The sequence below is a fragment of the Oryza sativa genome, chromosome 9, assembly GCF_034140825.1.
Source record: "Oryza sativa Japonica Group chromosome 9, ASM3414082v1".
NCBI classification, from domain to species: domain Eukaryota; kingdom Viridiplantae; phylum Streptophyta; class Magnoliopsida; order Poales; family Poaceae; genus Oryza; species Oryza sativa.
The window spans coordinates 19579795-19648090 of record NC_089043.1 but is presented as its reverse complement, the minus strand read 5'-3'; the positions used below and the strand labels follow the sequence as shown (position 1 = coordinate 19648090).

The 68296-nt window shown below is 43.2% G+C and overlaps 9 protein-coding genes and 1 pseudogene across 14 annotated transcripts; 8 read left to right on the top strand and 2 right to left on the bottom strand.

The window, feature by feature from the left end:
• The first annotated feature begins 13564 nt into the window (after positions 1 to 13564).
• On the top strand, positions 13565 to 17901 carry LOC4347092 (putrescine hydroxycinnamoyltransferase 1-like). The gene is made up of 2 exons (XM_015756467.3): positions 13565 to 14083; positions 16693 to 17901. The coding sequence occupies exons 1-2, from the start codon at positions 13643 to 13645 to the stop codon at positions 17572 to 17574; spliced, it is 1323 nt and encodes a 440-aa protein (XP_015611953.1). The 5' UTR covers positions 13565 to 13642; the 3' UTR covers positions 17575 to 17901.
• A 1605-nt stretch (positions 17902 to 19506) lies between these two features.
• On the top strand, positions 19507 to 25011 carry LOC9267827 (uncharacterized). 5 transcript variants are annotated; one of them, XR_010735018.1, is made up of 3 exons: positions 19507 to 19943; positions 22740 to 24088; positions 24334 to 24472. XR_010735018.1 is itself a non-coding variant. In XM_066304152.1 (3 exons), exons 1-3 carry the CDS (start codon positions 19526 to 19528, stop codon positions 24733 to 24735), a joined length of 1806 nt encoding a protein of 601 aa, XP_066160249.1. In that variant the 5' UTR covers positions 19507 to 19525; the 3' UTR covers positions 24736 to 25011. The 5 variants fall into 5 exon arrangements, 3 of the variants coding, with proteins under 3 accessions (XP_066160249.1, XP_066160250.1, XP_015611191.1); XM_066304152.1 differs by having other exon boundaries at positions 22740 to 23725; positions 24334 to 25011; XR_003238619.2 differs by lacking the exon at positions 19507 to 19943 and adding an exon at positions 22271 to 22489.
• A 2396-nt stretch (positions 25012 to 27407) lies between these two features.
• LOC4347091 (uncharacterized) lies at positions 27408 to 29376 on the top strand. Its single transcript, XM_015757162.3, has 3 exons — positions 27408 to 27496; positions 28001 to 28188; positions 28482 to 29376. The coding sequence occupies exons 1-3, from the start codon at positions 27469 to 27471 to the stop codon at positions 29250 to 29252; spliced, it is 987 nt and encodes a 328-aa protein (XP_015612648.1). The 5' UTR covers positions 27408 to 27468; the 3' UTR covers positions 29253 to 29376.
• A 2601-nt stretch (positions 29377 to 31977) lies between these two features.
• LOC9269623 (uncharacterized) lies at positions 31978 to 34914 on the top strand. The gene is made up of 3 exons (XM_015757165.3): positions 31978 to 32103; positions 32849 to 33032; positions 33426 to 34914. Exons 1-3 carry the CDS (start codon positions 32064 to 32066, stop codon positions 33529 to 33531), a joined length of 330 nt encoding a protein of 109 aa, XP_015612651.1. The 5' UTR covers positions 31978 to 32063; the 3' UTR covers positions 33532 to 34914.
• On the top strand, positions 33605 to 34316 carry LOC136351713 (UBP1-associated proteins 1C-like). Its single transcript, XM_066303980.1, has 2 exons — positions 33605 to 33626; positions 33727 to 34316. Exons 1-2 carry the CDS (start codon positions 33605 to 33607, stop codon positions 34314 to 34316), a joined length of 612 nt encoding a protein of 203 aa, XP_066160077.1.
• Positions 34756 to 36316, bottom strand: LOC4347090 (uncharacterized). The gene is made up of 4 exons (XM_015757163.3): positions 36027 to 36316; positions 35569 to 35639; positions 35220 to 35406; positions 34756 to 35130 (listed from the first exon to the last, which is right to left on the bottom strand). The coding sequence occupies exons 1-4, from the start codon at positions 36171 to 36173 to the stop codon at positions 34939 to 34941; spliced, it is 597 nt and encodes a 198-aa protein (XP_015612649.1). The 5' UTR covers positions 36174 to 36316; the 3' UTR covers positions 34756 to 34938.
• A 2921-nt stretch (positions 36317 to 39237) lies between these two features.
• On the bottom strand, positions 39238 to 39970 carry LOC107277017 (uncharacterized). Its single transcript, XM_015755704.1, has 3 exons — positions 39958 to 39970; positions 39569 to 39858; positions 39238 to 39468 (listed from the first exon to the last, which is right to left on the bottom strand). Exons 1-3 carry the CDS (start codon positions 39968 to 39970, stop codon positions 39238 to 39240), a joined length of 534 nt encoding a protein of 177 aa, XP_015611190.1.
• A 2775-nt stretch (positions 39971 to 42745) lies between these two features.
• On the top strand, positions 42746 to 47214 carry LOC4347089 (phospholipase D alpha 1). The gene is made up of 4 exons (XM_066304385.1): positions 42746 to 43348; positions 43437 to 43584; positions 44525 to 46424; positions 46504 to 47214. The coding sequence occupies exons 2-4, from the start codon at positions 43480 to 43482 to the stop codon at positions 46950 to 46952; spliced, it is 2454 nt and encodes an 817-aa protein (XP_066160482.1). The 5' UTR covers positions 42746 to 43348; positions 43437 to 43479; the 3' UTR covers positions 46953 to 47214.
• Positions 47215 to 48088: 874 nt separating this feature from the next.
• LOC136351883 (kinesin-like protein KIN-7I) lies at positions 48089 to 61400 on the top strand. Of its 2 annotated transcripts, none has more exons than XM_066304340.1 (31): positions 48089 to 48375; positions 48456 to 48545; positions 48761 to 48879; positions 49379 to 49492; positions 49570 to 49651; positions 49729 to 49796; positions 49878 to 49952; positions 50081 to 50226; positions 50312 to 50414; positions 50766 to 50846; positions 50935 to 51003; positions 51077 to 51136; positions 51218 to 51379; positions 51647 to 51703; positions 52083 to 52307; positions 52439 to 52612; positions 52757 to 52861; positions 52961 to 53026; positions 53174 to 53323; positions 54376 to 54489; positions 54567 to 54653; positions 54734 to 54937; positions 55083 to 55250; positions 55990 to 56196; positions 56307 to 56396; positions 56480 to 56617; positions 57265 to 57359; positions 58883 to 58955; positions 59213 to 59332; positions 59417 to 59488; positions 60941 to 61400. In XM_066304340.1, exons 1-31 carry the CDS (start codon positions 48249 to 48251, stop codon positions 61172 to 61174), a joined length of 3675 nt encoding a protein of 1224 aa, XP_066160437.1. In that variant the 5' UTR covers positions 48089 to 48248; the 3' UTR covers positions 61175 to 61400. The 2 variants fall into 2 exon arrangements, with proteins under 2 accessions (XP_066160437.1, XP_066160436.1); XM_066304339.1 differs by having other exon boundaries at positions 52754 to 52861.
• Positions 61401 to 61945: 545 nt separating this feature from the next.
• Positions 61946 to 65812, top strand: LOC4347087 (deoxyhypusine synthase-like; annotated as a pseudogene).
• The last annotated feature ends 2484 nt before the right edge of the window (positions 65813 to 68296 follow it).

The window sequence follows — 68296 nt, the reverse complement described above, 5'->3', positions numbered from 1 at the left end:
ATACAACGTACCCCCGAACTTACAAAACCAGTGCAAACTAGGTCCTTCGACGGTTCTGACCCTGGTTTTGTCCGACATGATGGCTGAGTCAACATGGGACCCACGCGGGCCCCACATGTCAGGATGCCACGTCAATAGGCTAGCCTCTCCCTTCCTCTCCTTTCCTCCTCTCTCTCTCTCTCATTCTTCTCTCTAGACTGAGCGAGGCGGCGTCGGCGAGCGAGCGCGGTGGCGAAGAGGCGGCGGCGGTTGCGACGCGGGAGGGGAGGCCGGCGCCGACCCAGAAGTGGAAGCCGAAGGCGACGGCGTGGGCGAGCGTGGTGGCCGCTGGACGCCGCACTGGACGTCGTCATCGCCCTCGGCACCCAACCTGGAGGGCCTCGCCGCTAAAGCCGGGTGCTTGCGCCCATCACCGACCGGCGTACCGGCCATCCTTCGCGATCCAGACATCTCGGGCTCCGCCCCGCTTCCTCCACGCGTCGGCCATCACCGCCTCCATGAGGACTAGAGATGGCAATGGTTCCCCGTCCTCCGATTCTCCACGGTGAATCCTCCTATTATGAGGCGAGGGTGGTATAAAATATGTCTCCACGGAGGATTAAATGGAGCAAAAACACCCTCCATTGGGTCTGGTGGAGGCGGGTTTGGTTAACCGTCCCCCGTCCCCGCTCTCCGTGGAGGCCCGACATAATAGTGTATATGTAGTATTATTATGTATATTTGGCCCATCTGGCCCATAAAAACCAGGCCCAAAATATAGAGTATATAAAGCATTTACAAAACCCTAGCCATTCCAATCCCTTATCCCTTCCGTCCCCAATCCCCACGCCGTCATAGGTAGCTAGCGGCGCGCCAGAGCCCACGCAGGGCCACCGCAGCAGGTCCCGACGCTGCCGTCGTCCGCGCAGGGCCGCTGCGCCGCCAGGGTCCGGCGCCACCGCAGCAGGTCCCCATGCCGCCGCGCCCGCGCCCGCGCAGGGCCGCTGCGCCGCCAGGTCCAGCCGCCGCCGTCGTCCGCGCAGGGCCGCCGCGCCGCCTCAGCAGGTCCTAGCGCCGCCGTCATCCACGCAAGGCTGCCGCTCGCTGCGCCCACGCTCGCGCAAGGCCATCACGCCGCCAAGTCCCGGCGCCGCTCGTCTCGGTCTCTCGGCGGCACCGAGGACGCCGAGGATGAAGGCTCGCGGGGATGGAGGCTCCACGGGGATAAATTACCCGCACGGAGAAGGTGATGGTGAAAGATGTTGCCCCGTTGCATTTCACGCTGATGGTGATGGGGGAAATTCTCGTCCGCGGAGGCGGGTCTGGTGGTGTAATCTCCGACGGGGAATTTCCCGTTGCCATGTCTAACGGAGACGTCGCTGTGGGCGGCCGCCATCGTCGACCTCGCTGCCCCAGGAAGCTCTTTGCCGTGTTGCGCCGCCGCGAGGGTGTTCGCGCACGTGGCGTCTGTCACCATGGCCTTCCTCTGCCTCCACGCTCGCCACGCCATCGCCTTCGGCTTCCGCTTCTGGGTCGGCGGCAGCCTCCCCTCCCACGTCGCAACCACCGCCGCCTCTCCGCCACCGTGCTCGCCCGCCGATGCCGCCTCGCCCTGCCGCTACCCTCCCCTTCTCCCGTGTCTCCGCCGCCGCGTCGCCGGCCGGCCGTCGGACCTCCTTGCCCCAGCGACCTCCTCCCTACCGCTGGCCGGCCTGCCCAGTCTAGAGAGAAGAGTGTGTGTGTGTGTGAGAGAGAGGAGGAAAGGAGAGGAAGGGAGAGGCTGGCCTGTCGACATGGTATCCTGAGACGTGGGTTCCACGCTGACTCAGCCGCCACGTCGGATAAAACTGGTTTTGTAAGTTGGGGGATGCGTTTACGGTTGGGGGATGATTTTATAGCTCAATGACAAGTTGAGGGACCTTCGGTGTACTTTTTCCTTAATTTGACGATACTGATGCCGATATGCGATTCGCGGCGTTGGACTTGAAGCATGGGCCTCAATCCATTGGCCCTGCACTAGTACTTCAAGAACACTCAATTCAAGATATTTCAGCGTCGGATTCAGCCTAAGCGACGGATTTAGCCTAGCAAGGGCGGTCTTCGAGCTGTCACTTGTCAGTGTTCACCCCTTCACGGCTTCACCCATCTCCATCCATCGACGGACCATTTGCGCTTGGCAATGGCACGAAGCGTCCACAAGTCTCCACGTCCCCGCGTACTGGGCGACATGATTTTTTTTTTTAAAAAAAGAAAACTAAAGAGCACTTTATTCCAACTTAGAAGCATAGAACATGCTAGATTACAAATTTTCTGAGACTGATGTTGTCTCTGACAGAGTTTGCATAACGATAGGCTAGATGAGATATGTTTTGACAAATGAAAACAGGAGCAGAAGGCTGCTTGGATTTTGCTTCTTTAGCTAACCTATCTGCTGACTTGTTTATCTCCCTTGGGATTCAGCTAACCTGCAAAAGACATTCTGGAATTCTTGAACAGATTTGACTCCATATTGGTCTTAGACTCCAGTGCCCTGGTTCTTCTTCAAAGTTCCTTTTTTTTTGCAAGAATGTTAAGAAGTTTGACAAGTTCCATAGCAAGTTGAAGAGCCATCAATTCAGCATGCAAAGGAGATTGGGCCACTAAGGTTGTGGCTTTAATGAAGATAGCATTATGAGTGGTTGGTATATGGAAGAAAATTCCAAGTCCTGTTTGGCCATTGTTCCAGGTAGCATCAGTATAACATCGGGGACCATGCATTAGGTGATTTATCAAATCTTCTGATTGTCTCCTCGTTTTGATCTACATGCAACAAAGTATGAGAAGAAAGATTCGTGTATGTTTTGCTCATTGCTTCAGCCGCCTTGTATACCTGAGTCGGCTCCTTGTTTCCCCCCGAAATTTTTTGATCATTTCTAGCTTTCCAGATATGCCACATTGTGATCAGGATGTTTAAAGTTGCTTTGGAGGAACCATTATTAATGATATAAGCAATGGTAAGAACCATAGACACGTTAGTAGGGAAAATGTCAATGTTAAGAGTAGCATCAGAGATCAGTATATATGTCACATTGTGATCAACAGTGACGGGTGTTCAGGGCAGTGACTTGTGTTCAGTGTGGCTCGTTCAGCCAGCCAGCGTTCGCCCGTCAGGCCGTCACCCCCATCCGGCCATGCATGCATCTCCAGCTCTCTCCACGACTCCACCAACCAACCAACCAACCAACCAAACCAACGGGGCGGACCGGCCGCGCGCGCGCGGCGTCACGTGAGCCTCGCAGCCGTACGTCCTCCGGTGGGGGGAGGCGTCGTGTGGGGCGTCGGCACGTCGCGTGAGCCGCGCGCCGCTTCCACGGCTTTGGGGCGATGATTGGCAGTGGCAGTTGACAGGAGGCGTCCACAAGTCTCCACGTCGATGCACGGTGAGCCGCACCGCTGTGCTGTTTGCACGTACGCGTGCATGCGTTCGATCGCCGCCTGACACACCCCGGCCGCCACGTACGTCCGGTCTAGGCCGAGCAAATTGGGTTCCCAAATTCGTTGAGAGCAACCACAAAGTATGAAAAAAAAAAACCCTGAAGACTAATTGCATTACTAATGAGCCATATGTATTCTTGGGAATAGCACTAGCTTAGGGTGCGTCTTATATAAATAAGAATTGAAGCATTTTTTTTTCATCTCATGTTAAATTCTAACTATATTGTAATGGGAACGGAATTGTTAGAAAACTTTCGTAAGATTTTTGCTCCAAAAACTTTTAGATTTGGCATGAAGGAAAAAATAAAAGAAATTTTCACATATGTCCTGCGTAAGATCCCGATGTTAGCTAACTAAACCATAGTTTTTATGTAACTTATAGCGAAAGGGCATGTAGTCTATTGGTTACAAGAGCCTCCTTAGCACCTAAGGTCTTGGGTGGGAGCGAATTTTCTAGGCGAGTGCGCGTGCGTTGTGAGTGTCTGCGTTGTACTGTGTAATTCTAAAAAAAAGTTATAATATAATTATAATGTAGTTAAATCTGAAAATTTTTTATTCACAAGGCAGGTTTTTTAATATTCCCCATAATTGTTTTAACAACAATCCACTATTTATGGGCTCACTCGTAAAGTTATATTACACCATAAATATTAAACTTGCTCTTGATAAGAGTACATATTACTAGGGGTGAAAACAGATCGGATATTATCCGATCCGAGCTTTTTTAATATTCCTCATAATAGTTTTAACAACAATCCACTATTTACGGGCTCACTCGTAAAGTTATATTACACCATAAATATTAAACTTGCTCTTGATAAGAGTACATATTAATAGGGGTGAAAACAGATCGGATATTATCCGATCCGATCTGATCCGCTCTGAATCAGTCTGAAATAAGGATATGGTATAGGTTTTTAAGAAATTCGGCGGATACGGATGCGGATGTGGATAGTATATATGATGCGGATGCAGATGAGAATATGGTATATCTAAAATCCAGCAGATGCGGATTATCTGACATTTCTATCAGATTATCCGATAGGCTGTTTGTCGGATAATCCGAAATTATCAACACATGTAACCACTTTATCTATAGAATATAACATAAGTTGGTCCATCCAATGGCCTAATTCATCAATTAACCTAGATTTTTTTAGTATGAAGCTTTCATCGTCTCATTTCACACTTGTGTAGTTGTATTTTTTATATTATGGACATTATGTATTTATGTTGTTTAACACCTAAGCATATAATTATTACGATGAGTCGTTTATTGATTATTGTATTATTGTTCCTTGCATTGCTAACTCGATGTTGTATTGATTGCGTACACACGTAACATCCGATAAATTTAATCCGTTTCCGAACCGATTCCGCACTAACTCCACACCATTTCTGACATCCGAAACAATCTGCTCCGCATCCGCATCCGTACACTATCCACACCCGCTCCGAATCCGCTTAAAAAATATGGTTTAGAATATGGTATGACCACTGTCCGTCCAAATCCGCTCCGTTTTCACCCCTACATATTAAGCCACATTGAAACGAGGAAATGGAATGTAAATAGTGGTGGAGCTAGGCATTTGAAAGAACTAAGGGGGTGTTTAGATCCAGGGGTGTAAAGTTTTGACGTGTTACATCGGGTATTATATAGGGTGTCATATGGGGGTGTTTGAGTACTAATAAAAAAAACTAATTACAGAATCCGCCAGTAAACCGCGAGACAAATTTATTAATTCTAATTAATCTATCATTAGTAAATATTTAATGTAGCACCACATTGTCAAATCATAGAGTAATTAGGCTTAAAATATTCGTCTCGCAAATTAGTCGCAATCCGTGCAATTAGTTATTTTTTAGCCTATATTTAATATTTATACAGGTGTTCAAACGTTCAATGTGACAGGGTGAAAAATTTTAGGGTGGGATCTAAACAGGGCCTAAGACTCAACCAATAAAGACTAGGATACAACCAATACAATTTATTAAATTTTCACTTTTCATAAATTTTATGATACTTGACTAATATATCTTTAGATCGATGAAGAAAAGTTCCTTTTTAAAAAAAAGATATATTATACGTAAATACGAGGGCACGTGTGAACATAGAATTAAAACCGGGATGGATATATTTTAGCACTAGAAACTTAACTTAACCAGTTAAGCTATATTCATCTTTTTATTTGGCATAACACCGACCGTTCATCATCTTTTTTATCAACCAAAGTTCGAAGTTCGAACCATGTGCTTCCTATTTGTCAATATAAATCGTCAGGCCATGGACAAAATTCGCGTTGTTATCGGCCAAAATTTTCTGCTTTGAACTTTCATCCATGCAATTTTGGGCCTGTAGGAATATAAGTTTTTTACTTTGTGAAATCTGTTCCCTTTTTTTAGCGATAACTACTCGATTACCGATTTATCGTGCATATCGATCGCTGACTTTGTGCATATCGATCGCTGATTTTTCTTTTTCCAGCCACGCCGCGCACGGCGCACGGCGGCTGCGACGTCACGCGGCGAGGAAATCAGAGGAGGCACCGCCTTGGCCGGCCGTGTCCCGCGGGTTCGGCCGTATACCCGGTGAGGCGGCGAAGGCGACGTGCTCAGAAAAACGTCGCGTTCTCTCGCAAGTTTTCATGACCATTTGCGGTCTCCGTCCGTCAGCGCGAGAGGCGAGACTGCGTACACAAAGAAACACCTGCAGTTTGAGTAAAACACGGGGATTGAACACGAGGACATTGAACTTTAGATGATACGGCTCAGTTGTTTACTTCTATCACGAATCTAAACAAATCAGTGTTCCAGGTATGCTTGTACGGAAGGGGCAGGTTTATCTTTTGAGTGATGCAGATTTACGACGAGCTCGAGCACATGACCATTGACCAGAAACTATCGTATAGTAGAGTGTACCAGACCTAGACTAGTACCAAGAGTGGCAGTGCACATTTCAAACTCCTTTAAAATCTCACTTTTATATACTTCTTTTGTCTTATAATATATTGTAATAACCTAACATCGAATGGGATGTATCGTAGTGCTACGAATATAGACAGATATCGTATCTAGATTTGTACAATACTATGATATATCTCATTCGATTCTGGATTGATATATTCTGAAATCGAGAGAGGATGATATGGACATAGGGAGGATGTACCAAGTATACATGAACAGAAAATTTCCAAAAATCAAAGATCAGCAGATAACCTATCTGTACATCAATTCACTAAACAAAACAGAGTACTAATTACAGTGGTTAAGCAAGAATCTTCCTTACCTAAAAAAGTTCAGAAAGAATTCACTAATTAAATAACAATTCAGTGACCAATTGGATAGACGATGAATATGTGCCATAGCATGATGGACATCCACTAACAGATTAATAAAGGCTACACCGATCGGTTAGCAATTTAATAAGCTTCAATTAACATTACCCAGATTGATTAAAGATATTGATACCGATCCTGCGACGAATGGATGACTGCAAACACTGGCACGAAAGCAAGAATATAATGGCACCATTGATAGATGGATGAAAATGTTTAATTAGCTTGGTTCTATGAGCACTAGCTTAGTTCTGACCGAAGACAATTTCAAACCTGTGGCTGCCGTTCTAGTTGCTTGTTGTGCTTCTTTAATTTGATTTGTACGCACTGGCATATAACTCCAGAGAGTAGATTATTCAATTATTATTGAACATATATCCTTGTGAGTCATATTTTACGTAGTACTTATACTGTGTAAAGTTGAATTGAGCACTAATATTTCTGCAATTCGATGATGTCGAATATTACAAGTCAAGCACGCTAAGTATCCGTGTTTTATAGTATTGCAATAGAACCCGCCGGTGTCGATATAGTACACACTACTACTTGCAATGTACTTTGATAGCTCTAGATTAAGACCGGATTTAAGTTGAGTTAATCACTACTAGAAAAATCATTTTTGCAGATGGCCAAAAGTAATCTTTTCAGATAGGGGAAGGACCGCCTACAAACCAACAACTACGAAAATAGTCGGGGCAACAGCCCGCCTATGAAAATCCAATGAACGAAAAAAATTGCGGGACACGCCTCGCCGCCACTGCCACCGCCACGTGCCTCGCCGCCGCCGACCTCCCTCGGCCGGATCTGGGAGGGGAGGGGAGGGGAGCCACCGGCGCCGCCCTCCCCAGGCCTCCCTCCGGCCGGATCTGGGAGGGGAGGGGAGCCGTCCACGCTGCCGCCGCCGCTACGTCCGCGCCGCCGGTGGAGTGAGGGAGGGGAGGGGAGGGGAGGGGGATGGCCCAGCCGGTGGAGGGAGAAGTGTTGAGGGAGAGAGAGAGAGAGTTGAGAGAGGGAAATGAGTGGTGGGGAGGGGGTGGAGAAGAAGATAAGTACTTGAGATTTTTTTTAGAATAGGTACGATTTTTACAGGCGGACCACATAAGGTTCATCTGTGAAAATAGATTTTCGCTGACGCTGCTTAAGTGGTCCGCCTGTGAAAATCACCCTAATTTATATTTTTGTAGGCGGTCATTTGGCTTCAAGGGTTATGTTCGCCTAAAAAAAGACCCTACCTTTCTAGTAGTGAATACTGTATTAGTTATACTGTATCAACTTCACAATTCTGTCGACCGGGAATTAATCCAGGATGCATGGGCCGGACGACGGAGACCGGCACAAACCAGGCAATAAAAGCAAGCATGGCAGATCAATGAACTGAGGAGAAAGAACAAAACCACACCTTGATATTGTAATTAACCACGCCAAAACTTCGCCAAAAACGTAGTGATTTGTTTGTTTGTTTTTTCTAGGGCTTATAATATACTCCATCTGGAGTATACTATAAGGGATTTTGAAATTTTGTTTGCACTGTTTGATCACTCGTCTTATTTAAAAAAATTGTACAAATATAAAAATGAAAAGTTGTGCTTACAATACTTTTGATAATAAAGTAAGTAAAAAAAATAAATAATAATTTCAAAATTTTTTTAATAAGACGGATGGTGAAACAGTGCAAGCAAAAAGTCAAAATAGGACGGAGGGAGGATCAACACTGCTTTAATAAAAAATAATTTATTAAATCTTTTAAATAAGATTTTTTTTTTCTTTTGCACTTTCACTTTAGACGATTTAAGACATATGCTATGGTTACACGATGAAAACGACAAAAATGCCTTAAATTAATTTAAAGTTTTTAAAATTTAAGATTAACTATGTTTTCATTCCGTACCCAACTTAATTTAACCATGTGAACTAAACTTCTAGTATTTGTTTTATGACTCTAGATTTTATAGATTTTAGTTTGCACGCTTTCTAAGCGGTTCCTTTCTTTAAAAAAAACAATTTCTATATGTCTTGGAATACTGTTCTAAAAGTAACCTTTTTATAAATCACTCGTTTACACTTTGACATAGATATAATAAGTAAGATAATCCATCAATTTTATCTATCTCATGCATGACCTAAGTCTAAACAGGACACGTCAGCTCTCAAGAAACTCGATTGCTTTTGTTTTCTATACTTTTATCTTTTTTTACAGTTTTCGTCTCCACTATTAAATGAAATTGGCGGCATCGTCAAGTCGTTCAAAAAAAAAAAGAAAAAAGATACTCGATTGCTGCAATTAACCAAGCGGCGAAACACGTCCGCATGCATATCCTTACCTCACGCAAGGATAGGAACGGAGAAAAAACCGGGACATGAAAAGGAAACCGCAGATGAAAAGAAGATTAGCTAGTACAAACCACGAAAGGTACTGGTGCTGATCAATCGAGACAGGAGACAAGTTTCCCGGGTGTAGTTTAAATTTAAATGCAAAATTTAAACCATCGGCGTCGAGGCTGCAAATTTCAACGGGCGCCCGGCAATTAAGCGCCGATGCAGGATTAAACATTCCCTGTGTTGGGGCCAGTAAATAATGCACGTGATCAGCGAGTAGTAGTACAGCGAAAGGCTAATTGATTACTGCATAATTAATCTTTGTTGAATAATGTGGTCCGACAAGTCATTTTTTACTAGCACCTTTCGCAATTGTAGCCAAAAAATACCATCCCGATGCAGACGTGTTAAAAAGCTGCTATTGCTAACGTGAAAAAGATTTGGAAAAAATACCATCCGTTTTCAAGTTTTCTATCGGTGCGTAATCAGCTGTCTGTTGGCACTCTCTAAAAATGCTTTTCTTTATGCTTTGTTTGGTTCTATGTGTCGTCTTCTTCCTTATGTTGAGAACGTGATGCACGCTACGGCTGTTGTCATCAGGGGTGAGAGATGGACGGCTATGTGACGGGAGGACTGTGTGACAAGGCCGAAAGTAGTGTTGGTTCATAGAGATATAACAGATGCATTCGTATGAAGATAAACGATGATATTGTGTTGGATGCTCCATGACAATGTAGTTTCGTACTTTGGTCTATGTGAAGAGGAAAATGAACTCGTGACAACATTATTAAATTTATTTTTTTATAAAGTGCATGAGCGGTCTTTAAACTTGTAGGATGTATCGCCACAACTCTTGTAGAATCCTACATGGCGCTGATGTGACATGTCACACAGGTGTGACGTGACATAATTTTAACTGATAAATGGAACCCACTTAAAATTTTTTTCCTTTTCATTGTTTCCTTCTCCTTTTCTTTTTTTTTTTCATCTCTTTTTTTTTCCTTTCTTCTCCTTCCTCTCACTGTAACTCTAAGCCACCGCCACATCTCGAGTCACATAGAAAGGAGAAGAAAAAAAAAAGGAGGAGAAGAAAAACAGAAGTAGAAGAAAAAGAGAAGAAAAAAAAAGAAAAAAAATTAAGTGAGTTCCATTTTTCAGTCAAGGTGATGCCACGTCACATCTGTGTGGCATACCAAATCAGCGTCATGTAGGATCCTGGATGAGATGTGACAATTTAGGACCTTGATAACACACTTTGATAAGTTCTGAGACTTGGATATGTATTTTGAGAGTTTATAGACTTAGATGACACATCCTACAAATTTAAGGACTGCTTGTGCACTTTATTTTTTTAAGGGTATGTACTCGACCGGCCCTCAATGAAGTCATGAAAATTTTTGACAGAGGCTACAAGCACAAATGAACACAATTAGCTTGCGATTAACATACTTTTATTATGTGGAAGGACATCAATGTGGGGCGCTACACTAAAAGATTGACTTGGCGCAATGTGCAATCATGATCATGCACTAGTGGCAAGAAGAAAACTTGTCGAGATGCCTAAAAGGCAACTTACATGGACTCCTTTGCCACTCTATAACGTCCTTAGCTTCATCTTGTTGTTCATGGAAGTATTGCAAAATAAGGTTAGTATGGATGGTTGTCCATGTGTGATAGAAAATGACAATTTGCGTGGAAAGATGAAGGAATGAAACAAGTAAATAAAGTTAAAACTATAATGAAAATCGGCTACGCTTGCTTGTTGATGAGCTTTCTAAGATTTTCGAGTCATAGCATGTAACGTTACAAAAGGAGATCCAAAATAAATGTCTTTTGAGTAAATGATTGTTCAAGTTAATAAATAAGCAAGGGGTTTAGCAGGACTTATTGAAAAAGAAGTATCTCTCTAATCGTTCTATAACTCAAGTTGATATGAAACAAGGGATTCTCATTTCTGGTCAGGTCTCATTAAAGTTAAAAATACTTTCTTAAATATGGGTTTCTGGATTGTTAATAATGAGGAACAAACTAGATTTTGGGAAGATAAATGGATAGGTAACGTGGCTTTTAAAGACAAGTGTCCGTCTCTATATGCCATTGTTCGAAGGAAGAATTCTTCAATTATTAATGTTATGAGATCTGTTCCGCTGAATATTTCTTTTAGAAGAGCTTTGGTTGATCAGAATTTAGCAAATTGGTATAACTTGTGTGCTTCTATTGTGCATATTCAGTTGAGTCAACTGAATGATTGTTTTCGATGGAATTATCATCAAAATGGTCAATTTACTGTTCGGTCGATGTATTTAGCCTTAATAAACAATGGTTATATTGAGATAAACAAGATTATTTGGAAACTTTGGATGCCTCTTAAAATTAAAATTTTTATGTGGTACTTGCTTAAAGGGGTTGTATTAGCTAAAGATAATTTGGCCACGAGAAATTGGAATGGTAGCTTGAGATGTTGTTTCTGTATGAAAAATGAGACTATTCAACATCTATTTGTGGAGTATCATTATGAAAAGTTTTTATGGAGAGCAGTTCAGTTTTCTTTTGTTCTTTACCTTCCTCATGGTATATCACATATTTTTGATAATTGGCTTCTAGGGGTGAAAAAAAAAAGAAAACTTATTTTCATAGGAGCATCTGTTATATGTTGCGCTCTATGGTTGAGTAGGAATGATGTCATTTTTAACAAGTCACCATTTATTTCATACATGCAGGTAGTTTTCAGGCCAACACATTGGCTCCGGTCTTGGGCACAACTACAAAAGTGTGAGGAAGATAGTGAGCTTTTAAAAGCTGCATGTCGTATTCTTGAGACAACGGTTATGCAATTTTTTGTCAATTTTGAATGGAGATTCACAAACAGAATTCAATAAATTGTGTACTCTTTATCTTGGGTTGGCAATCTTTAGTTTGTTTCTTCTTGATGGTTGGTTTCGTCTTTTAAGTTTCCTTGAACTTCACTCATTTTGAGTGTGAGATTGTAATAATTGGCTATAACTTTTTGAGCAAAGGCCGGGATGCTCTATTCCATTATCTAAAAAAAAGCATGTAATGTCACATAGAAACGAATGTGTGATATATAAGACAATTTGTGTTGAAAATTGAAGGCACAAAACAAGTTTGAAAGTACGAAATTGCAACGAAAATTAGTTGTAATAAAGTTGTTTGTCGACAAACTTTCTGAAATAAAAATAACATCGAAGCATGTGAGGGTGGAAGGAGTATTGAAATTTTAAAGACTTCTATGGTCCCGTTCGTTTCTTCTGTAAGAAGTGGATGAAAATTTGGATTTTCGTGGCACGCTTTTCAAACTACTAAACGGTATGTTTCGTGCAAAAACTTTTTATATGAAAGTTGTTCCAAAATATCAGATTAATCATTTTTTAAGTTTGTAATAATTAAAACTTAATTAATCACATGTTATTACCACCTTATTTTACGTGAAACACTACAAACACCACCTATATCTTCAAAGGAGATTTGGATAATGGTTTTGTCTAGAAAACCCCCAAAACATTTTTTTTCATATTATTTGGTTGTGGATGATAACATTTTTCCTAAATTTCGAAGTTTCAAACTTGAATGCTACTCTTATATCTTTATATGTCGACTCACCACAAATCCTTTATATTGCAATATTATTAGGACGCTTGGCAATTAAAATACTCTATATCCCATAAAAATAATCCTTGTATAAGATGTGATATATTCTAATACCACGAAACAAAATGCGACACAAAATCATATTATTAGAATATATTATATTTTCGTACTGGTTTTATTTTTTATAGGACGAAAAAAATAACCTATGGGATGGTGGGAGAGATAAAACCAAGACTCTAATATTCTCATGTTCCCAAATCCCACTTCCCACAGCCAAACTTTCATACAAACGGAATCGAAAAAAAAAATCCATCCATTTGCCAACTCTCGGTGTATCAATACACCTTTATTGATAATTAGATCTTTGGTTCTGTCGTTATTCAGTTTTTTCAACCAGATTTTAATGCTTAACAGTACACAGTACTCCCTCTATTTCATATTACAAGTCACTATGATTTTTTTCTAGTCAAAATTTTTTAAGTTTAATCAAGTTTATAAGAAAATATAACAACATTTTAATATAAAACAAATATGTTCAATATTGTATTTAATATAATTAATTTGGTATTATATATGTTGCTATTTTTTCTACAAATTTGATCGATTAAGAGCAACTTATAATATAAAAATATTCATAAGAAAAACTTGTACAAGAAGCTGCTTTTCGGTATTAAAGTTTCTGTCCAAATTGGACAGTTGTGACAGTCATCACCTAGCAGAATTAATCTTGTCTCCCAAAAGAAACAATAATATAGTAGTAATAAAAAAAATAAACGTTATTCCCATCGCATCATCCTCCTCCACCTCTCCTCTCCGCCTATAAACCCCCTCACGCCCTTTCTCCCTTCTCTGCACACACAGAAATTCACACCCAAGCCGCTGTCACAAGCAAGGCATCCACACACACACAGAGAGGTAGAGAGGGCGAGATGAAGGTGGAGGTGGTGGAGACGACGCTGGTGGCGCCGAGCGAGGCGACGCCGCAGCACGCGCTGTGGCTCTCCAACCTCGACCTCGCCGTGCCCAAGACGCACACCCCGCTGGTCTACTACTACCCCGCGCCCTCGCCGCCGCCGGCGGATGCGGGGGCGGAGGCGGAGGCGGAGGGGTTCTTCGCACCGGAGAGGCTGCGGGAGGCGCTGGCGAGGGCGCTGGTGCCGTTCTACCCGCTGGCGGGGCGGCTGGCGGCGGGGCCCGGCGGCCGGCTCGAGATCGACTGCAACGGCGAGGGGGCGCTGTTCGTCGTCGCCAGGGCCGACTTCACCGGCGACGAGATGTTCACCGACTTCGAGCCCTCCCCCGAGGCCCGCCGCCTCCTCGTCCCCTTCGCCGCCTCCGGCGAGCCCCCCTGCGTCCTCGCCATGGTCCAGGTATTCTCCAATTCTCCGTTAATTAATCACCCCACCCCCATCATGGTTAACTTTCTCCACCTTTTTACCCCCCCCCCCCTTGGGTAAATTTCTCCTCGTATTATTCCGGGAAAAAAAAAGGAGTAGTAGTATTTTTTTTCTTTGTATTTCTTTTTCTTTGCGTGGCACGTCGGTGGAAAAGTACAAACGAGTACAAGCCGTTTGGTCAGCCTCATAAATATCGCCCCACTGTCATGTGGGGCTACGTCGTAGTGGGACCCACCTGAACAGTGTCTCGATGCAGTTAACACACAGGTCGACTCGGACTTGCAATTTGCAAACCGGGTCGCAAGATGACGTGTCGACCGTCCATTGGCAAATTTTATTTTATTTTTTTCGAATATAAGTCCCTTGGCAAATTTATAAGCTTCGTCGAAATCCGAACAGAAAAAATCGGCACCTCTCGATAAAATCTTGATTGGTCCTGTAGTTACTGTTCGTCGTGTTTCTACTGTTTCTTTCGTGGACTGATAGGTTTGCTGTGCCGCTCGTGACCTCCCTGATTTGATGCTCTGCTTCTAGATTCTCCTTTAATTAATCGAGGTTTGCGAGCAAGATTAAGTGACTGTTTCTTCTATTGTATTGTGTAATTAAGTAGATAATAACCCGCTGGATAATCTGGCCTAAGCTTGCAAGCTGCGTCGTGTGGTGCTGTTGCATTCTGCAGTATGTGATTAAGTACATGTCGACGTGCTCGTGTTTGTAAGGTATCGACGCTGTCAATTATCAGTGGGGCCCACCTCGCTAGATGTTTCCAAGCTGTAGCCTTTAATATGTTAGTGTGTGTGGCTAGTTAATTGCTAGGTGTGCAATTCTGTCATCGTTGACAAACAGTTAGAAATACTCAAATACATCGACCATTTGGATAGATACATATAACTGTGTAAGTGTTGTACTGGAGTATAATAGTAGCTGTTCTTGTTCTGCTCTCATGCATGGGCATGATAGAGTACTTGGATAGGAGACGTGTCTACTGGATAGGAGATGCAACTTGGTTTTGGATCAATTCGGCTAGTTATTAGTATTGGAAAAGAGCAGTTGACTTGTGAGCAATCATAGAGCCTGATAGTGTGTTATTCTGCACCGCCTTCTAGAACATCTTTACTTGGGATGATCTTCTAGAACACCTTTTTGTCAATCACCCATGGTGATTTGTTATTGGAGGAGTACTAGTGATTAGCCAACTGTCAGCTTTTCCCATATGAGATGACTAGTATTTGATGCAGCTCCACCTCAGATCTTGTACGGTTCACAGTAGAAATAAAGCGAAATCAATCAAGGCTAAGATCTTGACTCTCTGTCCTCCTGTGAGGACATCTATCTGCTCTGCAGATGGCCCATTCTGAATTTCTGATCTCGGAACATGGCTCGCATCGAGACTTTCGGTGTGTAGTTTGTCTCCTGGCTTCTCTTGAGGAAACCTTGCTTAGCACACTGTGTTAGACTGTTAGTTGTTAATCAGGTACTCCCTTCGTCCCAAAATATAAGAGTTTTGGGGGTAGATAGGACGCATCCTAGCTAGTACTACAAATCTAGACAGAAGCTTGTCCAGAATCGTAGTACTAAGATGTGTCACAGTTATCTAAAAGCCCTTATATTTTGCGACTTAGGGAGTAGCACTTATATAGAATGAATGATGCCGTATCGTGTATAACCATGAGCTAAGCTAATGTTTTGTAAGAAAGGAGAAAGAAACAGAGAGGCGTGACTGCACAACACAAGCTTTCTTTGATTTCCAAGCTCTTATCTTTTCCATATCCATGAGACCAAGAGCTAATCCCATGCTACCTGCTGGATGGAACTTGGAACACTTGCACCTGATCTGAATCATTGAGTTTAGACATGTGGTGTCCCACTGCTCCCGTTCGCTTTATCGTTTCTATCGAATGCGACGTTTTTATTGCTTTTGGCTCCCCCCTAGATCCATCCATGATAGCCCATGGTTCTCGGATCAGGATGCGAGCACCGGCTTAGTCGGGATGACATGAGTGAAAAAATAATCCTTCAGATTAGCATAGGTCGTCTGAAGAAAGTTCACCATCTATCATCTGATCTGAGAAGAAACAGAAGATAAGGCAAATGGCCCTGGGTCCATGCCAAGATTGTGATGGTAATGTTAATCTACTGAATCAGCCGCAGTCTGTATTGGAGACGCATGCGGATCTTCGCGTGATTTTTTTGGCTGCAAGTAGGGACAAGTTGCTGTCATGATGTAGTAATTCTGAAAGGTTGGATGAGTTCTAACCGGCAACCGCCAGCCGTTATGAAGAGACAAAGCGACACGATCGGGAGATGCTTAGCTCGCCATTGTTGACATTTTGGAGAAAGTGGAGTATTATATCTATGATTAATAGTGTGTGGTTGTCTGGTGACATCACTAGATTATAGTACAGTAGAAAAGTTTCAGAACTGGGCGGCTGCTTGATGGAGCAGAGGAAATTTGGCACTCTGAAAGATAAAATTTTAATATCAAAGTCAAACAATTGATGCACGTAACAATTTAGCATGAATTTTTATATCGTATCAGGATCTGCTGATTCAAAAAATTGAAAAACTTTGGATTGATGCAGGTGACGTTCCTGAAGTGTGGAGGCGTGGCCGTCGGCACGGGCATGCACCATGTCACGATGGACGGCGCGGGCGCGTTCCAGTTCATCCGGACGTGGACGGGGCTGTCGCGTGGGCTCGACGCCGCGGCCGCGTCGCCGTCGCCGCCGTCGCACGACCGCACCCTCCTCCGGGCGCGCTCGCCGCCGCACGTCCCGTTCGAGCACCCGGTGTACTCCCCGAGCTACCTCAACGGGCTGCCGCGGCCGTTCGTGACCCGCGTCTACTCCGTCCCGCCCAAGCTCCTCGCCGACATCAAGGCCGCCTGCGCCCCCGGCGTGTCCACGTACGGCGCGGTGACCGCGCACCTGTGGCGCGCCATGTGCGTCGCCCGGGGGCTCCCCCACGACGCCGAGTCGCGGCTGCGCGTCCCGGCCAACATCCGGCAGCGCGTCCGCCCGCCGCTCCCGTCGCCCTACTTCGGCAACGCCATCGTGCGCGACCTCGTCACGGTGCCCGTCCGCGACATCCTGTCGCAGCCGCTGGGGTTCGTGGCGGAGCGGATCAAGCACGCGGTGGCGCGCGTGGACGACGCGTTCGTCCGCTCGGTGATCGACTTCCTGGAGCTGGAGTCCGAGAAGGGGAACCAGGCGGCGCGCGGGCAGTTCATGCCGGAGACGGACCTGTGGGTGGTGAGCTGGCTCGGGATGCCCATCTACGACGCCGACTTCGGGTGGGGGCGCCCGGCGTTCGTGGCGCCGGCGCAGATGTTCGGCAGCGGCACGGCGTACGTGACGCAGGCGCCGGACAAGGACGACGGCAGCGGCGGCGGCGTGTCCGTGCTGTTCGCGCTCGAACCGGAGTACATCCAGTGCTTTGAGAAGGCCTTCTACGGCACAGAGTGATATGATGCGGCGGCGGCGGCGGTGGCCGGAGTTTAGAGCTGGAGGACATCGAGCGACCTGGGATGCATGATGACGCCGAGGTGGTGTCGACGTCTGCTGACTCTGTGTCATGCTCAATACATAACATAATATGCGTTATTTGATTTGCGGTAGAAGTATTTAGTGTATGCTGGTACTGTGCAACAGTGCAAGTGTAATGAGCTGCTGCCTTGTTGGTTGCAGCTCTCTCTACACAGACACTTTGGTCTGTCTTAAGTTCGTATGTACAAAAAAAAAATCAAATGGAAATGAAAATGACTATGGAAGCAAAGAAAGTTCGCAAGCAAACGGTTGGTTATTTGTAGAATAAGCGAAACAGCATATTTGCAAATGAAAAATAATTTGTGAACAAAACTTTTATATACGTGTTCTTAGCGATTTAACTTTTATATACGTGTTCTTAGCAATCTAAAAGTAAATATTGAAAAATAAACTTCAATAAAAAAACCTTAAAATCAGCTCTAAATTTAAGTTTAAAAATTTAAATTTTGGCTAATAAACATTAGCCTAAGCGAAAAGATAAAGCCCTATGGTGCACGGCTCGAAAATTCGATCAAAACCGGACGAACTTCGTGAATTTCGTTGTTTCCGGCCTGGGACGAAAGCACAATTTCGTCAGGGAGTTCGAACACTTTTGAGATTTTCCAAATTTGAGAAGGACAATGAAAAATGGGGAAAAAGTCCTAAAAACAATCATGTTTTTGTGGTACAGACTGGCAAAAAAAATAATAAACTGCATTTGCATAAAAATTGGGGGAAATCCTGAAAGTAGTCTCTTTTTTTTTTCAAGAAACCTCAATTGACGAAAATAAAAAAAGAAGTTTGCATTTGCATATTGGGCCGAGACCATGAAGCATGACAGACCGGTTAGGCCTATATTGAGCCTGTATGTTTCTCTATTTGTATGCTCTTTCTCTCGCACGCAGTCTGTTGGCATCTGAAATTTCGCTCATCTAGCTTGGAATTTCGATAACTCAACCGGATTTTGATGCGTGCCAAGTGGACTTCTAGGATTTGAATTCAAATTTTCTTTACTCAATTTATCCAAAAACTATAAATTTTTTGAATGACTTTCGTGATTTTCGTCATATCGCCAGCGTCCGGCATCCACGGCGTATTCAGTAATGTAAACCTAGGTGGTTACTACGTTAACCTTAAGGTGATCATATTAATATAGGATGTATGTACGTATTTATACGAGTAAATATGCACATGCATATATAAGTGTGTTTGTACTATGGTTCGAAAAAGAAAAAAGTGTATTTAATTTTATCCTAACTATTTCATTGGGTCACTTAATCTTTCAAAGTATGTTTTAGCTTATTTTACCACAAAACCATTGAAAATGATTCATTTTACCCATTGATAAAATTTCTCCTTTTTAATTTGTACAGTTTATATTTTAAGGTAATTTTTTTACAACCATTGATAATGTCATTATCAAAATTTTAATAGTGAATCATTTTTAATAGTGTACTGTAAGGTGCAAAAAGACTGAAAAATAGTTAAGGAGGTAGGTTAAATACTTAAATGCTTTGACGAAATAGTTAGAATATTTCTTTTTCGTTACTGGACATTGATTTGGCCCTCGTCCGTGTGACTGGCGCACACGCCGTGGCGTGCTCACGTCTCACCCTCCACGCGACCACGCCGCGCCCACCTATGGCACTTGGCGCGCCACCTCTGGCATTTGGGGGGTGAGTTTTGTGATACGCGCCACGTGTTTTAGGTTGTGTCTGGTTGGGCTTTTCAATCTGCTTTTGCTTTTGCAAAAGCCAAAAACAAATCAAAGGGCTAAAAGCCACAATTGCTTTTGCTCCAAAGCTGCTTTTAGTGTAGTATAAATCCAAAAGTAGTCCCTACCCCTGCTTTCATTGGCTTTTGAGAGAAAAAATTACCCACCTATGCCATTATGAAAAAACGATTCGCACTTTTTCTTTCTTTCCCGTTCCCCTTCTCGCCAGACCGAGCGCCTGGCCATTCGCAGTTCGACGCGGCACTAGGGTTTGCGCCACCGCCACCGCGCGCCACCCATGTTCCCGCCGCCAGCGTGCTCCCGTCGTCGCGAGCCGCGTCTCCCGGCGCTGGCATGCTCCGACGCCCGTCTCCCCATTGCCCGCCCCCACGCCACCCAACGCCGCCCCAGGCTGCCCGATGGCCGACGGCTGTCTCCCTGTCGCTCGCCCGGTGGCCGTCTCCCCGTCGCCCACCCGACGCCGCCCCACGCCGCGCCGAAGCCACCTCTGCTCGACGCTGCTTGAAGACACCCCTGCTCGACGCCGCCCGACGCTGCTCCGATGCCTTTGCCACTGCTCTAGCCGGTTTGAAAGGTGAGGCCGAATCGCCCCTGCCCCTGCTCTTGTGTTGATGCATGTGTTGTCCCTAGAATATTACAGCAAATTGATTTTTGGCCTGCAAATTGATTGAAGAAAAATTTATTTGGTTCAAGAATGGGTGACAAGGCAGATTGGGGTGATGATTTTATAAGGCATTTGTTTGATGTTTGCAAAGAAGAGATAGAAGCTGGGAATATACCCATGGGAATTTTCACCACTACCGGTTGGAAAAATGTTGTTTTCAAGTTTGCAGAAAAATCGGGTGACAAGCGAACCAAAAAAAACAATTGAAGAGGAGGATAGTTATTTTGAGATATGGCATCATTGTATGAATGCTCTGTTTATGTGGACCATATCACTTTGATGGATGAAAAACTAATATATTTTGATGAAAAACTTATACATTTTTTCTACAAATTGGCCTTTTAAATACAAAATATTGAACATATTAGGTTAGGTTTGTACGAGTAATTTGCATATAAACAGTCCTTTCTTATACAACTTACAGTTTCACAGCTGCTCTAACCAAACGGGCTTCTGCTTTTCCCACAGTTTATTTTACACAGCTGCTTTTCCACAGCCCACAGATCACAACAGCTTTTCCAAAAGCCACAACTCTACCAAACACACCCTTAGGCTATGTGAAAATTTTTGCCGCGTTACATCAGATATACAGACACATATTTAAAGTATTAAATATAGTCTAATAATAAAATAAATTACAGAATCCGTCTATAAAACTACGAGATGAATTTATTAAGTCTAATTAATCCGTTATTAAAAAAATATTTACTGTAGCGTTATATTGCTAAATCATGAAGCAATTAGACTTAAAAGATTCGTCTCGCAATTTATACGTAATCTAACTAATTAATTTTTTCTGTATATATTTAATACTTTATATATATATATATATATATATATATATATATATATATATATATATATATATATATATATATATATATGTCCAAATATTTCACTCATTTTATTTCGTGAGACAGGGTGAAAAAATTATCAGCTCTCCGTCTGCCCAGTGATATCCGCACTCGCCTTTTCTGACTGCTGTTCCCTGAATGCACGTCGCATCAAGTCAGGAGAGGCATTGAACAGGAGATAGAAAAGCCCACAAGTTCTCTTCGAGAAAGAGAAGTATTAGTTTTGGACAATTTTTAAGTTAACCTTAGAAATATAAATCATAAATAACTTTTAAATTATTAAGTTTAAAAATATAAAAATTATATGAATAGATTTGTCTTGAAAAATACTTTTAAAAAAATATACATATATCACTTTTCAATAAATATTTTTATAAAAAAAGTCAAAGTTGTGTTTTGAAAACCGTATCTCTATCCAAAACAATTTCTTTTATAAGTACGGAGCGAGTACTCCCGCATCATCTGCAGAATTTTTACGACGGTTAATTTATTTTTCATAAGAACGGAAGTACGGAACAAAACACCCGCATTTCACCCGCATTTCTTAAGATGATGATAGGTGTCGGGTGAAAATCTGATCTGCACACTAGATTAGCTACTAATTACACACTTCGCCATTGTGTTCGGTAAGACTAGAAATTATTAAGAAAAATAAAATAAATTTTACCCCGTTAAATTGAGTAGCTTAAATCATACAAGTATTAGTTGCATACAAGTATAATTATACAAGTATTACCCCGTTAAATGGAGTAGATGCACAGTATTAGTTGCATACAAGTATAATTGTACATATAAAAACAAAAGATCAAATTTATAATATGAAATTCACTCCTAAATTTAATATTAATATATAAAGCTGTATATAAAATTCAGCTCACGTAAGATTGCATTGAAAAATCCCCTAGTTTGGACTTTGGACTAACACGGTAGAAAACGATCATGCTCTTTAGCTTATCAGCTGCAACCAAAATTTAAATTTTAAATCTTAATTTTGATTATTTTAATCGTAGTTTTTTTTCAACCATTATTTTTATAAATCTCGAATCGATATAAAAGAAAATTGAGGACTGCTACAAAACAGGATCCCGTTGCAACGGGATAGACATATTAACTATTCTCTTGTACGAGTATCACAGGTATTAGGTCCTAGGTATCACAAGTACCGGGTAAGAGGTATCACAGATATCAGGTACCATGTAGCTGGTACCAAAACAGGTATCATACTGTCTTATAGATGATATCCTGTTACAACATGATACCGTTGTTTGAAGAAAATTACCCACACATTATTTTTCTCGCAAATCATCGCTTCTGAAGATCACACAACGGAAGTCCGGAACCCACGCCCAAATCAAAAAGAAGCGGACGCCCCCCAAAAAGTTCAAAACTTTCCAAAACATCGTGTGCGCGGCTGCATCGCCGCCCACCCGCCTCATCGCATTCACAACTCTCGCCTAAAAGGCTAAAACCCTTCCTCCGCCGGCCGAACCCGTCTGGATTCGCCAATGGAGTTCCCCCGCCGCGGCCAATCCTCCCATCCCGCCGACGCCGACGACGACGACCGCCGCCGCCTCCGCTTCCCTGACTCCACCCCGCCGAGCGGTAACCAATCCCAACTCCCAAACCCTCGGTATTCCCCCAAATTCGTTGTGCGATTTTTTTATTTTTATTTTTGGCTACGAATCGCATTATCTCTGTTGCAAATGATGATCTGGTGGTAGATTGGTAGTGAATGATGCTAAGATTTGTTTTCATGATGCAGTAGTTGTAAGCGGGGTTAGTGATTTTATTTTTTATTTTTTATTTTTTATTTTTTATTTTGATTTTGATGGTGTTGTGTTCATGGGCAAAGGACGCGAAGCTAGGCCGGCTCCGGCGCAGGGGGACGCGGTGACGGCGGCGCTGGGGCGGCGGAGGGAGGAGCTGCTGTGGGAGCTCCACAAGACGAAGATCCACCGGGAGATGCTCCTGTGCCAGCTGGTCGAGACGGAGCGCGCCATGGCGGCGCGCCTCGCCGCGGCCCGCGGCCACCCCGCCACGCCACCGCTCCCGTGGCCGCAGGGCGACCTGCTCCCGGCGCGGGAGTACGCGTGGCGGAGCACGCCGTGGGAGGAGCAGGCGAACGCGAACGCGAACGCGCACGCGCACGGTGCCCTCTCGGCGCCGCGCTCTGGTGACGAGGAGATCACCCCGTGGTGGCGCCGGAGCCCGTCGGCAGTGACACCCCCGGTGTACCCGCACGTGGAGCGCTCTCCGTCGCCGCCGATTGCGCGGGGATGGCCGGCCGACGATGACGAGCGGCAGGAACGTGGGGAGCCATCCGGGTCGCCGGCGATGGCTCCTCCGGTGCGGCATGCACCTCATGTCGAACAGTCCACACCAGTGCCGATCAAGTCGCCTGCGGCGGAGGCCGTTTGTATGCCATCTGGGTCACCGGCGATGGCTCCTCCAGTGCAGCCTGCTCCTCATGTCGAGCAGTCCACACCATTGCCGGCCAAGGAGCCTGCGGCGGTGGCGAAGGTGGAGGCAGATGCCATTGTCCAGACTGCGGCCAATGCTGATGCCGACCAGGCGTTGCTCGGCAAGGGGGCGACACCAGGAGGGCAAGGTTGCACTGGTCAGAAGGGTGAGGAAGGTGATTTCGCCATCGACGGCCATGGCAGGCAGCTGTTGGGTGAGATGAATGTAAGCAAGAGCACCGAGCAGCCAAAACCTACAGAATCCATCTCTGGAGGCCACACCGATGAACTTGTCCAGAAGCGTTATCAAGATAATAAGCCGGCAGATCAGGAGATTGCAACATTGGACAAGCAGAAGCGAGTAGGTTCCAATGATGAGGTGATTCGCTTCCGTTACTGTTGTTCCCCAGTTTTTGCTGCCTTTTCATGTTTACCTATCAAGAATGCTGTTCAGATTATGTTTGCATGTGCCCATACTCCATATTGCCATACTGTGCCACACTTGTACAGTGTACACTTGCGCTATATATTTCTTTGTATCGACCTTTCACCAGCATCTTAGCTTGTTTACAAATCCATAGGCACTTATAGGAATCAAGGCCCATTTATGTGGGATTTTAGCTTACAATATCAAGTTCAAGAATGATCTACTAGCATTTTACTTGCAGATCAGGAATTGTGTGTGGAGAGCTAGAAAAACTATATCAGTTTTCGTTGTGTTTACTTGTACGGGCAGATTGAGGTAAGCAACCGAACAGGTGGAAATTTAAAGGTGTAGGATAAAATGTCTATTCAAAATCAGCAAGTTTCATCTTTAATGTTGCAGTGTACAATTTATAGTAGTATTAGTATATATTTAGTTAGTTAAACTGTAGGATTACCATCGTTCACACATCTGGCCTTATTTATCACTTTACCTATCTGAGATAAGATATTTGAGATGATACTGTTGTGTTGATGCTCTATAACAAACTTGCTCTGGAACAGCTTACACCAGAAAGGAGATCCTCTGGTGTGAAGAGGCAGCTGGCTTCAGGAACCTCACTGGCAAAGAAGCCGAGGTCCCAGGGGAGCTCCATCACTTGCTCCCTCTGCAAGGTCACCATGACTTCTCCCAGGGCGCTGGTTGAGCACCGGGCATCCCTCCTGCACCGGTCTAACCTCGCGCCATTGCGATCGGGGAACAAGGCCACCACTGAAGCTGCGCAGCCCGCGGAGAAGAAGACCGAGAAGCCAGAGGCATCTGAATGGAACAGCAGTGCACACCACCACCAGAATCGGATGTACTACTGCGATATATGCGAAGTGAGGTGCAGCAGCGAGAAGATGATGGCGTCGCATCTCGCCGGGAAGAGGCACAGGGAGCGGCACAACTCCATTTTCATGTAATGATGATGGGACACAGTACAAGCTTGCCGCTTTGCCGCAGACCTGCAGCAGTGCAAAAAATACCATTTTGTTTGAAGGAAAGATTGTTTAGGCCATGTTTGTTTAGGTTTATACGATCGGTTTATGAGAAGTTTAAGTCTAAACAAACAAATCAATTTATTGGTTCGGCTTTTTTAAGCCATAAGAAAAAACTACATGTCACAGTAGTTTTTTGGGATTATGGAAAGTGTATTTTTTACTCGACCATTAAACTCAGGCTTCGAAGTCACTGTCTTACAAAAACATCCTCCATTCAAAAGAGTTGGCTTAAAAGCTAGTAAACCTAAACAAAGGCTCTGTTTGGATCCGGAATCTTGCTATTTAGTAGTATTATACGTAGATTACTGACAAAACCCATTCCATAACCCCTAGGCTATTTTGTGAGACGAATCTAACGAGGTATATTAATCCATGATTTGCTACAGTGATGCTACAGTAATTAGCCGCTAATCATGGATTAATATACATAATTAGATTCATCTAGCAAAATAGCCTAGGGGTTATGGAATCGATTTTGTCGTTAATCTATGTTTAATAATTCTAAATAGCAAGATTCCAGAGGGATATTTAATAGCATAGAGGATCCAAACAAGGCCAAAAAGGGTTTTAACTTTTAACCTGATGCTTATAAGTCATGATTGGTGAAAATATTTGGGGTAAAGCTTCTGTACTTTATACTATAGTGTATTCTGCTTATTAAAAAAACAATCTTTCCTTCTATTCTTAGTGGTGCAAAAGTTCAGATTAAAAAATACCAAGCAATGAGAAAAACTCTAAAAATTAAGTTGTATGAGGTTGAAGGATAAATTTTGCAGAACTACGGAGATTTTGGCATGCGGGCGTACAGCACGTAACCTAGGTATTTTGATGCTACAATTTTACAAAACCTCATCCTAAGCAAATCTGTTTTTAGATAATTGAATGAAATATCTCGGCCTTTGCTCAAGAGCTACATCTAATTATTATAAGGTTAACACAAAAGCAAACTCACACAAGGAGTATGTAGTCAAAGTTAAAAACTAAAAGTAGAAGCAAATTAATAAAAACCAAACAAGATAAAGACCTCACAACTACTAATTCTATCAACTATTGATTCTATTGGTGAATCTTCACCCGAATTTGGCAAATAGCTACATGATTATCGACTCAAGTTTACGACATGCATCTTTTGTTAGCTTGATATGATTCTAAGCAAATCTTAGCATAAGTTATCTTAGCAAAAATTTATATACAAAAGTTGTTTTAAAAAACCATATTAATCTATTTTTCAAAAAAAAATAGTTAATACTTAATTTAAATGCAATAGTGCTTCGTTTTGCTTGCCGGGGAGGAGGGGTTCCTCCTCCCGAACGCATCCTCTAAGTATATAGGATTTGCTCAAACATTTCAAATTTAGTTACGGCCTCTAGGCCATCCTCCAAGGCACCTTGCTACAGTTTTAGCTCTTTTTGGACAACGGATTATTATCTAGGATTATTTGTTTTACACATGTAAATTTATGTTTTCTAAAAAAAACTTAGGGACCCTTTAAATCGTAGAATTGAAAAAACGTAGGAATAGAAAAAAAACGTAGGATTTTAATAGAAATGTAAGTATAAAACAGATGATTGCAAAAACACAGGAATGACCGTTTGATTGGACCACAGGAAAAACGCAGGAATTAGAAGAGAGATAAAGACTCGACGGAAAGTTTCCATGAGGTTCTACCTCAAGTTAGAATTCCTCTAAAACTTGCATGGAGTATTAAGCATTCCATAGGAATTTCATTGGATTTTATAGCATCTATTCATTTGATTCAAAGGGCTATATAGGAAAAATTCCTATAGAAATGAGATCCTCTAAAATTTATATGAATTTCATTTGAATGAAATGGGCCCTTAACTTTTCTCTTTTGCATTGTCCACATGTAGACTATGTAGTACTCCTTACATCTACTTTTGATAGTCATTTTATCTTGACACACAGACCAATGATAAATAATTCTACTTATCATTCATTTAAATATGTTACTACTCATTCATCGTAAACAAGCAATTCATTAATATTTACATTTTTCAATGTCCATATAGCCAATCATGTGTGGAAGAATGGAGAGTCACGCATTAAATCCGAAAAAGTCATTAAGGGAATAGTTTGTTGGATTGAAATATTTCTATCAAAAATAAAATTTTTAGATTTAAAAATATAACTATCAAAAAATAGATAGAGAGAGTACAAAAGTTTGACCGGTATCCCCGCCGCTTCATTGAAAGCAACCACCTCTAGTTCTTCCCAGTGTCTTAATTACCGGCCACGTATTCGAAGATTTCCAATGCGGATATCGCTAGCACTAGTAATTTGACCGACGCTACTAGTGCTAGTACTGGAGTAGTATGAAACAGTGAACCAGCCGTAATCTCCAATGTGGAGTATTCGCTTTCCCTATTACGATGAGTCTGAATTAAACGACAATTATTTCCTTTTTGCACGTTAATGTGACGCTTCGTTTTTCCTTTGCCTCTAAGCAAATCATTGCAAACGCGACGAGTGTGTGAGAAACTGAGAACAAATCAGCCATTAATCTCTATATCATTAGCTGGTCACGCGGCCCAATTGATTCCTATAAAAGCCGCCCCACTCACCATTCTGCTTCTGCGCTCTGCTTTTTCTCTGCTCTTCTCGATTTCTCCGGTGCACCGCTCCTCTGATCGGCCGATGGACTTCGCCGACGCTCCGTCGCACGGTATGCATCGACGAAGCTCTCTAGTCTATCAACATCTTCTACTGTCGTCTCCATGGCCGTTTCTTTGCTGGAAAATTGGAGCTTAGAACCGAACGATGTATAGTAAAACGCTAGTAAAAACAGATGACCCTTTCCGTGTCCCTTGGTTGTTTAGATTATCAGATGCGATGCGATTTGATCTTACGTTTTTTCATGCCATGAATCCACTTTGCATGCATGGCAGATAAAAATGTCGATTTCAAAACGGATATACCCTATACAGGTAATTAGCACAGATCTGCTTGTGTGACAGATAGATTCTGATGCAGAAAAGTTTCATCAAAACTGTTTGTTTCTTATTTCGTTACAAAAACAGAGAAGAAACATGTCCATCTTGGATCGGCACTCGATAGACTTCTGCGTTTAAGCCTTGTTAGTTGTAGTTTAGGCACTAGACATGTTGCTCGTGCTTAATCAATCACGAAGAACATCATCATCAACAATGGCTGGTGCATATACTTGCAGGAGACTCGCTGGTGGTGGTGAGGGACGCGCTGCTGTCGCAGCTCCAGCAGGATCGCCTCCGGAAGGACATCATCGTCGCCGAGCTCGCCAAGATAGAGCGCGCCATGGCTCTGCGCGATGTCTCGCAGTCGCCGACGCCCCGGCACGCCGCCGCCGCCGCCGCCGCCGGAAAGACTATTACAACTGTGGTGAGAAACTTGTATATGCCATCATGTTTTTGAGTCATATCCATGACCCATCAATTTTGTGTCTCTACATGTATCAGAGTATTGTTAAGAAAACAAACCTGTTCGATCAGTCTATACTTCGTCTTTGTTCTTTTCAATTTCAAGGTAGTCAACACATTAATGTAGTTCTTTCAGACTCAGTAATACTGGGGTTAATTAGTGTGCACTTGCACTAGCTAGCTAATTTACTTGTATTTTCGTAATTGGTCTCAACTTCATTTTCTAATGGTTTACTGAAACTGCATATCAAGCAGGCTACACCGGCCAAGAAACCATCGCCTTCAGAGAAATCTGAACCGGCAGTTCAGAAGTCGATGCCACCCTCGGCATGGAGCTGCGCCGTGTGCCAGGTTCGAACAACCAGCGAGCGCAACCTACGTGATCACTGCGGAGGTCAGAAGCACCAGTCCAAAGTCGCAGCACTGGAGAAGACAACCAAGGCCATGGCGAGAACGACGGCGAAACCTTCTCCCGGTGCAGCAGCAAGATGGGGCTGCAGCATCTGCAACATCAGCTGCAACGGCGAGTGCGATTTCGATACCCACCTGAAGGGGAAGAAGCATCAAGCGAACACCCAGGCCTTACTGGAACAAAACAAGAAGAGCTCAGTGAATCCAGAGTCACAGGGAACCAAGGCGGCGGCAGCAACACTGATCTGCAGAGTTTGCCAAGCTAAGTTCACCTGTCAGTCAGACTTGCAGAGCCATCTCAAGGTCATGAAGCACCAGCTGAATCTCCGGGCACCATCTTCAGATGGCTCTAGCTTCACCAGTGCAACCTCGGAGAGTTTGAGTTTGGAATTGTATTCTTGCAAGGTTTGCAGCGTGAAGTGCACCTTCGAGAGGATGCTCGCGTACCATCTCACTGGGAAGAAGCACCTGAAACAGGAGAATTTGCAGTTGTCCTGCGAGATCTGCAAACTGCAGTGCAACAGCGAGAAAGTGCTCTCTGACCATCGTTATGGGAAGAAGCACCAGGCGAAGCTCGAGAAAGTGCTTCAGGCAAAGCTCAATGCGACGGAATGAGATGCGTCTGATTCTGATTAAAGATGCTGGCGTTTTGACTTTTGAGCAACGAACATTTAAATTATCGACGGCACTGTATGATTATTTCAGATTATTAATCCTTGATTTTGGGACTTACTGCTGCTGCTTCTTTTCAATTGCTTCTATATACTAGTACAAAAATAATCTATACGGTTTAAAATGCCACTAATACTACTTGTGCAAATCAATACTCAAATATCGACTGTACTCTTGCTCAAAGACGCGAGTATGTGCCCTCTTGAATTATTTTACAAGTGAATGGTACCAACAAAAACATCGATTTAATTATTTAAACAGGACACAATCACAATGTTTCCAAAAGGACAAAAAAGCACAATCTGAGTGACATAAGCCTACTCCCTTTGTCCTGAAAAAAACGAATATAGGACTAGATGTGATACATTCTAGTACAATAAATCTGAACAGAGATATGTCTAAATTCGTAGTACTAGCATATGTCATATTCAGTACTAGGTTGGTTTTTTATGGGACGGAGAGAGTAGTCAAAATCTGAGTGGATATTTTATCATATCACATTGTTACATCGAACTTGCCTTGAGGCATGTAAAAACTAAATGATATGCCAGTTTATGCAACAGGGGTGTAACTCGATGAATGAGTATCCTTAACTCGTATCTTTATGCTGCTCTCCACTAATAGTTCTATGGAGTATCATTCCATACAAACAATACAAAATTCTCACTCCATGCAAAAAATATAAGGTGCATTAATTTTACTTTTTTTTTTGGACAAGACTTTACCCATGATTACTTTATTAAAGTAGAGCCCTATATATATTAAAGTAGACAAGACTTCACCTTATCTCATCTCTATGGTTCTCATGGACAAACTCTCAATAGCAAGCCTGCATAGTTCATCTCAGGTTATTAGAGCAAGTTTAATAGTATAGCCCACTACTAGCTCCAATTCATCTATAATCGATCTAATAGCCAATTCATACGATAGTTGCTTACTATACTATTGATATATTGTTCCACCTGTCATATACACATTGCGTCTTGGAGTCCGTGCTGCAACCAACTACAGATCTGTAGCCTGCTGCTTTTCTCTCTCACTATTATCTCACTAAAATATATTTATAGTTGGCTAATAGCCTGCTATTGTACCTGCTCTTATGCGGCATATTTGCAATCAAAGTGAAACTATTATACGGGTATCAGAAGTTGTGCATTGCATGATTAAAAGGGTAGTTTTTTTCTAAGCATCTATACTTATGGCCTCACATTTTTCAAAAAAAAAAAGCCTCACATTGTTAATTTAGTACTTACCTCCCTCCATCCCTAGAATACTACTCCAAAAAGTATTGTTTTGAGCCTAAAAAATTTATCCCTTAAAAAATCTTTTTAGAATGAAGTCCAGTAGACATCTTTAATACTACTTCATCCCCTCTTAGTTTTTCGAATGATGTTTTAGAATGCACGCCCCCCTTCTTAGTCTAAAATTTCATCTCGCAAAACATATCTTTTAGGTTGGGGTCCATTAAATCTTTTAAATATCACTCCATTTGTTCCTAAAAATAAATGTAGTTTTAGAGTGTTCCACTGTACCCTTTTTAGGGCCCCTTTGAATCGTAGGAATGAAAAAACAGAGGAATAGAAAAAACACAGGATTCTGACAGGAATACAATTGTAAAACAGAGGATTGCAAAATACAGGAAAAACGCAGGAATGACCGTTTGATTAGACCACAGGAAAAACGCAGGAATCAGATGAGAGGGATAGACTCAGAGGAAATATTCCAAGAGGTTAGACCTCTTGCTAACTTTCCTCCAAAATGTGCATAGAATTACTCATTCCATAGGAATTTTAAAGGATTGGATAGGATTCAATCCTTTGTTTAAAATGCCTTCATTGGATTTTTTTTCCATAGAATTAAAATCCTCTAAAATTCCTACATTTTTTCTACAAATCAAAGGGGACCTAATATTACTCTTTTTTTACTTCCATTTTTAGTCATTGAACCAATAGTACTCGCCCCTCTTTCTTGATTTCCTTTCCCACTAAGTTTCCCTGCATCATGCGAACGTAGGTCCGCAGGTGTGCGTGAGAACTGAGAACAAAGCAGCCTTTTTAGGCTGTGTTTTTTTAGGGGTTGGGAACCCCTTCCCTTCACACAGAAATGGAACGATAGATTAACACGTGATTAATTAAGTGCTAGCTATAAAAAAACTTTAAAAAATAATTAATATGATTTTTTAAAGCAACTTTCATATATAAACTTTTTTTCAAAACGTGTACCGTTTAACAGTTTGAAAAAAACGTGCACGATAGAGATGGGTTGAGAACCCATAAAAAAGAACACAGCTTATTCACCACCATTGTTGGTTGGTTTCGCGGCCCGGTTAGCATCGAGTGCCCTATAAAAGGAATAAGTTCACTTTGACTATCTTAATTAGTGATCGAATATTATCGTTTGATATCTCGACTCTCAAACTATTAAAATCAGTGTAATTTGACTTCCCCAGTGGTTTTGGAGGACGGTTTTACTGATATGGTAGTATTGGTGTGGCGCTTAGGCGGTATTAAAATTGAAGATATATATATATATAGACCCATTTGTCATTCATTAGAAAAATGTGAGGGCCACTTTTCTCCCTCTCATTCGGAAACTTTTCACACTAGTTAAGGGAGTAAATCTGAACTTATTCCTCTACTAAAAAAACTACTCTATCTCCCAACGCTTTGCTTTTTGCGCTCTGCTTTGCTAGCTCGCTTTCTCCGGTGACCCGGTCGGTGCGCTGCTCTGCTCCGGTCCTCATCTGATCGGCCGATGGAGTTTCCCACCGCCGGTGGTAGCCGCTTCGCCGACGGTACGCATCGAAGCTCTCTTTCTCTCTGCCCTCTCTACCTAGCCTTCCTAGGACAGGATCTGTGGTCGAAAGGGTGATCCGTTTCGTATCTCTTTGGTTCAGATAATCAGATCGTGTTTTGATGTCAAGAACTCTCCATCCTGCATTCATTACAGTTAGATTGCAAACTAGATGCATCATACATGTCAAATAGCACAAATCTGATAATAGGACTTCTCAAAGACTGTTGTCTGTTCATCTGGAAGTGGATTTTTGTCTCTTAAGAAGACATCCCCTTATTTTATGCATGGCATTCAAAAAGTATTAAAAAATTTGTTAAGATAGATTAATATATGATATATCTTTTCGCAAATATGCGAGTTAAAATTTAACTTATACAATTCGAAACAAAAATAATAATTTGAGCATGAATTGCTATTCATAGTCAAATTTGTTATTTTTGTTTCTATTTGTATAAGTTGAATTTGAATTTGCATGTTTGTGAAGTGATATATCACATATTGATCTATCCTACTAAATTTTTTCAAATTTTTTGATGGCTTTTCCCCTTAGGGGATGATTTGAGTTTTCCTGTTCATCTTTTCGTTAAGATAAAAACAAATGAAACTTGTTCATCTTAGATAGGAACCTGACCTGACAGCGATTAGGCCTTGCTAGTTCTAGTTTAGGTGTGGAATAATTCCAATGTTGCGTGTGCTTGACCACCAAGGACACATGAACAACAACAATGGATTTGTGCAAGCAGTAGCAGGAGACCCGTTGGCGGTGGTGAGGGACGCGCTGCTGTCGCAGCTCCAGCATGATCGTCTTCGTCAGGAGATCATCGTCGCCGAGCTCGCCAAGATAGAGCGCGCCATGGCTCTGCGCGATGCCTCGCCGTCGCCGTCACCGAGCCCCGGCACGCCGCTGGAAAGACTGCGGCAAGTCAGGTGAGAAACCTATGTACCTGTATGCTTCTGACTAACCTTTTTTTCTTCTTCTCACATTATGATATTCAGATATGATCATATATATTCCATCCATTTTGCGTCTCTCTGCATTTGTAAATTTGTTCATACTTCAGCATACTGTTAAGAAAGTTAGCTCCTTGTAAGGCAGATACTTGTTTGCTCGGTCAGTACTTTGCTAATTTTCTTTTCAGTTGTAAGGTAAAGAATTAAACCATATGTAAGGTTGATGTAAGGTTGATGTAGTTCTCCCAAACTCAACCATATGTATGTGGCATTAGTACGGTTTGATCTATTGGACTAAGTAATACTCCAATTTACTTCAATTTCGCAGTTTCCTTTCGTAATTGTTTACTCAAACTGCTTATTAAACAGACATGGAGCTGCGCCGTGTGCGAGGTGCAAACAAGCAGCGAACGCAACCTACGGGATCATTATGGAGGGCAGAAGCACCAGTCGAAAGTGGCAGGATTGGAGTTGAAGGCGAAGACGGCGACAGTGAAAACGACGGCGAAGCCTTCTCCTGTTGCAGGGCAGAGAGCACACGCTGCCAGATGGAGCTGCAGCGTTTGCCAGGTACACTGCAATGGCGAATGGCATTTCGATACCCACCTGAAGGGCAAGAGGCACCAAGCAAATACCCAAGCCCTGCTGGAACAAAGCAACAAGAATTCAGGGAATTCAGAATCACACGATGGAACCAAGGCGCAACCGAGCAATGTGAGCCATCACGCCGAGAAGAAGAAGAGGAAGAAGAAGAAGGAGGAGGAGGAGGAGGCGACATGGATCTGCAGAGCTTGCCAAGCTGTCTGTACCTGTGAATCAGACTTGCAGAACCACCTTAGGGGCAGGAGGCATCAGCTGAAAGTTCAGGCCTTGCCTGAAGCTGCGAAACAAGAGAAGAACAATCCTCCCAAGCTTGCAAAGAACCCTAATAAGCAACCCTCGGAATGGGTTTGCAGTCTCTGCCAGGCCAAATGTAACACTGAATCTCAGCTTGAGCATCACCGCAGAAGCACGAGGCACCAGCAGAAGGTAGAATCTCTTGGATGGAATGCGAAAGAGAGTGACCTGGGGACTCTGCAAGGAATGTCTTCGGATGGCTCTAGCAGCAAGAGTGTAAAAATCTCAGCGACGATGGATAAACAGAAGGCTACGTATTTTTGCGAGGTTTGCAGTTTGAAGTGCACCAGCCAGAGAATGCTGGCGGATCATCTTAGTGGGAAGAAACACATTAAACAGTTGGAGTTGCAGCTATTCAGCTAAGGTCTGTAATTTAGCTAAGGTTTGTAATTTGCAGTGCACACACAGCTAGAAAATGCTTGCTCATCATCGTGACCAGGAAAAGCTCAATGCAAAGAAATAAAATGTTGCAGCAGATATGAGAGTTTTGAAGCAATGGCGTTATGATCAACGGTCATTTAAATTACGCGATGGCATTGTATGAATGTGAATTGAATTATTAATCATTAATTTCAGGACTTACCGCTGATGTTTTCCTTTTGCTTACAATACAACTTGCTTGATATTCATAATTCATTTCACATGTTACAATATGATATACATGTCAAAATGCCAGGATGCCAGTCTGCTGCAGTTGCCATTTCAGAAGTAAATGGTAACAACAAACAAAAAACATTGATTTGTCACCATGTTTCCAAAGGATGCAGCAGAACACAATCCAGACAAATGCAGTCAATGTGCGTCAGTTCAAAATCTGGGTGGATATTTCATAACATCACATCATCAGATCGAGCTTGCATTAAGGCATGTCTAACTAAGACTCTTGTGATATACAAAGCACTGCAAAATATTTCAGAAAAAAATAAGCAGAGTGCAGTTAATCATCTGAGAAGGATGTTATTTCATAGCCACATCTATGGAAGGACTAGACCTTCAACGCTACACGGTCTTGCCATGAAACACTCCTCTTATCATCGCTTGCCGGAGAGTTTCCGGTATCCCTACAAGCTGATAGGTTGACATCGGCAGTCATAATATCTTCATCTACTCCAGCCTGTTCAGCCTTTTTAAGTTCCAAATGGTTATGGTGCCCCGGGAAATCAGAAAGCTCATCATTCTGTAGTTACAGAAAACCACAATGTTAGTTGTCAGAAATAGATTACGTTTTGTCAGATATCCATAACACTCCAAAAAAAAGTTACATACCATTGCAGAATCTTGATTTAAATCTAAATCTGTTCTTTTACTGGTAGATGGCACTTCAGTACTCGCCCCATAAAAAGCTGAAGCATCATTGATTCCCACATGAGATGGGACTCGCGGAGCTTTCTTCTTCAGCCGTACTTGCTGCGAATCATTCTTCTTGAAAGAATTTAACTTCTTTTGTAAGAACCTTACAAACAAAACAGTTTCCATGATTAGTTGAAGAGGATAAAAGGGTCAATACTACTACTACTATTTATGATAGAATTCACATAGCTTGCTTCGTTAACATCAATTGAGTAGATAGATGGGAACATGGAGGGACAAGAAAGAAACGGAAGTGCTGTCATACTTGACTTCAGAAAGCAGGACGAGCTTTCGCTTGTTTATGCTCTCTAGCTTCCTCCTCTTCATCTCATTATCCTGCATCAAGAACCGCTATCAGATTCAAGTCCAATGTAGTGCAAGTGTATATATGCAGTATCAATGTGACCATGTCATCATCCCATGCTACAACCATAACCAATTCTTGACAGCCCTAGTTTCGCACTAACATCAGCTATGCAATCAATCCTAGTTTCACACTAACATCAGCTATGCAATCAACCCTAGTTTCGCACTGACATCAGCTATGCAATCAACCCCTGGACTCCTGCAATCAAGCGGAGCAGAGTACTAGGAGATATCATATGCAATACAAAATTGCAACCGCAGCGAATTAGTAGTTCAGACAAGGAGGTGAACAAGGAGATTCATCGGCGAAACCGCGCCGCAAAGGGCAAGGGAAACCAGAGGGGGCAAACCCTTCACCTTGAGCACATCGCGGTAGTCCCGCCGGAGCTCGTCCAACCTGTCCCTCTCGCCCCTCTCCGCCGCCGGAGGCGGAGGCGGAGGCGGAGCGAGCCTCTTCTTCCCCTTCCTCCTCACCAGCCGCACCTCCCCGTCGCCGTAGTCCATCTCGTGAGGAGGACGAGGGCGAGAGGGGAGGGGGGGCTAGGCTAGATCCAGACGGGGGAGGCGAGGGCGAGGAGGAGGGAAGACCGAGGGCCGCGTGGTGGTGTGAGGGGATCAGGAATTCAGGAGGGGGTCAGTCAGGCCACGGGGAGGGGAGAGGTTGGGGAGAGGAGGAGATGGGGATAGCGAGGAGGAGGAGGAGCGCGTCCTCCCTCCTCTCCATATCCGATCCAATCCGATGCGGTCGCGGCCGCGTCGTCTTCGCCTCGGAGAGGTGGGCGGGGGCGGGGGCGGGGCGAGGCGCTGGTCGTGGGTGGGTGGATGCGTGCGTGCGGGCGGGCGAGAGCGCCACTTCTTTTTTTTCCGCCATAGATATCCATGACCATCCATCCGTTCGACGCGGTTGATGGCTGTGGTCTGTGCGGCTGTGCCCCCATGCGACTGGAGTTGAGCTGTGCTTGTGTTGTGCTTGCGTGATTGGCTGGGGGCGGATGTCATGTTTGTCTTCCTCCTTGGTGTCCATGGTTTTGGCCTTCGGGGGCATTTTTTTTTTTTTGACTTTTGCTTCAGCAAAATTTGTTTGGGTTTACCAAATGTTCCTTTTTTACTCTTATATAGTAATCCCTCTGTACTCATAAAGAAAGTCGTTTAGGACAACGTTTAAGTCAAACCTTGGGAATATAAATCATAAATAACTCTCAAGCTGTTGAGTTTGAAAATATAAAAATTATATGTATAGATTTGTCTTGAAAAATACTTTCATAAAAGTATAAATATATCACTTTTCAATAAATATTTTTATAGAAACAAGAAGTCAAAGTTGTGTTTTGAAAACCGTGTCGCTGTCCTAAACGACTTACTTTATAAGTATGGAAGGAGTATATACATAAAAGAAAATTATGATGATTTTTCTCCCTTATACTATGTTAATATAGTACATTTTTATCTCCCTTATGATTCATGAAAATTTTGCCTATGCTAGTTTTGTTTATATGTTTTCCACGATATTTATGATTTGTCCCTCTATGTTTGGGGTGACTTTTTAACTACCCAAGTTCACCATGGTATATTTATATATTTTACCGTGTTGAACTGTTTGACATTTAGAATGTAAACTTGCATTTTTACTACTAAAGGAATTGACATTTTAATACACTGGTACTTTGATACACCCTCATCAAGTATTCTAACTCGGAAGAGGGATTTTACGATGTTTGCGAGTTACAAGGAGGTGGGGCGACGTGAGCCGTTGATCTGCGAGGGGCAAGGTATGGAAAGAAAATATTGTAATAGGTGGCATTAATGTAAATATGATGATATTAGAATGACAAATGTGTCTTTTACACATATGAAAAGGTATGAGAAGGTATCGAAGGAATTAGCTTGTAGCCTGTTGCGTTGCATCGTTCTTAGATACGTTCTGTTCGTACGTAAGGTTTATGTGTTCTTCGATAAGTTGAAAGGTGGAGAATTGAGGGCCAGCGGTGGACTTGTGGCCGGAGGCGGTGGTTGGAGGGAGGGGCGGCGGAGGAAGAGGACCCGGAGGAAGTGGTCCAGGACTGCCTATGTTCGCCGGAGCTAGAAGCGGCCGCACGGTCTCGATCTGTCAGACGATTGGTTTAGTTTTTTTTCGCAAATCTTCCTCATTGAACTTGTTTTGTTCTTGTTAGGTTCTTAAATCTTCTCAATTTGTTGTCCTTTCGATCTTTGATTACATTCATCAAAAGATGGATCACCAAATTGCTATGTAAATTAATGACTAACTGGAAATAATTATCAAGATCATGCGAATATGATATGTACCACGTAAATCGGACCAAAGTTTGGAAACCGACACAAACAGAACGACCGAAGATTGGAAACCGAATAGAAGAGAATGTAATTTTTGTCCCCACCACGTAAATCATATTTTACGTTACCTTTAAAAACTACTTACGCGGTACCTTGTGGTACCTTCAAATCCACTTACACCATACCTTTCGGTACGTCCATACGTTGTTAAACATAATTGCCCTGTTATCAATTACCTTTTAATCCATAGTACCTTTCTACCTCTGATACCTTTCATAAGGTACCTTTCATCGTGAGCCGTTAGATCTATGCCATTTTAGGAATGCAAACACTGTAAAAGGTCTCAACTCAGAAACGGGAGGCCTACGGGAGGGGCTAAACATACTAGGGAGGACTATGCCAACATAAGCTCATTATTTCGCATAGGAAAAAGTACGAATTACCCCCCTGAAGTATTAGGTGAGTACGAATTACCCCCTTAAACCTGAAAACCAGTCATTTTTCACCCTCAACTATCGATATCGGACGAAAAACCCCCCTAAGCAGCTTTGCAAGCGGTTTTGGTCTACGTGGCAGTCCAGTCAGCAATTATTTTCTTTTTAAATCAGTGGGCCCCACATGTCAGTCTCTCACCCTCTTTTTTACCCCTCACCTCTCTGTCTCTCTCCAAAATCCACTCTCTTCTTCCTCCCTCACCTCGATGATGACGGCGGGCAGAGCACGAGGCGACGAAGGGGGCGATGGAGCTCGGGACGATGGCGGGCGGCGGCGAAGAGGGCGCCCGCGGAGGGGATGCGGCAAGCGCGCCGAGAGGGAGGAGGCGGGCGCTTCTCTCCTCTCCCCCGCCGCCGCGCTGCGCGGCACTCCTCTCCGTGAACGAGCTCGTGCGCGAGGGGCATAGGAAGGCCGAGAGATGAGGAGGCCGGACTCCCTCGCGACCGCCGTCTCTAGCCAGATCCCAGCGAGCAGGCGTCGGGGAAGGGTAGTGGGGCACGGCGGTCGTCGTCGGGCCAGAGGTGGTCATCGCAGCAACGAGTATGGCTGGGCTTGTCGTACTCCGGCGGGAGTGGCTCAAACGACGACGACGGCGGAGGAGGAGGCGCCCACTCAGCCCGCTCCCTGGCCTCCTCACCTCTCCCTCCCTCCTCAGCCTGCTCCCTAGCCTCCTCACCTCTTCCCTCTACGCCCACCCCACTATTGCCAGCATGCTTCGGCCGCCGCCGCTCCGCCCGCCCCGCTCTGCCACCGCTGCTTCGCCCCGCTCCTTCTCCCGCTTCTAGTCAGCGGCGAAGTTGCCAAGCAGCTGGTGGGAGGTCACGGAGCCATCCATGGTGAGGTAGAGATCGTCGGTGCATGCCGCGAGCTCCTTCTGTGTGCGGTAGGTGAAGTTGAGCGCGGCGGTGACCTCCTTCTCGAAGCGGGAGAAGGGGCTCGTAGTGTCGTCGAGACGCAGCTTGCGGAGCTTGCAGAGGCTTTCCCCGAGCTCCATCATGGCACCACGGTGGTTCTGTGTTTGTGCACGATCATGTGTCTAATCACAATTTTTACTGGTGGAGTAATAATTAATATGCATAGTTAAATGTGGAAATGAGACGATGAAAATATACTTGGTTGAAGAGGTGGTGGAAGCCGACGGCGCACTGGAGGATGCGTGGAGCAGCCGGCAGCGTCCGGGTGGGCTCGTCGGTGGTGTACCAGAGCTCCTCCACGACATCGTGGCGCGCGTGGAACTCGCCGCCGTTGAACAGCGCCACCGCCAAGTCGAAGCTCCCACATATGATTTCCGACGACTCCCACCGAAGCAGCGGAGGAGGCGCCCGCTGCTGCCGGCGCGCGAGCCGCAGCCGCCGGCATCGGCGCTCGCTGCTGTCGGCGCTCGAGCCGCAGCCGCCGGTATCTAACGGGAGTGAGAGAGGGGGTGAGAGGGAAAAAGATAGAGAGAAGATTATATCTGACAGGTGGGCCCTATCCTTTATTTAATAAAAAACTTACTGACTGGACTGCCACATAGACCAAAACCGCTTATAAAGCTGCTCGAGGGGGGGTTTCATCCGGTATCGATAGTTCAAGGTGAAAAATAACTGGTTTTCAGGTTTAGGGGGGTAATTCGTACTCACCCAATACTTCAGGGGGTAATTCGTACTTTTTCCTTTCGCATACTAGCTCTGTTCCTTTTTACATTATTTATCAGATTATTAAAATGAATCATTTGCTCAATGCTTTAAAAACTTTGTTCGATCGTATTATTTTAATCTCTTGTTTATAGATATATGTTAGGTTAATTTTGTTTAGAAAAAAATATCTCTATAATCAAGTAGATAATTCGCTCAACAAATTAACCAAATGGGGCCTAGACCAAACATTATAGTTTAAAACAGTTTCATATGAAAACATAGGTGAATAATGCAAAATACATAGCAAGATAGCAAAAGAGAAGGGACTCTGTTGTCCCCATAGTTGATCCGGCATGGAGGAGAGGTGGAGGAGAGAACGAGGAGGATTATCTTGTCCGCGAGAAGAGGAAGAGGATCCGATGATGCGAAGATTAGGCCGGAATCCCTGTGTCCCAACCCAACAGTGGGTATACGGTCTAAAATTTGAGTAGCCGAGAACATACTACTAACACTTTAAATAAATTGAGTGATATAAATTACAAATGTTCTTTTTATGTGTTATTCGTAATGATTGGACCAACACTTTGGGGTTGCTCCTTCAGCTTCGACGATATTACTTTACCTTATCTGTCAGGCATGGCCTAATAATCTATTTACTCCAACGGCCATAGAGAGGAGGGGCTTTCTGCCTATTGTATGGGACATACAACCTCTGTTGACGTTTTTGCATCTATACAGGATACACCAATAGATGGTAGTAGAGAGTGTTTGCTGTGTTTTGAGTAGATGGTAGTAGAGAGTGTTTGCTATGTTTTGAGGATATGACGAGGGTGTATGTGATGTTACTGTCCTATGACCACGTTTTTCACTATTGCAATGAGTTAGGGATAGTGAATTTAGGAAAAGATAATTTTTCCACTATTGCAGTGTGTTAGGGATAGTGAACTTAGGAAAAGATAGTTCGGGGCTAAACATACTAGGATTGTATCATTATTTCTCATACTAGACAGGCATTATAGCTTAAAGCAATTTCACATAAAAACATAGAGAACTGCAAAATGCATCACAAGATAGGGAAAAAAGAAGGGAGCTCCACTGGTCAGAGGGCTAGGGGGCTTGAGCCCCCTTGCCATACTACTAAAAGTAATTCATTTTACTTCTAGGGAATAATAACCGCATCCGGGATGATTTTTTGTCCGTCATTGTCATCATCTGCTATGCGATTTTTTTTCTTCAAGCAAAACATACTAAACTCTAGGGTCCTCTTGGCTCGATATGAAGCAGATTTGGTCCGATTATTGGAAAAACGAGAAGAGAGGAAGATAAGGATAGAAACCCTCAATCAATTTTGGATTATCTCCAAGGTTGCATTCAAATTTTACAAAGGAGAGGCGTTAGGCAGCTGAGGGACTCTGTGACATTGTAGCGATGGCCCTACGTGACAATGACAGGAGCAAGGGGAGTCCGATTAGACTTTTGATTGCTTGATGGGCCGGATGTGCGATTGCGGGCTGAGGCGGAGGGGAGGAGAAGGGAGGAAAGCGGGCCAGCTCGCTGCAGACTGAGGAAGGAAATGGGATCAAAATGGTCTAGATAGAAAGGAGGGTTTGATTTTTATTTAAATAAATATTGAAATGGTGTTTGTATTATTAAAATTAGCAATTGACCTACAAAAATTCCGAGAAAATTTTAGAGAGTGTAATTAATCATGGATAATTTAATAAAATTAAACCCAACCATGTAATTTTATTTCTCACACATACTTTACTTTACTTGTAAATTAATTTAATTCTAGACCTTCCTACTTAGAAATACCCAAGTATTCCCAAAACAATGTATTTTAATTAATTAAATAATGTAAATGTTTATCGATTTTTTCTAAATTTTCTCGTATTTTCTTCCCGTTGCAACGCATAGACAATTTTTCTAGTCTTTTATAAAATACAAGATTATTTAGAGACCATGTTTTTACATTAGTTGAGACGAAAATGATCTTACTCAAAAATATTCTTCTTATTACTATTCTTTCCATTTTTTCACCCTCATGCAACCATGTTTCCATATTATATAGGCTAAGAGTCGTTGTTGAGCTGTTGTTACCCATAGCACCGATGTTTTGTCTCTCATCTTTCGCTCTTTCATGTCAACGAATATTCCTAATTAACAACGCCAAGAGTCCGCTATTAACAACCATTGTACATGCCGTTGCGCTGATCTCGCTTTCTTGTGATTCTCTGTTATCTTTCTGTTTTAAGATCGTGATTTTCTAGGGTAACAAACTCTCTTTTCTCCTTAAAATTCAAAGGTGTCTTTCCCTTTAGCTAAAAGGAGGTTTGCATTTCTAACTGAACATTGGTGCATTTTGTGAAGCTTGTTATTTATATATTTGTAACAGCTTATGCTCTTTGAGACATGTCATTGTGGATGCCTCTGTTATGATGCGTTTGTTGTTCGGCATCGAACTAAATAAGCTGTTGAGTGTTGTTCATTCGTTTGGTGTGGTATTATCCGTATGTGGAAGTTGTTATGATGCGTATTGCTTCTGTATAACGAGCAGCACTCTTTTCATGTCATGATGACTGACATTACACACCCTTCATATAAAGCCATATATATCTTTTATTCTCCAGGTGTGTTGTATTCCTTCAATACGGTAAAACAGATGCAAAATAATCCAAGGTTTGAAAATTGTACCACTGTTGTGTAGCCACAAAATGACATGTGCCTAACTGCTGAATTTGAGTGGATTAATTGATTTGGAAATCCTCTAGTTATCTGGATTAGTTTTGGCCTTTCAAATGGCGCACTATCGATATAGGAACCTAAGTTTGCTTGTCTTTTTACCGGTAATCCTGAACTTGAGTGCCTTGTGTTCCTGCTCGGACGACCACTACCATGTTCATCATTAACCTCTCCATTTCAACCTGTTCACGATCCTGCTTAACCAATCCAAACCATCCACACAAATTGAAACTCCTACAACAAAGTTCTCCTGATGATTTCGGCACTGAAGAATAATTAGCTTTTGTGGCCGGCAGTGCTGCCTAGGAATTCAGGGAAATGTCTCTCTCCTCCACGCTGCATTGTCGTGTGGATCTTGGATCGTTGGGAGAGATTAGCCGGCCATACACTAGTACAGTAGTACAATGTTAATTACATTGGCTAATCAAAATTACAGGGAGAGATTAGCAGTGTACCAGTACTGCACAACGTTAATTGCATTGGCTAAGTATAAAAATTAGTAGGGAATCAGCGGAATGGTGGTGTGAAAAGGTGCATGATGCGAGAGCAAATCAAGGTTTAGTTTTCTTCCCTTTGAGGCTTTCACTCCTCTCGTTATAAAAGCAGTTCTCTGTCGCAGCGGCGCGGGAGGAGGTGGCAGAGAAGGAAGGAAGCCAAACGGCATGGGCTCTCGTGGCGCCGCCGCCGACCATCTCCACGGCGTCCTCGAACTGACGGTGTACGAGGCCGACGACCTCCACAACGCCATCCATGGCCGGATCATCAAGGTACGATTACCGTAACACTCACGCTCACAAGTCATTCTAGATTCTTTTGTTTTTTGGTTTCCTTCTCCTCGATCGTGGCCTAGTGGTGTTCGCTTGCTTGGCTCTCATGGTTTCTTCTTGCTTATGAGCTAATGGATTGGCCGTCAAGGATGCCCTTCTCTTTTTCAGCTAGAGATCACCTACTGCCACTAACAGTCTGGTCCATCTGTTTGTCCCGACCGAAATGTTCTCTCAAGCTGAATTGCTGATGCAGTTATGCTGCACAAGTGCACAGTTTTTAAATATAAATCCTTTTGAGTCCGTTGAAATCTACTGATATTCTAGTGGCAGTTCGAACAGTGAGCAAACCGGAAAAGTTTGGTGGTGTTTGAATCTCCTGATAATAAAGATGAAAATAAAGATTAAGTGTTTCACGTAAAACGAGGCGGTAATAACGTGTGATTAATTAAGTTTTAATTATTATAAACTTGAAAAATAGATTAATCTGACACTTCCTCCATCTACTTTTGATAGTCATATTTCATCTTGGCACATAGAACAAGGATAAGTAATTCTACTTATCATCCATTTAAATATACTACTAGTCATTCCTCGTAAACAAGCGATTCATTAATATTTATATTTCTCGATGCCTATGTAGCCAATCTTGTGTGGAGGAATTGAGAGTCACGCATTAAATCTGAAAAAGTTATTAAGATGATAGGTTGTTGGATTGAAATATGCATATCAAAAATAAATTTTCCAGATTTGGAAATATGACTATCCAAAGTAGATGGAGGGAACAACTTTCATATGGAAAATTTCTGTACGAAATGCACTGTTTAGCAGTTTAAAAGCATGCCACGAGTATCCAAAATTTCATCCAAGAGTTATGTGAATAGTTTTTGTGCGTGATGGTCAAGTAATTAATGGTGGTGCCACGTGGTTCGCCGGCGAACAGGCGGCGGAGAGCTTGAAGGAGTCACTGGGCGTGCACCGTCTGGCACACAGGATCTACGTCGACGTCGATGTCGGCGCGGCGAGGGTGGCGCGCACCCGCGAGGTGGAGTTCCACCCGACCAACCCCGTCTGGAACCAGTCGTTCCGCCTCCACTGCGCCTACCCGGCGGCGCCCGTGGCGTTCACCGTCAAGAGCCAGCACCTCGTCGGCGCCGGCGTCCTCGGCGCCGCGCGCGTGCCAGCCGCGCGCGTCGCCACGGGTGAGCCCGTGGAGGGCTGGCTCGACCTCCGCGGCGGTGAGCATGGCCACGCGACGCACACCCCGAAGCTCCGCGTCCGGCTGCGGTTCTTGGGCGTGGAGTCCGACCCGTGGTGGGACGCCGGCGTTCGCCTCCCCGGGTTCGCCGGCGTCACGCCGGCGTTCTTCCCGGAGAGGAGCGGCTGCCGCGTGACGCTGTACCAGAACTCGCACCTGTCCGGCGGGTTCGACCCGGGCGTCCGCCTCGCCGGCGGGGGGGCGTACCGGCCGGCGCGCCTGTGGGAGGACATGTACGTCGCCATCCGCGACGCGCGGCGGTTCGTGTACGTCGCCGGGTGGTCGGTGAACGCGGATATCACGCTGGTGCGCGACGCGTCCCGGATGGTCCCCGGCGCCGAGGGCGTCACGCTGGGCGAGCTGCTGCGGCGGAAGGCCGACGAGGGGGTGGCCGTGCTGGTGATGCCGTGGCAGGACAAGACGTCCGTCTCCTTCCTCGGCAACGGGGGCCTCATGAGGACACACGACGAGGAGACGCGGCGCTTCTTCGAGGGCACCAACGTGCGCTGCTTCCTCTGCCCGCGCAACGCCGACGCGTCGCTCACCATGGTGCAGAGCATCGAGGTCGCAGCGGAGTTCACGCACCACCAGAAGACGGTCACCCTCGACGCCGCCGCCGCCTCGCCGGGCGACGCGGACGGCAGCCGTCGCCATATCGTCAGCTTCATCGGCGGGATAGACCTCTGCGACGGCCGGTACGACGACGAGAACCACACGCTGTTCCGGGACCTCGACACCACGTACCGCCATGACTTCATGCAGAACAACTTCAAGCACGCCGGCCTGCGGCGCGGCGGGCCGCGGGAGCCGTGGCACGACGTCCACTGCAGGCTCGAGGGCCGCGCGGCGTGGGACGTGCTCGCCAACTTCGAGCAGCGGTGGAGGAAGCAGGCGCCGCCGGAGATGGCCGGCTGTCTGCTCGACCTTAGCCAGGCGGAGCTCCCTGACCCCGGCAGCTTCGGCGACGACGAGCCGTGGAACGTGCAGGTGTTCCGGTCCATCGACGACGCGTCGGTCGTCGGGTTCCCCGCCGAGCCGGTGGCGGCGGCGGCGATGGGCCTGACGAACGGCAAGGACGTCACGATCGACCGGAGCATACAGGCCGGCTACGTCGAGGCCATCCGCCGGGCGCGGCGGTTCATCTACGTCGAGAACCAGTACTTCCTCGGCGGCTGCGCGTCGTGGGCCGAGGACCGCGACGCCGGCTGCCTCAACCTGGTGCCCGTCGAGATCGCGCTCAAGGTCGCCGCCAAGATCCGGCGGGGCGAGCGGTTCGCGGCGTACGTCGTGACGCCGATGTGGCCGGAGGGCGAGCCGGCCGGCGACTCCGTCCAGGCCATCCTCCGGTGGAACCGGCTCACCGTGGAGATGATGTACGGCATCGTCACGAAGGCCATCGACGACGCCGGGCTGCGCGGCCAGGCGCACCCCTGCGACTACCTCAACTTCTTCTGCCTCGGGAACCGGGAGGCGCCGCGCCCCGGCGAGTACTCGCCGCCGGAGACGCCGGACGTTGACACGGACTACTGGCGCGCGCAGGTGAACCGCCGGTTCCCCATCTACGTGCACGCCAAGCTCATGATCGGTAAGCCAAGCTCTCTTCAACCTCTGCCACGGGAGCTCTCACCTCTGCGGCCGCCTCACCACCGTCTTCTTCTCCGCAGTGGACGACGAGTACGTCATGGTCGGCTCGGCGAACCTCAACGAGCGGTCGCTGGCCGGCAACCGGGACAGCGAGATCGCGCAGGGGAGCTACCAGCCGGCGCACCTGAACGGCGGCCCGAGCGGCCGCGCGCGCGGGCTCGTGCACGCGTTCCGGATGTCGCTGTGGCACGAGCACCTCATGGGCCACGCCGGCGGCGGCGGCGGCGTGTTCCTGGAGCCGGAGAGCGCGGAGTGCGTGCGCGCGGTGCGGCGAGCGGCGGAGGCGACGTGGGACGCGTACACGCGGGACACGATGGAGGACCTGCTGGGGCACCTGCTGCCGTTCCCGATCACCGTGTCCGAGTTCGGCGAGGTGGCCGACCTGACGGCCGACGGGTGCTTCCCGGACACGACGGCGCCGGTGAAGGGGAGGAGGTCGTTGAAGCTTCCCGCCATTCTGACCACGTGACGCCCTGAGCTTACCGTGCCGTGCCGCATGTACAAAACTTTGACGCAACGATCGTCTCTTCACGAAGCCGAACAAGTGTACATGTTGGATTGGATGTTGCCGAGTTTATATTGAGTGAATCCAAGATACGTCACTCGTGATAGCCACTGAGTGACACCAAAAAATAATCTAGTTTTTCTTTGAGTAAATTGTAGTGGTGGTACACAAACTTATTAGGTGGGTGCAATTTAATATACAAACTTATAAAATGTTTGTTTCAGTATACAAATTTGTCTAGTTCGTGCAGACGAGGACCAAAATAACTTGACAACGTTAATTTTACGAAGCTGATGTTGATTAGAATGTGACGTGCATACGTATAGTGCGACATATATAAGGCATGTAATATTTATAAATTTGGTCTCTACTTTATCCTTCATCATCGAAGTGGTGAATTTCATATATTTCTAACTTTGTATCTTGCTTAGTTTTTTTTAATCTTTTTCTACTATCACTATATCTTATTCTACTTTTTATTGAAGAGGTGTATGTCTAATAGCAACCTTCTCAGATATATGTTTACGTAGTATTCTAATCAGCCCCTAAATAAAAAAGATTAGCCATGTAGTGTCCTTTTTGCCTTCCTCCGCACCAGACAAGTTCATGCACCGAAATGACCATTTTACATGTTCGTGCACTAGATTGCACACACTTGACAAGTTCGTGTACCGGCGATGCAATTTACTCCTTATTGAGCTGGGACATGGGAAAAAAAACAAAACCTGAATTTCACAAAGGTTTAGGGTGTGTTTAGTTCACGCCAAAATGAAGTTTGGTTGAAATTGGAACGATGTGACGGAAAATTTAGAAGTTTATTCGTGTAGGAAAGTTTTGATGTGATGAAAAAGTTAAAAGTTTGAAGAAAAAGTTTGGAGCTAAACTCGCCTTAGCTGATCTTTGTGAGAAATCCAGCAATATTCGTGCGAAATCTGAACTCCGACTCTGTGCAAGTGTGAGCGTATAATGTGGCCTTGTTTGGATTTCAGCCCGTTAAATAAGAACACCAAGGGCCGGGCTCCTCGAAGTTTTGGGCCTCAACACGAACCCGTTTCAGTCCTTCCTACTAGTATTTTTCATCTTTCTCTCTCCTTTCTTCTAGCGGGAAACCCAAAATCGGCATCACCCACGCGAAAAGTCGAAATCCCCCATTTCGCCCTCCGCTCCGGCCGCTGAAGCCTCCGACGGGAGCCCCGCCGCCGCCGCTGCTTCCCGGCGGCGCCTCCTCCTCCCAGGACAGCGGAGGCGGACCGGACGGCGATGGAGCGGATCCACGTCGCCGTGCGGGCGCGGCCGCTCACGGCGGAGGACGCTGGAAGCAGCCCGTGGCGGGTCTCCGGCAACGCCATCGCGCTCTCCACCCAGCCCTCCATCCGCTTCGAGTTCGGTAAGGAACTCGCACCCTTCCGCCCCGTTGCTCTGCTGCCAGCTTCGATTCCTTTTGGCTTGAGGGTTCGTTTCTCGCAGATAGGATATTCGGCGAGGAGTGCCGCACCGCCGACGTCTACGGGGCCCGCACCAAGCACATCGTCGACTCCGCAGTAAGAGGTTTCAACGGTAATAATCTGTGGTACCTCTGCATCCTATTGCTGATAGCGGCGTTTTCTAGGGGAAGCTAGTTAGGTCGTGCCTTTTAGTTATTTGAGTTTTTTTTTGTGTGTGTTTTAGATTAGTTGTTTTGGGCTTTTGGCTAACTATAGGCACAGTGGCTTCTTTTCTCAACCAAGCTATACATGCATTAAAAGCTAACCATATGTTTTCACGCATAACAGGCACAGTTTTTGCATATGGACAAACTAACAGTGGGAAGACTTATACAATGAGAGGGTCTGGTAATGAACCTGGGATAATACCTCTTGCAGTTCATGATCTATTCAGGACTATCGAAGAGGTAAATTCTAGAAATTCGTATAATTTAACAGCATGCGAACTATATATCATGAAGTATCTTTCAAGGTGAATCTATAAACATATACGTTATGATGTTGAACTATGTAAATTTGTAGAAATTGATTTTCAAAGATATAAATGTTTGGTTTAGCACAAAACTAGAATGGAATGTAATTTGAAACTGAGGGAGTAGCTGTCATATCCTTTGTTTGCATGATGGTAACAACAGGAGATATTTATTTATATATTGATGTGTTTGGTTGTGATCTTCTAGCACTTTGGTTGCTTTCTAAACTGATCCTGATGTTGTTTTCATAAAGACCAAAACAATGCTGATGTAACCTTTCCTAAAGACCAAAAAGACTTGCTAAGTTTATATACAGAGGCTTTATAAAATACCCTTATCCCATTATGTCTTCGATATGGGATCTCCTTCATATGTTCTACTCTTAACCTGGGAGTTTATTTTTAACTTAAACTTTTTTCACTATTTTTTTTAGCATTTGGACAGAGAATTTCTTCTCCGCATGTCTTATATGGAAATTTATAATGAGGAAATAAATGATCTTCTTGTCCCGGAACATCGGAAATTGCAGATTCATGAAAGCATCGAGGTAAACAATCCACATATTATAATGAAATTCATAAGTTTTCCATTCTTTAATAACATGGCAATGCTGTTCTTCTGAAGAGGGGCATATATGTTGCTGGCTTAAGAGAGGAAATTGTTACCTGTCCTGAACAAGTACTGGAGTTTATGTCATTTGGAGAATGTGAGCTTTTTTTATTTGCTTGCTTGCACTGCCTATTCATGATTTATGATTTTTAATAATTATGAGCAAAACTGCAGCTCACCGTCATATTGGGGAAACAAACATGAATGTGTACAGCAGTCGTTCTCATACCATATTTCGCATGGTATGCTTACTCTCCACTGTATTATCTGTTGTCTTACAAAACAACATCATACCTTGAATTCTCACATCACTAATTACTCAGGTAATCGAGAGTCGAGAAAAGGTTGATGAAAGTGAAGCGGGAGAGTCGTGTGATGCTGTTCGAGTATCTGTTCTGGTAGATAACTGTCCAATGTTAAAAAACAAAAAACTAACCAGCGTGTCTTGTATGAGATGTAGTACTTATTTAACTATAGGCTTTTGAGTTTTTGCACACTGTAATTTATGCTCATTTGAACTTTTCAGAATCTGGTAGATTTAGCTGGTTCAGAACGTGCTGCAAAGACTGGTGCTGAAGGTGTGAGACTTAAGGAGGGCTCTCACATTAACAAAAGTCTTATGACCCTTGGTACAGTCATCAAGAAACTAAGCGAAGGCATAGAAGGTCAGGGGTAAGTTATTAACTTGTTAACTAGTGGTTTTAGTTGCTTTGGGTTGTTTGTGGTTCATCTGATTACTAATGGAATTTGTTATCAGGGGGCATGTTCCTTACCGAGATAGTAAGTTGACAAGGATTTTGCAACCTGCTCTGGGTGGAAATGCCAATACAGCCATTATATGTAATATAACTCTTGCACAGGTACCAGCTCTCTTCTATCCATCATGTTCCTGTATTGTTGGACAATGGAAGTAGACATAAATTCTTCTAGTTTTCTCTCCCTCATAATGAAAGAAGATTGGTGGATTAGTTTAAAAATGTTGCTAGATTGTTGTGCTTGGTATTATCTATTCAGGTTACTGCTTGATTGATATTCTCAAGTAATGTGTACAATATGTAAACTATGCTTAAGCAATGTATTTAGTAGCATAATTTGGACAACTGAAGTAATTTTTTAGGTATCATTGAATATTATAGTCTTAAATCCAAACATTCCTATTTGATTTACCTTTTAGCATATGTCCTCGCTGTTTACTTTATTTTGTGTTACAGGTCCATGCAGATGAGACCAAAAGCAGCTTACAATTTGCCAGTAGAGCATTACGTGTTACAAATTGTGCATGTGTTAACGAGGTATTGAAATATCTGTTAATGCCAATCATTTTACTCTTTCTGTGCAAAGAGCAAAATATATAAATTTGAAACGCATCTTTCTGTAAAGATTTTAACAGATGCTGCATTATTAAAACGCCAAAGGAAAGAAATTGAAGAACTTCGAGCGAAACTAAGGGTATGTATTGAAAAAGCTCTGTTTAAGTTAGTACAGCTTGATCATGCAAAACTTATACTTTGTGTGATCATAGAACTCGCAAAGTGAACATTGGGAGGAAGAAATTCTGAATTTGCGAAACACGCTACTGCAGGTTCCTTTCTTATTTCTTAAGCATCTCTGGTCTCTGTTACTTGCTATGTAGCGCCTTAAATAATCTGACTATTTTGTCTAGAGTGAACTGGAAAAGGAGAGAATTTCTTTGGAGCTGGAGGAGGAAAAGAAAGCCAAAGAACAGCGTGATAAGAGGTTGATTGAGCAAGCAAAGAAAATTGAAAACCTTAGTTCATTGGTATTAAATTCAGAAAGGGATGATAGAACTACTGTTTCTAGTAAGGTAGGAATGCAGTTTATTTATCTTACCAGCACTTGCCATAAAATGCACTTGAACCTCATGTTTTTTTCTTTCTTATTGGTGCTTTATTTCCATTTAGCTTATTGCTCTACCCTCCTTTCTACTAAAAAATGTGAATATTTTTTAGACATTTTTAGCAAGAGGGCAACAATTTTTAGACAAATAACCATAAGAAGTAATGAAAGTATACCTCAGTTACACAGGGGAACATAATAGTCTTATGGCTTTGTACTTGTGCTCTTCAAACAGAACAAAAGACGGTTGACATGGTGTCCTGGACTACTCTCTAGACAATTTGATGGTCAGGTATGATTTATCAGTGATGCTTGCTCACACCTTTGATCAACATGCTGAAAATATAAAGTCTCATTGTTTGTTTCGGATAAACATGGCATTGTTGGTTTGTTGCTCATATTATTTCCAAATTGCTGTTTAAGATATCCTCCCAAAATGTTCATTTAGATTGCTTTGTTGTGAATGATTTACCTTTTTTTACTACAATTTCTCTTTTGCGTGATGGGGTAGATTACATGATTTCAACTTTTGGGTACTGTCTATTGATGCATGCCATGCTTTTGTAAATGCTCGCTATTAAATCCTTTTCATGTTTAATCCATTGCACGAGTTTGTCAAATTACATAGAACGCCAGATCTTGTTAAGAATGACATATCTACAAATGTCCAGGTTTTAGAGTCTGTGCAAGAAGACCCTCCGAGCAGCACAGTTAGGCATGGACGTAATATGGAGATGCCACTGCATTTTGAAGAGCTAATACAAGAAAGCTGTGAAAGCAGTATTAAACATTATACTGATGCTTACTCATCTGGTAGTTTATCCTGTGAAGATGATTCTCTTCCAGATTCACATGCTTTGCTACATGTTACCAGCCGAAGAAAGCCAAATACGATGGTGACTGACTCTCTATCTTAATTTTATTAATGTCAACGCATCATTATTGAATTTTATATTTCTTAATAAAATAGTTATCATTTTTCATTGGTCACATTTCTACTGACTGTTGAAACACGTGGCCTTGCCAGAAAAAATCAGATCAAGAACAGCTTATGGGGTTGGCGAGTGAACGAATTATTCCCCAAGAACTTAATGACTGGAAATACACCACACAAAGTCAGGAAAACATCAAAGCTTGTGTTAATGGTTTATCTGCTCGAGAATCAGAAGCAATTCTTGTCATTAAGCAACTTGAAGATCAGGTGCCTAATTATTCCCCTATTATTATCCTATCACACAATGACTTTTCCCCCTACCATTGCCCTATTATGCAATGACTTTTCATCCCCACTATTGTGCTATTATGCAATGACTTTGCCATAACATTTCCTTAAAATCCAAAGCAGATAAAGTTGCTGGAGTTAGAGAAGAGTTCTTTTCAAAATAACTTGGATGATGTTCTTGAATTAGCAACTCAGCAGAAAGCTTCTTTCCATGAGAAGTACGAAGAGGTGAATAATCTTATCCTGTTTGTTAAAAGTTCAAACATGTCCAGTGTTGTGTATATTCTTGTAAATCCTAAATTGTGTATATTCTTTGCTTGTTTACAGCTTCAGCAGAATGCTCTGGTTGCACAAGAACAAGCTAAAATTGCTAATGAAAAGCTTTCCAAACAAGTACTTTCTTATTCTCTTCCAGTTATAGCAATTCTCCTTTCCTCACAAATGGCATATTTTGGACACTTAATCTGTTTTCTATTTTGATTTCATAGTCGATTAATTAACATGAATGATTCTTGGATAAAACATTTGTATGAATCCCAGGAAGCAGCATATGAATTCCTTACTGGTATATTTGTGGAGACTGAAAGCATAGCTGTGCAAATGGATCAATCAACACGCTCAGTTGACAATGCTCTTTCTTTCATTGAAGAGCTCTTCCAGAATCTCTTCATGATGGCCAAAAACTTCACTGTATGACAGTATCTCCATAGTCTATTTCCCAATTTCTTGATAATCATGCCATTTGTTGAATTAGCTGTCTATTTAAAGTTTAACATCGACAATTACCAACCATTTTGCTCCATTATATATATTGACCTAGTGCTATGGACTGGATATGGTAAGGGTCCGAAGATCGGTGATAGGACACTCACCCTTGCACCAGCAGGGCTTCTCCTTGCTGAGCTAAAAGAGGTTGTGAGGCTTAGACTAACTTTAGAGCTTCATTGATTGATTGATAATAGAGTACATCGGGTACCTTTATATATAGGGAGGACTAACTTGATATATAAGGAACTAATATCTAATAAGCTAAAAGAGGTTGTGAGGCTTAGACTAACTTTAGAGATTCATTGATTGATTGATAATAGAGTACATCGGGTACCTTTATATATAGGGAGGACTAACTTGATATATAAGGAACTAATATCTAATTTTGTAGAAACCAATCTACTGTCTGTAATGTACTAATAAATCTTGTCTCCTTACCAACTAGATAATCTCCTAATTTATTATGCCTAAACTGTTGCATTCCCATAAAACCTATCAACCCACCTGAAAATGCTCTTTGACATCAAATGCAGGATAAAATCTTAAGAAGTTTTGGCTTTGTTCTAAGTTTGATTTAGGACAAAACAAAAATATCTTGTATTTTGAAACAGAGACAAGTATTTAGTACTCAAAGAAATTTTCGTGTGTGTAGTACCATCAACATTTTTGGGTAATGAGCCAGCTACATTGCTATAAATTGTTATCAACATGTCATTTTTTAAACTTCCAATATGCAAATTGTCTGGTTGAAATGTACTATATTGAAATCTAATATGAAAATGATCTGGCAAAAATATCTAATATATATAGTATAGAGCCCTTTGTTATGCCCATTTTTCATTTGCATATTAATCTATTTAAGCTGTCTTACAATAGTACTATAGTTAGTTTTCACTACTGTAGTTAGTTTTATGGCTGGACACAGTGCTCTGTCGTATATGTTTCAAATGTTATGTCATTGGTCCTTTCTGTAGGAAGCAAAGCAGTTTGTTTGTGGAGATATTACACAGTTCAGTTCTGTCATTAGGGATTACGAGAACATTTCAAACTGTTTGCGAGAAAAACTCAGCAAACTTGAAATGGAGAAGGTATGCATTTTAAGTTCTTTTTACCCATTGTTTGATTTTCATTCTAAGCAGCTCTCATTGGCTTCCATTGATTTCAGAAAATATTAGATGAACAATCCCTAGATCAGAAAGATGAACTTCAACGGTTGAAATCTAGCTTAGAAAGTTGTGAGAAAGCTATGGAGGTCTGTGACTGCTTAAGCCCTATTTGGTGATTAAATTCTTTATGTATTGTTTATGTTCTAAAATCATTGCTTGTACTCAGGATTGTAATATTCAAAATGAGCTGGAGAAAGATAGCATTCTATCGGAGCTCCTAACTCTCCAAAAGGAAGTCGTATACTTGTCATCATCTTCTTTGATGAAAGAGAAGGAGTCTATCCGAAAGGAACTTGACAGAACAAAAACAAAGTTAAAAGAGACCGAGAACAAACTTAAAAATTCCATTCAAGAGAAGATAAAACTTGAGGTTTGTTTGTTGAAATTAGTATTATTAATATGCGTGGTACTTCAAGTTTGTTAATTATTTTATATGTGTAAACAAGAAAACCCTACATTATTCGCTAATAACCAGTTCTTTTTACTGATGAACTATCAATATGTATTTCCCCTAGAGTGAAAAGGCTGAGGCCCAGAGAGAAATAAAGAAGCTACAGAGCCAAAGGACTCTTCTTGAACGTGATTTACGGAAACGTGATTCGTTTACTGTTGACAAAAGACATGAACAGAGTGTGAAGTCGAAGGAGCTTGCCGGTATCTATGATCAAGCTGTCCAGATTCAGGTTACAATCATCCCTTGTATTACTTTTCAGTCAATTTGTTGTGTAGGAAACTGATCTAATTGACTAATTCAGGGTACTGGCATAATATTGTTACAACTTGCAATAATAACTCTAATAAATCACAACAGTCACTCGACAATAATATTGGCCAATATGCTCCCAATCACAGACCATACCATTATGCGATTCCACTGTTCCAGAATATGTGTTTTAGACTGTGGTGGTTTGAAGCTACCAAGTGCTAATGTGGATTCAATATTTCTAGTACAGGGCTAGTGGTTCATAAAATATGCCATCTCTCTGGTTTCTGGTTTATGATGGTTTATCACTTCGTTGGTCTCACAACTTGGCAACCTGCAATCATGGAAAAAAATCTATTTATTGTTCCGCATAGCTTTTATTGCATGTTTTATAACCCAAATCTCTTTTGTTGACATCCAGAATGTTCACCATTTCAGTATTGATGTGGACTTATAGTCAACAAAGTACAAACACTCAAGAGCATCCATTTTTTTTGTCTATTTCAGTATTACATATAGTAAATTTGAAACAGAAGGTCATTTCCTGATATCAGTTAGGGAACAGTGACAAAGATGCCATGTTGAGTGAGGAAGAAGAAATTTCAGTCATACTGTCTATTCACATATCATCCCAGCATAACACTAGAGAGTTTTACATCTGTAGGATGACCTAACTAGCTATGCTATGCATGTAGTGATGGCTCTTTTATCCTTTTCAGGAGGACTACGGAAAGCTTGAGATGCATGCTTTTGATATGGAGGCTGAAATTGCTTCGTTACAAGAAGCTTTAGTTACTACCATTGCAGAAAAGGAAGAAGCATTATCTAGAGTGGAGCTTCTCACATCAGCAGTGGAAGATCTTGAAAGTAGGTTGAATTCAGCAGAATCAGAGACTAGTTCCTTGCTTGAGGAGACTGCTGTCTTGGTATACTTGATTTGTCTTATGCATATTTTGGAAGATTTGTTTCCCATCTATTTGTCTAATCCTAAATGTTTTGACACCATGAAATTTTGTTGTGTTTCTCTTTGATGCAGACTAGGAAGTTAGATGCATCTGAATCTATCTCTAAAAAACTTGAGGCTTCTATTAGTTCTTTATCAAGGGAAAAAGAAGACATGGGAATTGTATAGCTCTGTGCTTATGTCAAATTGATTGATGTTAGCTGAAAGTTGAAACTTATTGCACTTCTGTCTGCTGTAAAATACAGGAACTTACTGATGTTCTTCTGGAAATGGAGTCTGAAAGATCAACGTGGACTGCCAAGGAGAAAGCTTATCTTGAAGCCAAACAAAAACTGAATATCTGCAATAAGAACAATTGCAAATTATCAGAAGATTTGATTAAGGTAACAACAATAGAGTTCCCATTGATCATTGCACATCTCCCGTGTGCCCAGTCCATTTTATGTATGCAGTCACTAGTCATGCTATGTGGTTTTATCAACAACTCAATATTGTTTAGTTCTGGATCATGCTATATCAATTTGTGTCAATACTGTTTAGATTTGGATCATGCTATGAATATCAATGTGTCATATGTACTGCTGCACTTACCTGTTGTGGTTGTTTGCTATGATATTTTTTATTTAAATATTTATTGCACATTTCTTTTCTTGCCTAGCAACATTAGTGGGGAAGAAAGCATGTTTGGTTTCCTTGTTTGGTTCTTTTCTGGACAAGGGTTTCCTTCTTTTAAGGGAGACAAAATTTAGCTCGCCTCTTTAGCATGAATTTGCTTTCCTACCAGCAACTTAGAAAGGTTAGTTGCGTCTTGTTAAAGAACTAGACATGCCCTAGTTGCCTTGTATTGAGTTGATTTACATAATGTAGTTCTTCTAATGTTGTCTTGCCCTAGACGACTAGTTTCATTTTCCTAATGTTTTTCTTTTTTTGTTCAAAGTAATAGTCAAGCAACCTCCACATTCAATGTTTTTTCACCAATATTTTGAAGAACTTTGGTATCTCTGTTACTGATATTGCAATATACTGCTAGGTGAGACAAGAATTGGCGTGTTGCAGAGAACAGTACAGTATTCTTGAGGCTAAAATGATTTTCTCCAAGAATGACACAAATGAGGAGAAATACTGGTTAGTCTTGTAGTAATTCCATCAATCTGACATATTGTGCTTCAGTGTTGTATGATCGGGACAACAAGTAATACAACAACCATGTAGGAGCATGCCTTAAGCTACTTTTAATATTTCTTTTGCAATACTTTCTAGTCCTGAGCCTGAAGTTTAAAATATTCTTTTAAAGGAGTTACTCTGAAAATATACAAAATGAACAAACTGGAGTGGTTGTGCCTTATCTAACAAGCACATATCTTCGATGTGCTAAAAGGACAGTTATAATAAACATAAAAATGTTTGACGGGGTGAACCAATAGCTGTTTGTGAGCAATAGGAACAGATAGGTGAAATTGTCCTAGTAGGAAATAAATACATCACGGCCTCTCTTGGCGACCCGGGAAGCGAAGCTCGTCTCCCCAGCATGCCTTGCCGGCCTTGCCGCCACCTGCAGTGATGGTCGGCGGCGGCAGCGCCTCCCTCCTTCCTCCCATTTCCTTCCTCTTTCCTTTCTCCTTCTTCCTCTCTCTTTTTCCCTTCCTCCTTTTCTCTAGATCTGAGGTGACCCGGGGGACGTCGTTCCTGAGCTTGGCCCTCCCCACGTCCGGCACCGGTGGCCTCCCATCCCGGACCGCGGTGGCGGTGAAGGCTGCACGGGGCACGGCATGATCTGGCCATGCTAGGTCCAGATCCAGCGCATCTCTGGCGGGTTCCGCGCGTCTCCCTGGCACGAGAGGCTGGAGTTGCGGCGGCGGCCGACGGCGGTGGTGAAGGCAGCAAGGGGGACGGTTGGATCTGGCCCCTCCAGGTCCAGATTTGGGTGTGTCCTAGTCGGGGTTGGGCGAGGCCGGACCCCTCGTGGCGGCGGCGTCGACGGGTGGGTGGCCTGTGTGGCGCCGATGAGCTCCGCAGCTCAGTGGAGCTCCGCCGGTCCGGGTGAGGTGGCAGAGCAGGTTGTCAACAGCGCTTGTCCGGTTGTTGTGCAGGTGTTGCGGTGTGCAGGTGGCATTTGGTGGCATTTGGTGGCTTCCGTTGCGGACACTATGTTTGGATGGGACTCCGAGGTGAAAGCCTTGCTCGGCTTGCCGATGCTAGCAACGGCGACGCCATCGGGCATCGTTCACCTTGTTGAAGGCGTTGCTATTGGAGCCCTCGTTCAACTCCACATCAAGGGATTTCTCCGGTTAAAACCTTAGATTCGTTAGGATCAGGCGATATCGCCGTTCTGTCGGTGTTTTCTTCTTGAAGGCTTCGTTTTATGAGTTTTTCCCTTGTTGGACTGCTGTTATTAGGTTCTTGGGTTCAGTATGTCAATGCCGGGGTTTTCGCTGGTTTTCCATAAATTAACCGTGCCGTTGTAAGGTTTTAGGGTCCGGTTTTCCTTATAAACTGGATCAACTCTCTTCTTCTATAGTGTAATGTAGGAGCTCCCTTCCGTTACCTCGAAAAAAGAAAACAAATACATCGCCATCTGTTGTTTAATATGCCGTAGGCTCAAATGTTCGGCTAGCTGATTTACTACTGACACTAGAAAGTTTGTGCAGCAGGGAGACTTTTGAAGAATCAGAACGACTTCTGAAGAAAGAAAGAAACATTGACACCGGTGTGAATGAAAATGTAAGTCTTCAGTCTATTCCTTTTGCCCTCCATTGTGAAAAGTCTTCTTATAACATGAGTAAATCAAATGGAAGAATTTTCACCCTAAATCATATAGTCACAAGTCATGACCAATTACTATACATGCGTGAGAAACCATCACGTGGGAAGCTACAATGTTTCGAACTTTCGATGTTGGACATTCTTTGTTTTCCTAGTGAAAAAACAATTGAGCAGTAACTTATCTTGCAGTTTTTCTCTCATTTTGTTTTGAGCAGGAACTTCACCAACAACTATTGTCGATTACAGAAGAACGTGACAAGTTACTTTCTGAGATTAAATATATGAATTCAGTCATCAATGAATCAGAGGTTTTAAAAGAGAATCATAGTAAAAAGGCATGTTAGGTTTATTGTTGACCTGCTGCACTTAATCTCTGTGAGTGAGTGGTTTTCTCATGTGCTTTTTGATTATTTGTGCAGTTAATACAGGCCAAAGCTACTATAGATGAGTTGAGTTCTAGGATATCTATCGTGGAAGCCAAAATGAAAAATGTAAGCATTAATGTACTTGTCATTTACTGTTAATGGAAGTATATTATTACTGTAGCTGCTGTTTAAAATATTTCATCTTCGAATGCAGAGTTACTGGTTACCATTATCAAACTTAGGAATAGATGAATGTTTTGTGAGTAGGGTTCCATGTGCAGCCTCTCATAAGAGCATGTGCATTTGTTATCAACAAATATTTCTACCTGATTTCATTCATTTTTTTAGACAAGGAATGTCACAAAGTTTTCCATAACATGGGGGAGTACGACTTCAAAACCAAAACTGTATAAAATAAAAAGTCCAGGAGTTTCAATTGAACTCCAGAACAGATGCCAAAATTGCTTCTGTTGCACAGTCGAAGTATTTTTTTTCAAATTACCAATGGACCACCACAGGAACTACAATTTTTTTAGATAATGGATTTTCATTAATCCGGCCTCTGTATTCATGAAGGATATACACAGCCAAAACATACACGAGTTCTTAAACTCTAAACCTCGCACAAGGGAAAACACAAAAGACACAAAAAAAGAAAAGCTACTAGAAGACAGCTTCAATCTTCAACGAGAACATAATCTTTCTGTCACAGCGTGAGAGGGAGAAGGGGAGAACTGGAACTGGTCCTTGCTGCCTTTCGCCAAACCATCTCCGCCTCTGTGTATTATGAACGTCTATAACCAAAGTCTGTTTCCGAGCTTCAGCATGGAACTACTTGTCTAGTAATCTAATTTAACTTTCCTTTCTATGGTTGCTTGGAATTGCAAACCCCAGTTGAAACTTGCTGTGCCCCTTTTAGGCTGCTGGTTCTAAGCCTTGACCTAAACATTTGCAAAATTGACTGCATATGTTCTGTTGCTATTTTGACGGACTATTGTAATTTATGTTCGTCCTGCATTTTGAAAACATGGAAGCTTGACATAATACAATAAAAGTTTGCCAAATAACTGGAAAACACCAGATTCAATGAACCGATGGGATCTAGTTTATTGTTGGGAAGCCTGGGATAAGGGTGGTCTGCCAGCAAAGCTTGTGGATGCATCAGGCATGTAGTAGATAAGCACAGATACATACAGTATAACTCAATCAGTGTACTGCAAACTATAAATCCCAAGGGCCAAGGCATCCTCAAGAACCTGGATAGCCATAATTTCTATATTAAGAGAAAATGTTAGGCACTTAAAAGGCACTGCATTTCCTGAAGAAATAACTACTGTTGAGCAGTGACTCTATCATTCCTGCTTTGTTAATTATCCAAGTGATAGCTTTGCATAGAGGAAAATCATTTTCCAATTTGAATGTATCTTATTTCAGTTTTCCATGTCATTTAATTTTGAAAAGCAATTCAACGATGGCCCTAGTTGTTCCTCTTTAGAGAACAAGCCACCTTACTAATTACTCACTGACAACTTGCACTTTTCTGTATCCAGTAATTCCGTAACATGCTTTCTTTTGCAGGATGCTTCGGCTTATAACAAAGAGAACACAAAGCTTAGGATGCAGATTCGGTGGATGCAACCAGAACTTGATGCACACCGTGGAAGGCTTAAAGAAGCAATAAATGAGATGAAGCTGATGGACACAAAGTATCTGGAAGCATCCACCAAGCTGAAGAAGGACCTTTCTTTCTACTGTCGTGAGGTTCTGAGGTTGAAAGAACAGCTTAAAGAATCACAAGTTAAAGCATCTTGACCCTGAAATCTTTCTGCTGAGTAATTCTTGTGTGGAGAAACTCGTGGTAGTACTAACCATATGACAAACAATTGGTATTGCCTCAATGCCACTTCATACAACTTTTGTATACTGCTAGTGTATTTGTTTCAGGTAGGTGTATAGTGCTACAATTCCCTGTAGATCATTACTTCCTAATGCACCTGACTCAAATTATAAAGCAGTGGACCGTCTAGAACTTTTAACAGCCTTTCTCGCACTGCGAGTCTGTGATATAGGGTGAGTTATTCATATTGTGACATATAGATACTGGTTTTTCGTTTGGTTCTGGTCTGTAGCAAGTATATACCTACTACAGTACTTACGAGTATAGTGGTGAAGTGTGGACGCATGATTGATTGCGCATGATGCCGGTGATGCAGAGCAGTGTAAGCTGCTTGTGCCGCTCGCCGTCTCCATCTGAAACGTGGTCTCGTCGCTCTCGCGGGTGCAGGCGTGCAGCCGGTGCCGGAGATGACGCGACACCAATGAAAATCACGTGAGAAGAGAAGCTCATCGGATCGGAACATCTAGTGACGACGCCAAGCGATGGCCCAGAAACACACGGCCTGCCGACGCCGGTGCAATCGGGACGGGCCGTGGCTTTTGTGCTCGGACGTTGGGCCTCCCCTGAGGGGACATTGGCCATGTTGGGCCGAATTGACACTAGATTTTCAGCCTAGGCGGCGGGAGGAGTCGCAGCGCAGGGCTGAGTTCGAAGTAGATTGACGCTGAACCTCTGATTCTTCTTTTGCACATTTTTTTTTTCTCGGGAAAAAGTAATTCGAAGCTGATAGCTCGCGGCGGCGGCGGCGGCGGCTTCGCGGGCGATGGCCTGGGAAGGAGGCAGCGGCGGCTCGGGAGGAGGAGGAGCGCGCGACATGGACGCGCTGCAGGGCGTGCGCTCTATCGTGCTGAAGCCCTCGGAGTCCCTCGACGAGGGGCGGTTCACGAGGATCGCCGGCGCCGACTTCAACGACGCCGGACTCGGGCTCTCCGGGATGCTCGCGTCGCTCGCCACCACTGGATTCCAGGCCTCTAACCTCGGCGACGCCGTTGACGTCGTCAACCAGATGGTAACGTTACTACTCCCTTGCTGCCTTTTTTAGTACAATTCATGATAGAGATGAGGCAGATTGGGGGATACTGTAGCTTGAAATTGTTGTGGTTCTGGATCTGTGGAGCTTCTGATGAAGTGCATTTTGGACTAGATAGGGCGTATTGCTGTGTTGTTGGTGTACTCGGAGAGTAGGAGGTGAAGCCATAGCTATGCCTGCTGTAAAATAAAATGGGAACCTTGCAGCTATTGTTCATCCTAAAGCTAACACTCTACTGTTGGTTTTCTCGATAATTCCTGTGAGACGAAACCGTTATTAGTAGATTGGAATGGAGTAGATGTATAAAAAAAAATGCTACACACTTTTTTTATTTACATCGTGAATTTATTGGACAAATTCAAACTGTATATATTTGAGTTTTCTCTTGTATAACCTGGAGGTAATCCAGATGAAAAAAAAATATCTCTGTTATAATCTTACATGTGTGTTCCTTAATTTTTTTCCCCATCTTCATGCTTGTACTGATTTTTCTACATGCCTAAGAGGTTACTAATTCCTATATTTCCTAACCCTTTCTTTTCTGTACTTCAATACATTGAAGTTAGAATGGAGGCTGTCCCATGAGAAGCCACGTGAGGACTGTGATGAACCTGAGCTTGACCCTACATATAGAGAATCTGTGAAGTGCAAAATATTCCTGGGATTCACCTCAAACCTTGTCTCTTCTGGCATTCGGGATGTTGTCCGTTTTCTAGTTCAGCATCACATGGTGAATACTCCACTTTTTTAATTTCCTTTTATTAACTGGTTTGTTAGACACGTTTTGGCATGCTTTTGGTAACATACTAGCATTATTAAAAGGATTGAGATCTCATCCCTATGATGTAGCTAATTCCCTATGGAAAAAAAAATGTGTTATTTAGGTTGATGTTATTGTTACGACTGCTGGTGGTATAGAGGAGGATCTCATCAAATGTCTTGCTCCTACTTACAGAGGGGATTTTTCTTTACCTGGAACGCTGCTGCGGTCAAAGGGATTGAATCGGATTGGAAATCTATTGGTTCCTAATGATAACTACTGCAAGTTTGAGAACTGGATCATGCCAATTTTTTTACCAGATGTTACAAGAGCAATCCAGGGAGGTACTATAACATTTTTCTTCTGGCTGAAGCCCAGTAGCTTGCAACAAGGTGTTTGATTCTATATGACGCACATGTGCTTATGGCTCATTAGCTATAAAGTGGAGGCATCATGTAGGGGGCAGTAATATGAAAAGGCCTAACTTATAGTGCTTAGAAATCCACTAATGTAATGGTACAGAAAGGTTGTCATTATTTGAACCAGTCTTCATTAGCTCCGTTTCAAGTTGGCCTCTGTGAATTTACGTAGTAATGGTACATGAATAAATCCATAATCCAAATAGCACTGAAATATGAGGTTACCAGGTATAGTTTCTGTACAACTGGTCACTTGCCAAGAATCAATAAGGAAAAGGTTCCACACTGGTAGATATGTTTTGTAAGCTTTACTGCTATGCCCTTGATGTCCAACTATTCAATTATCAGATATGCGTCTTTCTTTCAGAAGCAACTCTTCCAACTACTTTTGTGCTTCTCTCTCTTCTGTTCATGAAGCGCAATCAGTTTTACTTACCTGCAGAATGTTTGGACACCATCGAAGGTCATTGGCCGTCTTGGCAAAGAAATAAACGATGAAAGTTCCTACCTTTATTGGGCATATAAGGTAACATATTTATTAACTCACCTGCATATCCTTGCAAAGTGCAAGTGGGAGAACAAACCATCAATCCTGTTCATAAAGCCCCTGCATCTTTATCTTGAGTACACTACACAATGATATACTAGGTAGTCTTGTTGAATTTTTTTTCAGAGTTCCCTTAAAAACAAACAAATAAACTATATTATTATTTGAGTTATTTTTGTATGTATTAATGTTTTCTAAATGTGGAAACTCCTCATAATAGTGCCATATGTACATCTTTTCCCCTAGGAACTAGTGTGCCACCATCCTTAAAGTTGTGCTTACTGATGTTAATCTAATGTACTTGGTGTCCATATTTGAAGCTTTATTTTGACTTTTAGAGTTATAGTTGAGTGGATTTGATCAAGATACTTGTTCTTTTCCTCTTGATGTTACAATAGCATGGTATTTTCATGTTCCTTGGTTTAAAATTCATATGGCCAAGTGCAATGTTATGATCTGTAACTCAAAGACTGAAAACGAGACAGTACTGACTCTCCAAATCTTGATCAGAACAATATTCCTGTATACTGCCCAGCATTGACTGATGGATCACTTGGAGACATGCTATTCTGTCATGCAGTTCGCAATCCTGGCCTAATTATTGACATTGTACAAGGCAAGTTGTGTGCTTGGTTTTCTTGCTTTTGCTATCACTTTTGTTTTTCTCATATTATGCTTGAAAAACTTGGCAGATATAAGATTGATGAATGGGGAAGCCATTCATGCAACCCCAAGGAAGACCGGGATTATAGTTCTTGGTGGAGGTCTACCGAAGCATCATATATGCAACGCCAATATGTTTCGCAATGGTGCAGATTTTGCAGTCTATATCAACACAGCTCAAGAATTTGATGGCAGTGATTCTGGAGCACAGCCTGATGAAGCAGTTTCATGGGGAAAGATAAAGGGTTCAGCCAAACCTGTCAAGGTATGTTTCTGTAACTTGAACAATTTTCACATGATCTTTTTAATGTTTTACATACATCTAGGCAGTCAAAAGTGTCTATCAAAGATCATGCTGCACGTAAAAATGCCTTTGTTGATTTCACCTGAGATGAAGTATGTCAATGATCTTGGACTAGATTCTAATCCTAACCATCATAACTTACCTTTATTTATGTGTATAGCTTTTGCTCTGTGTAATACCACATGTGATGCATTAAAGCCTTGAAGCATGCAGCCATTTACTTTTGTTTAATGATTTATGCGATCATGGTTGACATGATTTTGTTTTGCCTGCTATAGAAGATATATGTAAGAAATTATGACACGGCATGATCTATGTAAGAAATTGTGACACGAAAAGATCATATGAATGCACTTTTATTTAATTCAATACACTACGACTGGTTATTACTGTAAAGCCGTATCTTAATACCGCGGCTCTTGGAAATGCAGGTGCACTGTGATGCTACGATCGCTTTCCCGTTACTCGTGGCTGCAACATTCGCACGCAAGCTGCATGATACGAAACAAACCTACTAAATTTTCTGGGTGCTGTGGGCTAAATCGGTCCTTGTCGAACTCCTCACGTTGGGTGTTAGACTGCACGCTTTTTGCAAATGATGCAGTGGCAAGGTCTTGTTGGTACCAACTCACGAACAGTACCGCCCTTCCCAATCATATTTGTTCCTTGTACACTTCATGTTAAACATCAGGTAGCAGCTTTGTTTTTGCCCCCTTTGGCAATTTTGCGTGCTGCAGTGGAGGCTTACATTGTACAATAACTGCAAATTGTGACCGATCGGGTGATTTTGAGTTCTGGTTAGTGCGATACAATAAGTGATATTTTCTCTATTGTTTGCAAGTGCATTTGAGTTAGTTATCGGTTTGCGCCTAGATCTCTCTTCCTCTTCCTCTATCTGGGACGGAAATTGCAATGCATATGACCCAATTGTCTAACCCACGTACAACTGAATTTGATCAATAGTTGTAAACGGTTGCAGTGTGTATAAACATGCTCTCTTTTGGTTGATCTATGATAGCATGTTTTTAGTTGTACAACTCATATGGGCCTCTGGTTTCTGGATATCCCCAGTTGGCCATAGTGCTGTACTGCTGTCCAAATAAGGCAGGCCAAATCGTTGCCGGCCCAGGCACGGCTGTAGCAGGCTGGCTAATGGGCCGGGCCGTGTCTGGGCGGCCACAACGGCAGGGCGTTCCAAAACAAGCATGGCACCGGCACGACTCGGCACTGTCTCGTAAAACAAACGAGGGTACAACTAAGTACAGAATCTTTGGAACTGGAGCTAGCTAGCACGCATGGGCCCCTAATGATCAAGCGACAGTGACCCAAGGAAGCAGTAGCCTCCATTCCAAAGCCTGTGCAAGGCAACATCACAAAGCTGATCACCTCCACAATGATCGGCGACGGCATGCAGCCGCAGGGCAAGTAACCGAGAAAATTTGTCGGTCGTCGATTCCCTCACGCGAGCGTGAAAATGGATGGCCATGATTCGCGCAATCACGCCCGCTAAGCTGATCCCGTCTCCAAGATACTCTCGAAAGACAGATTTTCTCGAGTGAAATAATACGCAATCATAGACACCAAGACATCCCCACGCTAGCTAACTATAGCAGGTTGTCCCGTGTCCACCCTAGTACCCCGTCTCAAATTATAGCGCAGCCCCGTTTTAACAAAAATCAAACTCGGTAGCTATTAACTAATAATTATATTAATTATATCTACACTAAGTATGTTGTATCACTAGATTAATACTTTAAAGTACTTTCAAATTACTTTCATGTGATACTAATTTTATATTTGTTAAAATACTAGTTAAAGTATGTTATTAAAAACCGTGTAAAAAAATATAGAGCTTATAATTGGGGGACAGAGTGAGTACGTTATTACTGTCCCACACTGGGAGATCGGTCTCATCTTAGCCGTCCGTGGCCGATGAACGGTCTGGATTTCATGCCGGGAGCAACAGAAATTTAAGGTAATTGAATTTTTAGATAATGGAATATAGTATCCCGGCCTAATTTAAGGTAATCGATGATGATGAATAATAGGTTAGCGTGAGAGTAGAGATTTCATGGGAGAGGGGAAGTGTGTGTGGTGTGGCCGCATGATTGCTCGTGATGCCGGCGATGCAACGCACTGCGGGGCTGCAGCTAGCCTCCTCCTCGTCTCCATCTGAAACAAACTCATCATCAGGAGCATATCATCAATCCGGTGGAGACGATGATCATGACTGACGAGTGGCCGCGCGTCGTTCGAGCTGAGCTCGCCGTGACCGGCCGGCGGGGCCCCCATGTGGCCGCCGTGGTTTCGCTTTACTCCGGCAATCATTGGGCGAGCCGAGAGATCGATGATGCCCCTCTTCTCACGCTTTTTTTTGGCTTGGGTTCTTTATCGTGTTCCGGTTCCCGAGAGGCAGAAACGGCCAGGGACGACGATGACCACGAGCAGTGCTGTAGCTTCGTTCGAGTGGCTGGCGCCAGGTCGGTGTCCGTGATCCGTCTGTCTCAGCTAGCTTCTCGTCCACTGTTCCACGCAAAAAGCTCCCCAAACAGCATGCGTGAGATGCGTACAGTGGCACGTACAGAGTACCACTACTAGATACGGATGTACAGAGAGAACCAGCAAACGATTGATCGACAAATAGATCACACATAGATCGAGCAGAGAGCACGGGTGAAAAAACACAACGGCTGCACAGCCGGTTGGCTACCAGGGTTTACGATTCTGAGTTGATCTTCCGTTTCGTGCTATGGAGTAACGACGGTTTTCGTGAAATCCGTCGGAAAGCCGGTAGATTTCGAATAAACTAGCTGGGTGGTCCGCGCAATTGCGCGGCTAACACCCATATAAAATTATATATTTTTAGTATGATTCTATTTAAAATTTATTAAATAGTTATCTCGTTGTCTTAAGATTTTGAAAGACCAAACCTTATCATCCTCGTGTTTCTAATTTCGTAGTTTTTAAAAGACACATCAGTTGCTACCCCTTACTTCTGTTATATTATTTTTTATTAGCTTGCTCGATCTACCATTGTTTCTATTTATTCTCCTTAGAACCTTTATCTAAAAACTTATATTTTTTAGAGTTTATTGTCCTGTTGGGCTTCTTTTTTATAATTTTTAGAAGTCTCGTCAAATGCTGCTATTATACTCCTCTACAACCGTCCACTGTATCTTCCCTTTACTGTCATTGTTATTTTAAAAATCGAACATAATTATTGTTTAGCTTCATTTTTTTACTTTCTAGAAGTTTTGCCAAAACGTTAGTAACTTTGTCACTGTACTCCTCTACAGCTCGCCCGCTGCCGCCCT

Excerpts from the sequence above, each read along its gene's own strand:
- LOC9267827 (XM_066304152.1), top strand. The coding sequence starts at position 19,526 with ATGAAAAAACGATTCGCACTTTTTCTTTCTTTCCCGTTCCCCTTCTCG. Across the intron at positions 19,944-22,739 it reads TGCTCTAGCCGGTTTGAAAG|GACGCGAAGCTAGGCCGGCT; the intron begins GTGAGGCCGAAT and ends TCATGGGCAAAG. Across the intron at positions 23,726-24,333 it reads GAGTAGGTTCCAATGATGAG|CTTACACCAGAAAGGAGATC; the intron begins GTGATTCGCTTC and ends GCTCTGGAACAG.
- LOC4347089 (XM_066304385.1), top strand. The coding sequence starts at position 43,480 with ATGGGCTCTCGTGGCGCCGCCGCCGACCATCTCCACGGCGTCCTCGAA. Across the intron at positions 43,585-44,524 it reads TCCATGGCCGGATCATCAAG|GCGGCGGAGAGCTTGAAGGA; the intron begins GTACGATTACCG and ends GCCGGCGAACAG. Across the intron at positions 46,425-46,503 it reads GCACGCCAAGCTCATGATCG|TGGACGACGAGTACGTCATG; the intron begins GTAAGCCAAGCT and ends TCTTCTCCGCAG.
- LOC4347092 (XM_015756467.3), top strand. The coding sequence starts at position 13,643 with ATGAAGGTGGAGGTGGTGGAGACGACGCTGGTGGCGCCGAGCGAGGCG. Across the intron at positions 14,084-16,692 it reads GCGTCCTCGCCATGGTCCAG|GTGACGTTCCTGAAGTGTGG; the intron begins GTATTCTCCAAT and ends GGATTGATGCAG.
- LOC9269623 (XM_015757165.3), top strand. The coding sequence starts at position 32,064 with ATGGAGTTTCCCACCGCCGGTGGTAGCCGCTTCGCCGACG. Across the intron at positions 32,104-32,848 it reads TGGTAGCCGCTTCGCCGACG|TAGCAGGAGACCCGTTGGCG; the intron begins GTACGCATCGAA and ends TTGTGCAAGCAG. Across the intron at positions 33,033-33,425 it reads GAAAGACTGCGGCAAGTCAG|ACATGGAGCTGCGCCGTGTG; the intron begins GTGAGAAACCTA and ends CTTATTAAACAG.
- LOC107277017 (XM_015755704.1), bottom strand. Across the intron at positions 39,469-39,568 it reads TCCACCACCTCTTCAACCAA|AACCACCGTGGTGCCATGAT; the intron begins GTATATTTTCAT and ends GCACAAACACAG.
- LOC4347091 (XM_015757162.3), top strand. The coding sequence starts at position 27,469 with ATGGACTTCGCCGACGCTCCGTCGCACG. Across the intron at positions 27,497-28,000 it reads CGCCGACGCTCCGTCGCACG|GAGACTCGCTGGTGGTGGTG; the intron begins GTATGCATCGAC and ends ATATACTTGCAG. Across the intron at positions 28,189-28,481 it reads GAAAGACTATTACAACTGTG|GCTACACCGGCCAAGAAACC; the intron begins GTGAGAAACTTG and ends CATATCAAGCAG.
- LOC136351713 (XM_066303980.1), top strand. The coding sequence starts at position 33,605 with ATGGAGCTGCAGCGTTTGCCAG. Across the intron at positions 33,627-33,726 it reads GGAGCTGCAGCGTTTGCCAG|GGAATTCAGAATCACACGAT; the intron begins GTACACTGCAAT and ends ACAAGAATTCAG.
- LOC4347090 (XM_015757163.3), bottom strand. The coding sequence starts at position 36,173 with ATGGACTACGGCGACGGGGAGGTGCGGCTGGTGAGGAGGAAGGGGAAG. Across the intron at positions 35,407-35,568 it reads GTCCTGCTTTCTGAAGTCAA|GTTCTTACAAAAGAAGTTAA; the intron begins GTATGACAGCAC and ends TTTGTTTGTAAG. Across the intron at positions 35,131-35,219 it reads TAAATCAAGATTCTGCAATG|AATGATGAGCTTTCTGATTT; the intron begins GTATGTAACTTT and ends CTGTAACTACAG.
- LOC136351883 (XM_066304339.1), top strand. The coding sequence starts at position 48,249 with ATGGAGCGGATCCACGTCGCCGTGCGGGCGCGGCCGCTCACGGCGGAG. Across the intron at positions 48,546-48,760 it reads CGCAGTAAGAGGTTTCAACG|GCACAGTTTTTGCATATGGA; the intron begins GTAATAATCTGT and ends CACGCATAACAG. Across the intron at positions 53,324-54,375 it reads TGATGGCCAAAAACTTCACT|GAAGCAAAGCAGTTTGTTTG; the intron begins GTATGACAGTAT and ends TCCTTTCTGTAG.